We start from the raw sequence: 71,452 nt of genomic DNA on the forward strand, positions 1-71,452 counted from the left end.
CTGCATTAAAAGTGATATTTGAAAAGCCTGTTAGAGGTTTACTGAAGAAATGAAATTCACCCCATCTTGGTCAAAAAATAAAAAGCTCACTTTCAAGGCCGAGCTGATTTACAGCTGTAACAAATTTCCTATGCAGATCCACAGACCAAACAACTCGAGGCTTCTTTTGGGTCGAGGGATCGTCATTCTCATTCTCATTGTCTTCACCATCTTCTTCTTCTTCTTCTTCTTCATTTTGATCCTTTCTTCTCTTGTTGAGTTTCCCATCTGGATTTGCAATTGTTATCGCTCCTTGCGCGCCCGGTCCAGATTCACCATTACCCTTGTCTTGATTTGGCAACTGACTTTGGTTCTTTGAGGTAGACTTCTTTCTCCTGATAACATGTTGCCATATGTTCTTGAGCTCTTCCATTCTAACCGGTTTCAACAGATAGTCACAAGCACCATGAGTTATCCCCTTCATCACAAGCTTGGGATCGCCATAAGCTGACAACACTGGAGCCAACAAGAAGGGAAACCAATGTTAAACTTTGGTCAAATCTCATGATTTCCGCACATTGTGATATCGCAAAAAACAATAAAAATGCAGTCAGCTGATAAAAATTGCAACAAATAACAGTTGAACAAAGCCAAGCTAGAGACTTTGCATTGAATCATATTCAAACATTCAGCTAACTCAATAAAAAAAACAAGAACTTTGAGTCGTCAAAAGAGAATCGAGTATGAACTTACTGATCACAGGCAAATCCATTTCAAGCCCCACGAGTTCCAGTAGCTTGAAACCATCCATGTCAGGCATGTTCACATCACTGATAACCAGGTCGAACTTGTCCCTGTTCTCCCTTAACATTTTCAAGGCCACGATTGCCTGATTTGCAGTGGTAACTGTGAAAACCAGCAGCCAAAATGGTTAAAAATGAACTCGGTTTTTCGACTCAGTCAGAAGAAGAAAACCGATGAAATGACAATCCAGAGAAACCAACAGTTAGTCTGCAAATCAGCACTAATTCTACGAGAGAGGAAAACATGTCGGCCATGGTTATGCAACTAGATATTAGGCTCAAAGAGCCTGATCAGATTAACTTGACACATTGTATAACTCCCAATTAACGGTTCCAAAACACACACGAGGTTCTGACATCTGGCGAGTCTCATCAATTTTTTTTAAAAAAGCATAGAAAATCGACAAATTTAATTCGAAAGATGATGATGATGATGATGATGATGAACCCATCTCACAATATGAAAGTCAATTAACTACCAAAAACCAAAGCACCTAAAAGAAACACAGAGATAGAGAGAGAGAGAGAGAGAGAGAGAGAGAGAGAGAGAGAGAGAGAGAGAGAGAGAGAGAGATCTCACCCTGGTATTGGCAGCTTCTGAGCAGATTCTCCAGCACTTTCAGGCAAGTTGGGTCGTCATCAACGGCAAGCACTCGCATGCCCACCGGAAACCGGTCATTCCCTCCATCTTCCACCGTCATAGTGAATCAACACACACTCAGAACACACAAAGAAGACACTGGAAAACAATTTGAGCGCCCAGAATCCCAATCCCCCTCTCCAAAGAGAGGCCCAATTACAGTGCCTCGAAGAAGGCAAAAAACGATCTCAAAGAGGAGAGAGAGAGAGAGCGAGAACAGGACAGAGAATCAAGCTTGAGCAAAGTCTCGAAATTTGACCGCAGGAGAACCTCTCTGGAGGCTTTCCCCCAAAACCCAGAAGCCAAATTGGCACCAGAAGAGAGAGAAGAGGGACGCTAGAGAGAGAGAGAGGGGGGAGGGGAATGAGTCAATGATGGTGAGATGGGCAGAGCATTGCTGGAGAAGAGAGAAAGTGGAAATTTTTTGTGCCCAATTACACGGAAATCTATTGGCCGTTGCCGCAATATTTTAATTCCGTGCGTAATTATTGAAGGGGCATTTCTCTTTTCTTGAAAAAAAGAAAAGAATTTAATAAAGCTTCACCCTTTCTCTCTCTCTCTCCCCTGCTTCCCCCCCCACCCTCTGATCGGCGTGGCTTCTCTCTCCGCTCTGCCGCGAATATCAAACCCTTTTCCCCTCCTCGAAAGGAAGATAAAAATGGCGCCTTTACCACGGAAGAACTAATCAAGAAACCCAGTGCAGAACCCCAGAAAAAGGCCGACGCTGTGGCACAATCATGCTCCCACAGTCGCACAAGACTTCTGCTTTGCTGCTCAGTTTGCTCATGTCATTGACCTCCCCTGCATCCCCGTTTTGGTTGATTCCTCTGGAAAAACACAGCACTTGCTGCTTCTTCTTTCCACATTCATCTGACCAACATCATATTTATCAGTTTTCCTTATAAATTTCTTGCCTTTTTCTCTCTGATGTGCTGGTTGGAACATGAACCGGAGAGGGGGAGAGAGAAATATGCATATATAACTTGCTCCTGCAATATAAAATATGACAGACATTGATATATAAAAATTTTCTTGACCATGATGATCACCAGGATGACGCGAGCATCAGTCAATGTACTTAAAACTAAAATTTTACATTATTGATGTCGGTATACGAGGAAGTACAATTATTGGGCTGAGGTTGTCTCTGCTTCCTCTTGATCAAACAATGGGATATAACAATAATTATATGTGTTTTTTTCAATCAATATAAAAAAGTTTAATATCACGAAAAATCACAAACTAATTTACCTATGATAAATTTATCCTTCGTTAATTTCCGTTAAATTTTACTGTTAAATTATTGAGTTAAATGACATATGATAGCTACCGTTTGTCACAGGTGTACCAGTTTGTAATTTTTCATGAAATTAATCCAATTTAACAAAAAATAACAGAAAGTTGATTTGTCACAAATATATTAATTTGAGATTTTTTTGTGGTTAAAAGGTTAGTTTTAGTAAATTTGTTACATGTGTATCAGTTTGGGTCTTTTGTGGTATTAACTCATATGAAAAAAGTATTTCTTTTTACTTTTTTTTCCCCATTTTGATGAGTTTTTCTTTTCTTTTTTCTCTTGTTTTCAAGCTGATGAGTTAAGCATGGAGTTTATAAATTAATGCTGCAAGAGTGATGGGGAGATTGCATGGGATGGTGACACAGACACAAGTGTGCTCAACTGGCAAAGAAAACTTGGGGCCTGTTAAATATTCTGAAGAAAATCTGTGCAGAATCTGAATTATTAAATCTTTTGGGGGGCATTAAATGCTAATTGTGATTTTAAGATTTGAAATTACCATTTTTGGGGGATATTCAGGGTAATTCCCAGCAGTGGATTCCTTGCCTGATCTGAGAGGCTCATCATATTTAAGCGCAATTAATCACAAAGGAAATGCCAAAAATATAGTATAAAAAAAGAGAAACCCAAAAAAAAAAAAACAGACGCATGTAAAATATGTAATTTTTTCTTGTGCTTTCGTTTTCTCGGGCGAAAGAAATCGATGGATTTTTAATTATTCTCGACGTTTTTGAAAATATGAATTTTTCTTCCGTCGGTAGCATTAACAAGTATTCTCGGCACATTCATTAGTGGGATTCTGAAAATTAAAAGGCCGTTAAGAATATGTGCGGTGCGATTACGGAATTTCTCTTTAAATGTCGGAAGATTCTTGGTAAGCCAATTGCAGGATGTATCGTGGGCACTGGGCAAACCATTTATTGCATGAGGATTTTAGGAAAAATGAGCTATATTTGCTTCATAATAAATACAGCAACGTCAGAAATGCACCTCTTACTCCCTAACTATGTGTGCTCGGCTTCACGCAATTATCTTCTCGATCCCTAAGAAGCACCTACTTCACATTGAGTTGCAATTTTGGCTCGAAATTTTTCTCTGTCTCATTAAAAATTATCAACTTTTATTTAAATTCCAAATCTGACTCCAACAATTTGAAATTTTCACATCAGAGGGGCCGGATTTAGGATTAAAGTAAAAGTCGATGCTTTTTATTGAGTCAAAAAAAGTTCGGGCCAAAATTATCATTCAGGGTAAATTTAGTGCTTTTTTTTTCTTTGGAATTAGCACTCCTTTTTATATATAAAATGTGAAATTTTGGATAGATAATCAAACAGAGACTACATAGGTTCGAATTCTTACTATAAGCATGAGAGTAAAAATTATGCAATTAGATTAATTCGAGGCTTTTCTATCATCAAATTGGAACATGTAAAGTTTTTCGGCTTGTTTCGAGAAAGAATTCACTTTTCTTTTTCAATTGAGTAAAAGATCAAGCTCGCAATTGAGGAGCACAATTGTGTGTGTTTGCATCGCCAATGCAAGTATTTTACTTGCTTACCTATGAACCGTCTTATCCGTTCACGTGGGAAAAAAAGAGAGGCTCCATTTAGATTGTAACAAATGCAGCCTCTCAAGGGGAAAACGTATTTTTGCGACGACGTTCACGCCACATGATAGATGATAGTGACGCTCGATATAGTAAGTAGTACGGAATTTATAACATGCAGGCAAATGGCAACTAATGGGTCATGCCATGTCAGCACCGCCACGTGATGAGTATCTTCTCCCAAGTCGGAGGCGTTACGACTTGAATCTTGAGCTTGATGCGGGCGCCCAAATTACCCACTTAGCTATTTAGCCAAATCCCCATTAAGTTTAATTACACCCCCTTTTGACTCTATCTCAATGAATCTCAAGCCTTATAGATTAGAGCCGTCCAAAAAAACATCTTGCTTGGACCTAAGTATGTTCTTAAACCGCTTTGTTTGAATTTTGGAATGTATAATTTCGAGAGTATTTTCTGGGAAGAGGGAAGAAAAACTTTCTCTTCAATTGGGAATTGGGCATGCGGGCAGTGGCTCATTAAAATAATAAACGCAATCTTATCAACTTTTCAGGTATATACATCTGGACAGATGGACCGGCCCTAGTCGTAAAGCCTATTTCCTTGCTATGGTGAGGTACCATCGGTAACTACCACTAAGAATCCAAGACAGACTCCCGGTTATCGGGTAGCTCTTTTTGTCACCTTGGCATGACGAAATTTGGTGATCGAGGGGCATAAATGGTAAATCAAAGGTGACAAATCCTCGAATCTCCAATGCTGTACCGTGCTGCCGCCACGTTTCGATCTGCTATTGGCTCTTTGCGGAATCTGAAGCGAAGTAACACGGCCGAAACTCGGAAAGAAGGGGGTGCCCTCTTGCGGCGAAATGACATCTCTGCCCCCCCCTTCCCCGCCCCTCCTAGGAGATCCATGTCAGCATCGACCGTGTGGGGGACCACTCTGTTCCTTCCGTACTTTTTTCCTTGTTGATCCCTTTTATTTGTCGGTTTTCCTCGTTTTTTATTATTTTTTAAAAAATAATTATTAATTAATTTCTTCATGGATGGAGCTCCTTCTTTTGGTATAGAAGGGGCCAATTATTGGTCCAATATTGAAGGCCAAGTCCCTCTTTTTTCTTTTTTTTGGGGGGGTTGTAAAATGGATGATAAAGTTGATCACTTCTAAGTTGATGCAATTGATAAAATGTACTACTCACTTTTACAATTCAAATTCCATTTTATTGATATGTACATGGTGAAATGATTCACGGCCTCCATTTAAAAATTGAAATTCATTACTTACTTTCTACACTAAAAAGTAATTGTCTTGAACGAAATGATAAAAGCGCATGTAATTAACAAATGGGTAGTATGTATTTTTGCTTTGGTCCGATTAGGGTTGAGGCATGCACCAAGCGCGTGTGCGTAGTAGGATGATTATGCATAAATGGAAAGTACGTAACCGGGGCGGTTATGCATTACGAAAAGTGCCTTGTCACTTCATGAGCAGGTCTTATATATCGCAAGGGCGATTTTGAAAAGTTTACATCGAGACAAACGACGATGATTTTGGCCTGATAATAATATAAACTAACTTGGGCACTGTGCGTGTGCGCGATTTCTTTTCATTCTTTTATAACCTTTTGCTATTCTTCCATTACTAAAAGTAAAATTTAGAAAAAGAAAACGAGATGAGGATGGACTTGATTGTCGTACTGTATGGACAATTAAGAAATTTCGCCGAGAGTAGGGTTTAGGGTAAAGCGGATAATAACTTTTTTCTTTGGCTAATTTTGCTTTTTTTTTTTTCTCTTGAAAGCTAGATTACATTTAACATCAAATAATATGTGCATATTGTCCAAATAGAAAATTTAAAAATGCTCACTCTTATCTTAAAATAGACAGATAGATATAGACATATCCCTTTAATAAAAAAAACAAATTGTCGGTTGTTATCGCTTGACAGTATCGGCCACAATATTCCCATCTATTATATGAAACTGCTTTTTTTTTTCAAAAATTAATTTCTTAATTAAGAGGAAATTAAATAAATCGTCGCAATGCTAGTTGTAAAGGATCTAGGAATAGTGAAATTAGAGGTTGACCAATTGTAGGCTGTGGAAGCACTCATGGGTTTGATGGAATTAAACTATATAGCAAATTAATAAAATAAAAATTTAAAAATTGATTATAAAAAAACAGCACTCGATCTCTTGATGCCAAAGAATATATTTATGCACATGTGAGTCGTACCATGATTAAATTACGTACGCGATGGAGAAGTACATCCAAAGATGCCAGCAAGGTCTCATTGGACTATGGTTGGGACTTATTAGCTTATAAAAGGGTGCTCAATTAGCAATAAACCCGGAACCGATTAGACCCATTTCACGCGGCTTAACTAATGTTGATTAGTGCTTAATCCTTGGCTTTGTTTTGGACACATCAAAGTTGGCTTTGTTGCTTCCCACTTGTGTGGAGACGAGCAATTTTTTTGAATATTGCAATCCATGTGCTAAAGGAGAGATTTGATGGGGAACACCACATGCCAACTTGGTTTAACTTAGAGGCTTAATCGTTCCACATCGTGGAGCTCAGTAATCGATTAAGTTTAGTAATTTTATGGTTTAGTGAAAGTTTAAGTGAAAGCTAGAGTAGTTGTTGGATCCAAGATTACCAATTTGATATCGTCATGGAGATGAATCCATGCATAGGATACTTGAGATCATTTTTAGATATATTTTGAGACATTTAGCGCTTTTGAACCGTCAATTCTTATTGTTTTGTTTTGCATTGTTCTCACTACAAGAAATTCGAGAGAAAATCACCAAAGAAGTCATGACCTATCGTCCGAATGCCAATTTAATTCTAAATTTCTCAAATTGGTCAATTCGAATGCATCGCGGTCCTCGCCGGCCTTGCCTATGGCCGGCGACCTCTACCAATCATTACTAAGGCCTGGCGGCTGGTGAAGGGAAATAGGGAAAAAAGAAAAAGAAAAAATTAAGAAATTTTTTTTAAATTGCAAAAATCGTCCACATCATCACTGGTCGTGCCACTTAGGACGACTAATACTGACTGGACCGCTATGTCAGCTATTTCCAATCAAAATTGACTAGAAGGATTTTATTGGCAAATCTTCAAAAGATTTAAGACTAGATTGGCCAAATTAAAAAATTTAGTACTAAATTAGCATCTATACAATAAATTTACGAATTTTTTCCTGGTAATTATCCCAAAAATACGAGATAGATACTTCTAGCGACCAAATTATGTTTGGTCTCTAAAACCGCGAGAAATAGATATATGCTCGCTTGGAATTTTAGTCATACGGTCTTTATATATAATTAGCGAGAGTAGTTAGTTGAGTCGCTATCTTCTTATTAAAATATAAACATTCGAACCTTTCGACTCGATTGAGTGCATGCATGATCCAATTTATGAACAATCTTCTGAACATCTTTCTCTCTTCATGTTGCATGTAATAGCTTAAATTTTTCTTCTTGCCCAATATTAAATTCTTTGAACATTGGCAGGGACCGCAAAAAGGATTCCATTCTCAGTACACTTCTCATAACAGGGTGGAAAACCTTGAAAAGTTATAGTCAAGTACTTCAATCAATCTATATATTCCTCCAATGATGGCCTAACTAATCAATATTAAGCACGTTTTACCCCCTCAGTATACGATGGCCAAGCCAATCAAATCAAACAATTTTTAAGAAATGAGGAAATTATCCATTGTAAAATCCTCATTGGATAGCTAAAGTGGAATTGGACTTTTGACAAAAAGAAGATGATGCTATTCATTTTATTTTTGAAACTACGTGTTTCCAAAGGAAATCAAATGAAAATGGAAAAACAAGAAGTTCCGCCTACCAACTCCAAAATAATAAAAATAAGGAAACTCACTAAAAAATTTGCATCTACCCTCCACAATCTTTATCTTATTAACAAATACAGAAGGAGGCCCAAGCCTGCACATTTAGGGGTCATGCAGAGACTCAAGGGCTTTTGAAACAGTTTCTGAAACTATGTATGTGCACATGAGGAGGTTTGCATATGCTGCAATTTATTGGACAATCCTATAAATTTCAGCATGGACAACTTCAGCTAACTAAGCTTGATCACCATTGAATGAACTCGATCTAGGCGAGTATTTCGCGCGGTCGACGGACTCGATCTAGGCAAGTGTTTTGCCTTCTCAAGACAAGCTAGGAAATGATGTTGAACAATGCAAAAAGGCAAGCAAGCCGCTGTTCTTTCTTGCAAGGGTTTTTCTTTCTTTATCTCTAGTTTTGCTGGAACTTCTTGCACGTGTCAAAAGGCTTGTCAGGGAAGAACAGAGCTAGAGAAGATGGATGCTCAGGAGATGAAAGACACAATTGCACGTAACCTCTGCATTTCTTTTTCTAAGAATGATGTTAGTCCTTACATGAAACTCAGACTATGCTACCCGTACACAACATGCCACACCCACATCAAGATCACTCTGAATCTCGTAGTCATGCGCAAGAGCCAAAATTGAACACGTTCTCATATCACCCCATATTCGATGCAAACATGAACAAGCCCAGCGAGCGCAACCTAATTTCCAAGCATTACGGGAACGAGACATTCAAGTTCGTTCTCGGTGGTGACGATACTCTGCATAGGGCAATACCTTATATCGGCTCAATATGTTCGAAAAATCATCAATTTGGTCTACTTTCCAAATCTCAAGCACTTGTTATGTTTGACTTCCGTCATGCTGGAATTAGAAGTAAGCTGATGCTTTGTCTGTCTCGTGAGCGAAAGTTTCTCCATCGCGCTCATGTACTTGCGCAGGTGCTTTATGTACTCGGGATAGGTCTCGAGGTTGCAATGACCCCCGCCCTTGACCCATAAAGGGTCGTATTTTTCTTTGGAAAGTTCCCACAAGCGTTTTCCGTGGGACCAATCCACGATGTCATCATTTGTTCCCTGCATATAATAAACTAACAGAAAGTAAATAGACAGTTGCAGAATGAACGTGAGACAATGAGGATATGGAACGAATCAGACCGAAGGGATTCAATGCCCCGTTATATGTACAGATTTATTTAAGCATATAAAGAGCTATGAATGAGTGCAGGAAAAATTTTGTCCACACCCTATTGGTCATAACGTGACATGGTTGCCACAAAGAGATCATGATACAACTGACAAGTTGGTAAATAAATCTCAATGTAAAGTTCTAAACTCCAACCTTGACAGATAAAGCAAACCGAAGAGTTTGTTTCCTTTAGCATCAAAATTGGGAAATCTACACGTGTTCTTTTACTGTCATAAGGTTTTTGCTCATTCGCGTTCCCAATAAATTCTACAGAAAAAAGTAACTAAGACGGTCTCCACCTATCAATGAAGTCAAAGCTTGTCACTCTTTAGTGAAACCAGAATGAATGAACATAAATATGTTTAATAACTTGCTAATTACATAATTTCGCAGTAAAGGGAAGACCGAAATGAAGGCAAGGTTGAGGCAGATCATGGTGAAAATGCACTCAACAAGAGCATCGATTAAAAATGTACCAAACAATAAAATAACAGCTATTAAAATAAGTCAACATGTTCTCACATTGGACAATCTCAAATATGTATAACTGGTCCAGCAATGACATGAGTTGTATTTAAGTTATTTAACGCATACAATAATACACTCTTTAGGCAAGAAGTATAATGTCAACCACGTCTCCAGAGGATAGCGCTGCTTCAGAAACTTTGCCGACCATATCGCCCTATAATTCTATTAGGATACGACTAATCTAATATAATAGACAAATATCTGAAAACAGACAAAAGTTCAAATTAATCTTGTCACCGCTCCGCTTTAACTCTTGTAGTGTTACTCATTCTAAAAGAAGTTTTATTGCAGATATTTCGAATTAGTGATAGCCCCAATTACCTATCTCTTCATCAAATGAGTCAAAGAATAAACAACCACAGAAGTTACCTTTACCATATAATAGCAGCTTGAATTAAGAATTTATGATGACCATATTACATTGGCAATATGTAACTGGACTGTAAAATGTATGTACTGATTTCATTATCTTCCAAATTCCAGCTTGCGAACTTAGACTAGATAGCTATGAAACAAAAACTTAAAAGCGGAAAGCAGATTGGGAGGCAAGTAAATTTCGAGATGTCATGATCATGAAAATTTCATGGTTCTTGTGAATAATTGGGGTGACAGGCAAAAGTACACTTCGCAGGAAATGTTGCAAAGAATCATGACAAGCCTTTTTGTTGCTAAACCTAAAAAAGAAAAGGACAACAGATAAAGAACACGGAGAATAACCGATGCATCATTGAGAAATTTACATGGCTAAGTAAGTTTATTGGAGTAATGAGAAAGAAAAACTTACATGTATGACTAGAACCGGACAGTTCACATGCCGTATTTTGTCAATATTCTGAAAAGGAAAACGTGGAATAACTTCCTCAATTCGAGCCCGAGAAAAGATGCACCTTTCTATGCAGATACAATATCAGATTGATAAAACTTACCTTAAATATGTCAAACCAAAAAGTCATCTTGACAGGATAAAGGACACGTATGCCTGAAAGTATGGCACTATGAAGAACAACACCTCGCAATTTTTGCAATCGAGCAGCCAAGTGCAGTGTAGGCCCACTTCCAACAGATTGGCCATATAGGATGAGATCTTCCTGCTTAATCCCGTATTCACCCTTAAGGCAATTATAAACAGCCTCTATGTCGTGGTAAGTGTTGAATTCCGATGGCTATCATATTAGCATAAACAACCACTATTAGGACATCATTTAGTGTAACAAAAGTTTGTATTTACAATCCACCGTATCTAAACTAAATGATCATAGTCATTTATGTTCTTGCGAGATGGTTCGCAAGCAAAAAAAAAGATCTTGGTTTTACTATAGGACATTTTAATATTAAGGAATAGTAATGGTACATGTGAATAGGTCAGCTCCGACACGACCCACTTCATTGACCGGGCTGTGAAGGACTTGCAAGAAAAAAAATTCCTATTTGGAAGAAGGACATCACATTATCAGAGTGAACCATTTTAAAAACATAACATGTTTTCCCAAGTCACTAACATGAAAATGCTCATGTTAATGATTCCTTTCAATAGAGAAAGAAAGCAACATGGCTACAATTTGACACGCAGAGGAATCCTTACCTTACCAGAGGAGGCGCCGTAACCTGAATAATCATAGCTGCAAACAACAGAATTTGCCAGTAAATAATCAAATAAAGTTTTAGTTATCGGGGCAAATAACTCCATCATCTGCATCTGCATATGTATCATGTAACAAAAACTGATACAATCTGAAAAAACACATAGTAGGTACACTTTTCCACAGAGATTCTCAGAGTCATCACCGCCACCAGCATAAGGATTCCCAGATGTACAATTTTCAGTTTATCGCCAGCATATTCATTCCTTTAATAGTCGAGCTTTAGCATATCATGAAAAGTTTGAGGACAGATGGCAACCAAAACCGATGGAACAGAAGGTAAAACCTGATTTGGGAAACCAAATAAAGCATTCTTCGCAAATTCTATATTCTGTCACCATTCGTCAAGAAAACCCTTCATTGTTTCCGCTGCAAATCATTGTGATCGAAATTTTAACCGCTCTTTATCATGCTCATCGTCTGGGAAAAACATTTCTCGTGATGGATGATCATGCCACCGTTAGCTAATATAAGAAGCATATATTCTCAAAAAGCTAAACTTTTACCAACCTTAGGATCAAGAACAGATCAACTACAGGGAAACAAAGCATGGAGGAGGAAAACAACATAAGCTCCCATGAAATCAGTCACCAAAATGAGGAGGAGGTATAGAGGCTTGCAATTAAACCAATGATATCTACCAGAGCGTGGAAACATATCCAACAAAAGAACACAAGAATCAAAGCAATCCGCCTATCAATTGACTCAACAGCCCCAAAAACCAAAAACCAACATCTCCCAACAATAAATTTGAAAAAACAAACAAACAAAAGACAGAAATTTGAAGCAATACCTCATGATATTGACACGGAGGTGCGCTCTGAGCTCAATGAAGAGCTCCTGCATCTGACCTAAATCAGCTGCATTGCCATGGGAATAGAGGAGGGTGAATCTGGCAAAAGGGTGTTTCCAGAAAGTGGCAACGATCTTGTTGCCACCCTTCGTGTCGAGCATGTGGACGTCCATGTTCTTGTCGGCCGTGACCCCTGAGAACAGCAGCTTCCCACCTTCGTCTCTGAGCACATCGTACGTCGGTGGGTCTGGCGGGAAAAACGCGAACTTCGCGGCCACATTGGAAGTCACATTTCCCATCAACGCCAAGAGACAAAATGGAATTCTAAAGAAAAATGCAAACTTGCAAATCAAATCATTGGAGAGAAGTTGTTGGAGAGGGAAAATGGCCTGGAAATGTTCTGAGGCTCTGTTTGGAGAAAATTCCGCGAGATTCAGATGAGCGGGGTTTTCGGTTCAGTATTTTTTTTGGGTATGTGATATTCGGACAGTTTGAGGAGGCTGTTTCTTTTTATGGGTGTCTTGTTTTTGCCTTCCTTTTGGTTTGTGAAGAATTTTTGTTGGGCTTTTCCTTTTTTTTTTTTTTGTTATTTCACCTGGGAAGGATGGAAAGTGAATACAGATGGCGATTCAGAGGTTATACAAAGAGGTTGGGGTTGGCAATGAATTGAGTCGATCCGATCAAGGCGGGGTTGAGCTGGAATTTTTGTTGTTGCTGTGTTTGGAGGACTCTTCTTTCACAGTAACAGAGAGAAAGAGAGAGAGAGAGAGAGTCTCAGCAGAAACAGAGACTTTTTCTCAGGTTTTTAAGCACATGGAAACATGGGTTCAGAGAGCTGTTTTGCTGATCTCAATAGTTGCTTTTTAATTTCTTTTGTTTACTGTCCTGTTTCTTTCTTCTGATTTAAGGACACCATCATAAAGATATTTTTATTTAGTGTAAACCCTTCTTAGAAACTGAGAAAGACCCACAAAAAAAAATGGAAAAGATAGAGACAAGGAGATCGATCCCTTCATTAGTTTAACTCGATGGCAACTGAGATGTCATTCTTTTATCTGTCCATATGAAGCTGCAATGAGAGTTTGAGATAGTGGGTGTTTGAGCTCGTATCCAAATGAGGAATAGGGAAAGAGAGCAGATTGAATTGTATAATCAAAACGAAAAAGAAAAGAAGAACGAGAGTGATTGCTTTCATGATTTCCACTGATTAACTCAATGGAAAAAGAAATTTTTTTATCCAAACGAATAGTGGAAAGCATGATCCGATTCCATATAAACCATCGGATTAAGCTTAACCCCATCTAACTGTTGCTCAAACTCAAAGAAACAGTAGCGATATCAAGATCAGGAAAAAGGATTAAGTGCTGTTTTAAATTTGTAATTATGCAGAACAGATTGTTCTTAAAGATGAAAGAGGAATCGTCGAGGCAAGGGATGGACGGCTGAGATGTGGTCAAAGGCTGCTGGGATCCATTGGGGTCAGGCAATTGTCAGAAGTCAGACATTCCTCCTTGTCATGCTTTTTTTTTGTCTTTTTTTTTTCCATTTTTTAGTCATTATAGTTTTCACAAAAACGAAAGAGGAATTGAATTGTTGGAGATCGAATCCAATTCAACCTCTGTCTCCTCCATTCGACTTTTACATGACCACCCCAAAATTACCAAAGCTAGCCCCCCAATGTTGAATTCCACAGATTCTTCCATCTTCTCTTCTTGAACAGCAAAAGAAGATTCTATGTTGAAGAAACCCCGTGTAAGTGAAGGTCTGTCTATGTTGAATACATACGAGGAAGTGCATGGTATTGGTTTTCCTTGGTTTGACTGGTGTATGATTGCTTCCAGTTCAATGAGATAAACGTGTTCAATGGGGAAAAGGTTTGATCCTTCTATAAATAATAGTTCTTTGACCGCATGCGTAATCTCAACTAATACTAATTTGAAATCATATCTGAAAAGTTAAAAAAATGATCCAAATTTACATCAGGGTGCTTCATCATGGTGAAAGATTACACATACAGAGGGCAAAAGAATGGACACAAGGCATGCCACGAAAGTTCCAAAAAATGGGTCGATAGAGAGTACTGACTGAGTGTGATGAGATCTTTGATTAATGGAGCAGAGATGGATAATTGACACAGGATAATTAATGGATAAGTCTTTCCATCAATAGGGGACCTCGAGGTTCTATTATTTGAGCTCCTAGCTCTATCCTTGTCTTCATCAATCAATCGCAGTCTTTTACTTGAAACTCTAGATTAAGCAGATCATAGTCACATTGCCGAATTGAATACCTCATGGTTCACAGAGCAACCCCAACTCGCTATGAGAGAGAGAGAGAGAGTTGCAAGTGCCTGGTCAGAAAGAAGACGAGAGCCTTGCAACACAAGAATAATTAAAAAAGAGATTTGGATTGCTATTGGGGTTTGCCAATCAATGATGTGGTTCTTTTCTTGATTTATCTAGTAAGAGTGGAACTTTAGTCTAAAAGAAAAAGATTGGGTCAAAAAGCCCATAAAAGGGTGCTTGGAAGTTGGTGCACTCATAATGAAAGCAAGAGTCTTTAAAGGACGAACAAAGACAGAATGCTGCCTCCTCCCTTTTGTTTACATGTTCTCTAAAGATGGAAGTGCGACAGATTCACAACAACTATTACAAAGAAAGTAAAAGAAAAAGAAAAGCAATTCATCAATTATGGAGTTGGAGTGGTACCTTCTAGTTTTCTGCTGTATAGTATCCGTGGAAGTCTAGAAAATCATGATCACTTTCATGTGACTAAATTTACCTTTTCATGGGCCAAACATATTATATGCCCAGAGATGAGCCAGGGGAGGCAAAAGTTTATGTCTATGCGCAAAGATTTAGCATGATGACTACCATGACAAGAGCAATGGATTGGTCAACTTAAAACACTTTCATTGATCTCATATAGTTACAAGGCACACAAGCGACTTAGTTTCTGGATCATTCTTTTCCCGTACAACTGCACCAAAGCAACTAATAAGGACCATTAGATACCAGATAGAAGAACAAAAGCCTTAACAGGGGAAGGCTGTTTATATATCTGATCAAAGCCGGGCATATACTTCCGGCCAAGAGGGCAGCCAATAAATAAGATGTCACTTTTAACATGACAGACATTATGCAACGCTTAAAAGTATGTGCTCCTCTTGTAGCTTGGTCGTTTCACCGACAACGGAGACCCAACATTCTGCAATCTTGGTCACTCTTCCATCCGAGATGTCAACAGTAGTATAAGCTCGCACGGAACCCATATCGGAATGCGATGCCTCATTGCTATTGAGACTTGTGTTCCCAGTCAGCTCACTAGTCAAAATTCGGACACGAGGGACGATGGCCCCGTTAAGATATATAATTCCATCATCCCCCACCACTATCATTTTCCTAAGACCGTTACCGTGTGCAAGCTCTTTATGCATGTGGCCAAATATGACCAGTGGCATCCAGAATTTTGCATTCTCTTTTAGCTCGGATATGGCTTTAGTTAAGTCTGCATCAGAAAAAAAATAAAATAAAAGCCACTAAACATTGCAGTAAAATGCGCAGTTCATAAGTGCCTGCTAAAAATGACTTTTTGAAGGCAATCTACAGCAAGTCAATCTAAGCTACCCATCAAAGCAAGTAAAGAACAAAGCAAGACAGCAATGCTGGCTTGACACATTGAATATAATCTGCTGAGATGAAGGCATTAGGATAATTTTTCATATGGAAAGCAGTTTAAATTTATTTTGGAATCAGAGCACAACTGCAGCTGCCAGAACTAAAGCTAACCTGGATCACCATAGTCGCCACCACCAACGACCCAATCCTTTCCACAAATATCATCAATATTAGATCCAAGACCTGCACCAAAATTTGGTGCCTGATCAATTAAAATGACCACAATATACTTAACTTTAAGGATATGGCACATTATTAGACCTGTAGGTCCATTATGGGCAAGTAATATAACCAAATGATCCTCTGGAGTCCCCACGGCAGCTTTATAGATTCTCCGAGTACTTTGATCCATGTCTTCAACTCCAAATCTGAAAGAATACTCAAAGTTGCCAAGTTACAACTTGCGACATAGAATCATGTTTACATATCCTCAATAGAAGCAAGAAATACTGCATTTTTTTTTACCAGAAACTATGCAGAGCTGATGTGGACATGCTAAATGGGACTGACGCTAAAATCTAATTAAAAAAAATTCAGGTTGCGGATATGATATAAAAATCGGGAAATACGGCACCGACCCTGCAGATAGGAGCTTCTTTCGGAACAACTTCTCACCGCCACAAGAAAATGGCCGTCCACCGACAACACTCAACTTAAATTGAGGATAATCCAATCGCCGATAGGCCACATGCTCCTCTCCAAGACTGATCATCAAGAAAGCATTAGAAATTACCAATATTAGGGCGTTTTCATACATAGGATGAATTGCAGACTATGTATGCACTTAAATGAATCCACAGAAATCCAAAAACTTTCCCATATATTTATATTGGCCATATGGACCCTGCCCAACTCTATCACACTTAATGAACTCTGTTCACTCAGACAAGAGTTATTTAACTTTGTTCCTTTCCCCTCGTCTGGTCCTTTCCCAGCCCTTTGTACACAGGACTTCAGAATTTGCTGACAAGTGAATGCCGCAACATTCGCCTATTTACAGACTTGTCAAAGTACGTTACAAACAGCAAGGACAAGCATCCCATCATAGGAAAGTGACAAGGAATCCACATAATTAGAATCTACGAATAGCTTGTTGTCATTTTTTCAGGATGGTGTATGACAAAGATCATAACCATAGGGTGCAAAACTGAATATCTCCATACTTTGAAATAATTTAGAGGCAGATAAACTCACCATTCTAGCTGCAGTTGAATGGCATCCTTCTTCCTACATAGCAAGACAACGCATTAATCTCATTTTCCAGAGGTAAATTGCAGATATTTATGAAACACAGTCAGAAACAAGTGATAACAACATCTATCGAATTTTTTTTACTTCCCATCTGAATCACCATTCATACAAAACATGGAGGAAAGATATCTGGAGATGGGGCAGAGGTTATGTGGCACAAAGAATAAATTCCTTCCATGCCTTACATATCATACAATATTCCATAGTCGAAAGTCAAATTTCAGGTTTTACAGGATCACCACTCCAGAAGGTGAGAAACATCTTGTTTCTTTGAAGTAGCAACACATGCAAATTCTCATAGACAACAAAAACATGTAAATTTGGACACACAACAAGTGGTACGTTTTAATCTTACTTTCCAGAATATTGCTGAGTGAACCAGGAATCATGATTTCCCAAAATTACTACTTTTGCAAATTCAAGCTTAGCAACGCTTCTAACCACCTCAACATTCTCATCACCAAAATCACCTGATCAGATAGCATAATCAATGATTTAAAGAAAATTTAACAGAATGTAAGAACTTAAGGCTGATAAAGAATGAAGACAATATCACCCAACCCAAGCATCAAACACTTGGCACGAAAGGAGATCTAACAATGATCGACATTTAAGCAATTAGTTTGACACATAAAAAAGGAAGAGAAGATAAAAAAGTTGTGATGTTCGACCATGATGATTGATGCCTCTTTAGTAAATGTCTCAATCTAAGGTGGTACAGCCTACAGGTGATGATTATGAGATCCTTCTTCATATTTTCACAAATTCTCCGCACTCTTCATGTGTCAATCAGTTGTATCCTATCCTTTTGGGCCAAGGGATTAAAAAGAAAATATTTTCGGTCCAGTCCAAGGTTTTGTACACTTAGAACACAACTATGGAATAAAATCGATCTAATTCTATCTATCCATGCAAAATACAAGAGATGTGCTCTTATTTGTCTTACCCACATGAGGGACCTATAGTCCAAACAACAGGAAGGAAGAATTGCAATAGACAACAACAGGTAGATTAGGAATGAAGGAAAAGGCTGCCACCTGTGAAGAGCACCAGATCCGGCTACAAATCCACAAGCATAAACAGGTATTAGATGGTAAAGGAGACTCTGGCTAAAAATTCGATACGACTAAGTTGTAGTAACCAATAGTAGAAAAAGTAACATAAACTAGAAGGAAAAATCAAATAGCCGCCACAAGGAGAAACTCTTACCACAAGAAATCACGATAAAGATAAGTTTTATGACACACTCAAAAGTCATTTAGATTTATACACTATGCCTGTTGCTTCAGGCATTAGCATTAAGAAGTAGATTGCTTACGATATGCCTATTGGTAGCATCACACCTTTGTAATGCACGAAAAAGATCATTATAATACTAAAAATCTAAAAGGAAGCATATACAAGATCTGTCTCACGATTTTTGAATTTGGTTTTCTGATGAGAAACATCTTAAGACATACCAATCAAGCCAAACTCAAGCTTCATCATGCCGCAGTGCATATGAGATACTTTTAGAATGCTCCGCTAATTTCCAACAGAATCCTTAACCGGGGTTTTAAATTCATCAGGGACCAAAGTCCATCCAATCTAAAGCCTTTAAACCTCTTGTAGCCTCATAAGAATTCTCTCTTTTGGAATTTGAATTTATCAAATATAGACAAATTACCCAAACGATTCCATTTTATGTGCTAGGCCAATGAGCAGTCTCCTTGACCAGCAAAAGCAAAATGCTCTGAGTTCTTTTTTCCTTCTGTCCTACTAAATTACATGACCCTTTGTGCATTTTTCTCTGTTGAACCAATTGTATTCTCAATTACAGAAGACCAACCAAAACAAAACAAAAAAGAAGTCAACTTTCCTTTTTCTAATAGACAGATAGAAGCTATTCACCAACCAGAACAAATCTTCGGAAAAGAACTAGACGAGAAATCACAGGGGCAGGGGCATTCACGAAGGGTACCTTCAAGAAATGGAGCGCCTTGGTGTCTTCCTCGAGATCCCATTGATCATGCTTCGGAGAAAACGAAATTCAAAACCAACAAATCGATAACAGGATCCCAACATCCGATCGCAACTAAAAACCGAGAAAGACGAGGCCTTTCCCGATGACCCAAGTGCGCAACCCAACAACTCGAACGTGGGAGAGAAGACTTACGACGTCTCCGACGACCGCAATTCGAACCGAGGAGACCGCCATGGGAGCGCGTGCGCGAGCTGAGCTGCTCCTGGCCGCGGTGGAGAGAAGAGGGGCAGTGAAGTAGCGGCGGTGGTAGGTGGAAGGAACTGGCGCGTGCCGCAACGCGCCGAACATCGATAGCTTCTTTGGCTCCTCGGTTGTGTCGGCGACACCTGGCTCTGGCCGGACTTATCGGCACGCCGCTGCGCTCGTCGCGTCGGAGGAGTCGTCATCGGGCAGGCTCGTGTCGGCCTGTCCATGGACAACGTTCGTGCACTGTTCGGTCTCGATCGGGCCCATGTTTAGATTTCATCGTATCTGTTGTTCGGCTGCTGTCTAGCACGAGATTCGACCGGATAAAAGAGACATATAACCCATATGGACTAGTCGTAGATAGAATTTTTAATATCCCCGGTATATGCTGGCCACGCACGAGGATCACAACCGCAACAGCCCATCATCATTGTCGACCCTGACCCACCGCTGATTGTTATCGCCGCCCGCCATCGCTGGTGGCATTTGTGTTTGAATGTAGCTCACCTGATGTCGCGCTTGTAATTTGCCACGTTAATTGCATGTTAGGGCCCAACAATTCTTGAGATAACCAATCGCGCGATAGGTTCCTGTTTAGCATCAATGGGTTAGTGCCGTAAACGGCACATGACTTGAAGACAATCATGTCGATTATGTCGAATTGTGTTAGTAATGAGTACACAATAGCCCTATAAATATGTCGAACTGCCTCAACACGAGCATAACACGCGTTATAAATCGTGTCGAACGATACGACACGGCTAACACAATTATCAAACATAGCAATGTGTCTGGAGTGGAAATGATATGTTACATTAACTTGGATTCACGAAACATGTAAAGTACGTTTATACACATAGTCATATTTTATATTAATTTAAACATGTTGATCCGTGTTTCAAAGTGTTAAAAGTCAATCTGCATAAGCTACGATTTTCTCGTGTGTGTAATAAACAAGTTTAAACGTGTAAATTCGTGTCTAAACAGCTTAAGCGGATCAACAGCGTAAGACAAATTTTCTCGTGTCATCCTGTTCATAACACTATCCGTTTCCTTTGATAGGGTCAAAACAGGTCAAGAATCGAGTCCGGACCGCCCTCCGATTCGACCTAGGACACGGACTCAGCTACTAGATTCATGTCTCCAATCAATGAGGAGTTCTTTCAATAAATTTAAAAGGATTGAAAATGTCTTTAATTTTACAAAAGAATTATAGCATATTTGGTATCATTTTAATAAAAATGACTTAAATGACGGAATAGACTTTATCACCGGATATAGAGCTATGGTGTCACTAGGGAGAAATTATCTAAAAAGTCATAAATCTATTATACGACGGCCAATTTAGTTCTAAACCTTTCAATTGTGACAATTTAGTCCTAAACTTTTTGACGATTTGCTAATATAGTCATTTTGGCCAATTATCCAAATGATAGGTTTATAACTGAATTGGCAAATTTTCAAAAGGTTTAAAACTGAATTGACAAATTAAAAAGTTTAAGACTAAATTGATAAATCGTCAAAATGTTTAAGACTGAATTGATCGTGGTACTAAATTTAGGATTTTTTTGATAATTATCTAATGTGAGTAGTGACACATATTGCATTGTGCAGAGAAAAAGAGTCAAATCACTGGACCTGCTAAAAGTTTTCCGTTCTGCAATAGCAATTTCCAAGAGAGAGCTTCAAATAAACTATTCCTCTCTCTAAAGTTAGAGGTTGAAGAAGAGATTAACACCTGAGAAGGCATCGGCCGCCTTGAGGATAAGCTTCTATTTCTTTTCAGTTCTGCAAGCAACGGTGATGGCCTGCAGAAGATTCCGGCCTTCTCTTCTTCCACCCTCCTTTGCTTGTAGCTTTCTTCGGTCTTCTTGGTTATTGTTTTTGCATTGGTTAGCGTAGTTCTGTGTTTGAACTTATGTGTTTTGTCGTTACCCCGTGTGTATTGTACAGTTTCCTGAGATCTGATTGTCAACTTTGTATATCAAATCGGGTCAAACTCATATATTCTACTTACTCAATGCGTAGAGCCAAACTGTTGCGAGAAAGAGATTCTGATTACTACTTACCAGATACGACAGTGAGTGCATGCCAAAAGAGTTATCAGTCGGACAATATACCATACTTTGGTCATGACCACAATGTGTTTTCTATGTTGGAGAAAGGACTGTTCATGACGCGATGGTCACACCAATTGCATGCAATTCGTGCCCCTTGACTTGTTCATTAACCAAAAAAAAATAAAATGCCGGTTTGATACGTTTGTTTATTACTGGGCATCTCAACATTGTCTAATTTGCAGAACATCAAAAAAGAGATCTTTTGATATGGGTATAATCATCAGATACTCGATTCTCATCTAGTTTGCATAATCCTAGCATAGATTTTGAGAATTTTAGCTCCACTCCTAAGTTGCACTTGCATATGAAAAAAGAAAAACGTGCTCTATCTTTCCATTGTTGGGTATCAATTACCGTATTGCAATGAAGATGGTGGGTGGGACTTCCATGTAGAGAGAGCCACAGCACCATGCTCATTACAATTCTTTTTTTTTTTTTTTTTTGGTATAAAAAATTTAGGGGGCGAGGTTACCCTATGCCAAGGCCAGGGCATACCACAGGCCTAAAATTTCTTAAAGTGGATTTACATATCGCCTCCCAAAGAGGACTACTGGCAGCGAGATTCGAACCTAGACACGATGTGCAAAGAGATCAAACTTTACTTATATGCATGCATATACTTGGAGAAGGTCCTGATGGTGGCGAGGACAAGGCCAGAAGGAGAAAATGGATTCGGTGCCATGCATATATCGTTTTCTGGAAATATTTGGCAATTCGTAAGAAAATATTTTGCTTCTAGTGACAATAATGATCCTTCAATTGATAAAGGGATAATAACACAAACAGTCCCTGAATTTTGGCCCAATGTGCAATTTGATCTTTGAACTTTTAATTTGTTTAATATAGTCTATGAACTTTAGCTTAATATTCAATGTGATCCATGAACTTTCAATTTATTCAATATGGTCCATTGATTTTTGGTACATGTTGAATTTAGTTCCTGAACTATATGAAAATGTTCAATGTAATCCTGAACTTAAATTAATGGAAGGACTATATTGAACATTTTCATATAGTTCATGGACAAAATTGAACATGTACCAAAAGTCCAGGGACCACATTGAACAAATTGAAAGTTCACGGACCGCATTGTACATTAGGCTAAAGTTCAATGACTACATTGAATAAATTAAAAGTTCAATAACCAAATTGCATATTGAGCCAAAGTTTAGGGACCGTTTGTTTCATTTTCCCATTGATAAATCAGTCTCACTAGATGGTATTATTAGATTACAAGCGGGAAAATCACCAAAAAGTCCTAAACGTATTGCAATTGTACCAATTAAGTTCTAAACCTTTTGCATTTGTGCCAATTCAGTCTATCCGGCAAATTTTGGCCCGCCGGTACTGATGTGGACACTGGCCGGCCGGCCAACGCTAACGTGGCAATTTTTAAAATATTTTTTTCGATATTTTTATTATTATTTTTATTTTTCCCTTTTCTTTTCTTTTTTTTCCCTCCTTTCATCTTCAACCTCTAGCCGATCGCCAGTTCTGGCGATTGGCTAGCGGCGGGGGCTGACGAGGTTGGCCTTGCCCGCCCCTCGCAAGGCTCGATCTCGCCATTGCTGGGTGAGGACGTCCTCGCCGACAAATGGCCAAGTCGGCCTCGCCTGCACTTGGCATGGCTGGACCTCGCCTAGCCACTAACAAGGATGACCTCTCCAGATTTGGTGTGGCTCGTCCTTGCTGTCGCTCGCAAGATTGAGCCTCGCCGACAATTGGCGAGGTTGGCCTTGCCTGCCCATGGTGAGGCTCGTCCTCGCTCTTGCCGGCGGACGGCAGGGCCAACCTCGCCGGCCCCCACCTTTGGCTAGTCGCCGGTTTCGGCGACCGACTAGAAGTTGAAGATGAAGGGAGGAAAAAAAAAAAGAAAGGGAAAGAACGGCGACCGGCTAGAGGTTGAAGATGAAGGGAGAAAAAAAAGAAGAAAGGGAAAGAGAAGAAAAAAAAAGGAAAAAAGAAAAGAATAAATAATTAATATGAAAAAAATATTTAAAAATTGTCCCTTTTGCATTGGCTGGACGGCTGGCCAAAATGGGCCAGATAGACTGAATTGGCATAAATGGAAAATATTTAGAACTGAAATGATATAATTGCAATAGGTTTATGACTGTTTTGGTAATTTTCCCGATTATAAGCAAGCATTAACTGAACCATTGAAAAGAACTTGGAGACTATATGCTCCCCACCAATTTAAAACTAGTTCGAAACAATTTGTTTTTCACTTCCTGAGTTAGTGATGCTTCCCTCATTTGTTCACCTACATCCAGGTTTGCCAAGACAAATCCATGCTCCATACCAGACTGATTGCTTGAGCTCCCAAGATTGTTAATATATATTCATATTCGTGAATATAAAGAAGAAAATTTATAGTTTCGATTTCCTATTGCAAGATGACCCATTGTCTCAATGAGGATCTATGCTTTATAAATTTGGTAGGAAGTTTAGATATTTTCACCAGAGTTTTGTTTATCATCAATCGATATCTAATGACAAGGGAAGACTTCACCTAGGATTGCTAAGCTCGCTTCGACGCTTGTATAAATTTGCGCAGGTGAGTTTGTTTTGTTGTCTTAGAATTGCCGGTCAATTTCTCTCCTATACGCAGCTAAGTCATGGTGCTATTTTTAGAACTCGTACATGACTGCGTCAGATTTGTAGCACCGTGAAAGAAAATTTGTAGCACCAATTGCACCTCTCTTTTGACAATTGGGAGAATAACTAAATTGAACATGTATAAAAAATTCAGGGACTATATTGAACAAATTGAAAATTCATGAATCACGTTAAATAGTGGGCTAAAATTTATGGACCATTCGTGTCATTATCCAACTTAATTAAAGCGGATTCTAGGCCGTTTCGAAGGTTTTATAGGTATCGATCGATCATTTCTGACTTATCTTACTGACAAGAGCTGAGACATCCTTTTCAGCAAAATGGCTCCTTTGACTCCTAGCAAAAGTCTCCACAGAGAAACAACACGTATTGCCCACACATCACAGGCCAATGGCCCTCATCTGCGTTCTCAACCAAAAAGGATAAAATCTAACGCATGATGCCCCGTCAGCTCCGGCGTTGACCAAAGAAAAATCGAACCAGATCCTCACGAAACAGCGTGTGGAAACTTTGCAAGTAACATCAACAGATGATGGGATCGTGTCGATCGATTCTTGTCCGTAAGCCGAGCCGACCACCCTATGGTGGTGGGGTGTAGCGGACTGTTTTTGCAGGCATTGACGTTGACTTCCGCGTCGGCGAATCCCGTCTGACCATTTCGCTATTACGCCCATGGGTTGCTTGCTGCATCATCTTGCTGTTCTTCAATCACCGTCGGATGTCCGTGCGTGAAGGACGGTTGATTCACGAGGAGTTGACTAGTATAACTCGGTTCCATACGTGTCGCGATTGATAAAATTCACCGTTATTTGGGGATCACTCCATCTCGATCATGTTATTGAATTACGTGAATCTTATGTGAGACTCACATAATCTATAATCTGATAATTGGGATGCAACAAGTTAACATGCATTTGGGCTTGATAAAAAGAGTCTCCAAAAGATAAAGTCAAGAGCCATCAAATCTGAAGAATATCACATGTAGCCCAAGCAAGTATTTTATGAGGCCAGTACATGTATTAATCATAATTTAATCGAGATCGTCGGATTTGGAGAACCCAAATGGGACCCACCATTTTCGATGGTCCAAACTCAATTTAGAATCTCCCCTTCTCGATTGACTGCGCCATTTGAGCACAAGAAAGGCCTTATTCACGTGAAATTTCCTAGTCACGATGGTTATCCACGTTTCTCTAAACCTAATGTTTCTAGACTAGAGTTAGGTTAAAGTCAGAACTCTAGGATTAATACGAAACTTAAGCCACATCATGCGCATGTGGTCCGATCAATCCTGTATAAAACCAGCTCAAACGTGTACAACCTCATCCATGTAACTCATCGAAAATGGCTTCCAACGATAACTACATCCTTCTCTTTCTCTGCTTCTCCTTCCTCTCTCTCCTCCAAATCAACTCGTGCATGGCCCAAAACGTCAAAGGAGGCTATTGGTTCCTGGGCAGCGGCGTCGCCGCCTCCGACATCGACTCGACCCTCTTCACTCATCTCTTCTGCGCGTTCGCCGATCTCGATGCGTCGACGAACCAGGTGGTCATATCGTCGTCAAACGCTCAGTCTTTTGCGGCCTTCACTAGCGACGTCCAGCAGAAGAACCCGTCGGTCGTAACCCTCCTGTCTATCGGGGGCGGCGGCTCGAGCGCGGATGACTTTGCGTCCATGGCGAGCCAGTCTAGCTCCCGAAAGACTTTCATCGATTCCTCCATAGCCCTAGCTCGGTCCAACGGCTTTCACGGCCTTGATCTTGATTGGGAATACCCGGACACTGATGCGAAGATGGCCAACTTGGGATTGCTCCTCCAGGAGTGGCGGACTGCGGTGGCTGCTGAGGCGGCCAGCTCAGGCAACGATGCTTTGCTTTTGTCGGCGGCGGTCTATTTCAAGCCGCACTACTGGTCGCCCACGGATTATCCTGTGGCCACCGTGGCGGCGAGCTTGGATTGGATCAACGTGATGGCCTATGATTTCTTTGGACCCAATTGGTCCTCCACCACAGGACCGCTTGCTGCGCTCTATAATCCAGGTAGGGGAGGCAACTTTGACTTTTTTCTGGGTTATAAACTTTGACTATCTTGAGGTACAATGAAGTTTTGTTAATTTTCTGTTTCACGACTTTGAAATTTGTTGCCTCAACGTCAAGAGAATCACAAACTTGTAATTTTTTCGACATACGCGGCATCTGAAATCGGTCCTTTCAATTTTAGGGAACGGCTTAAGTGGAGACGACGGGGTGACCGCTTGGATTCAGGCCGGCATGCCGGCGGGGCAGATCGTGCTAGGCTTCCCATTCTACGGCCGTGCATTCGTCCTCGCGGATGCCAACAACCACGGCTACTTCGCGCCCTTCACCGGGGCGGCGATATCCTCCGATGGGTCGATCGTGTACAATCAGATCACGGCTTACATATCCCAAAACAGCGCGACCACGGTGTACAACTCTACAGTCGTGTCTGCCTACTGCTATTCCGGGACGACATGGATCAGCTACGACGATACACAGACCATCTCTACCAAGGTTAAGTACGCCAAGGGAAGAGGACTTAAAGGTTACTTTGCATGGCACGTTGGTGGAGATGACAACTGGGTTCTCTCTCAAACAGGTGAGTTTTTATGAGATTCGTGTTGCACGCCATTGATCATGCATCGGAAGCTTTCAAAGTTACATTCTATTTCCCAAAGTTTAGCCCTAACCCTAGCTTACATGCGGTACAGTTAACCGGACCGTCATCTTCCAAACGAAATCGAATCATGTCCCCTTGAGTTTAGATCAAATTTGCACTCCATGTTCATCTAAAATGGAAGGAAATTCTTTTCAGGGACATTACAGTTCACCATAGTTAAGATCAGAATGGACTTAGTCATCTGAGGAACAGTATTTTCTTTGGTTTTTTCAATGAAGTACAAACGCGTGAAGGAAAAGTAAAATCTAGCCAAGCTTGACTTTATAAGATATATGTTTATATGTGTATATATTTCAGTCAAGTCCGACGCCGTTTTATTTAATTTTATACTGGTATTTGCTTTGAACGTTTCAAAGATTTTGGTTGTACTTCGTCGTGTCCTTGCCTGTCCCCTCTCTTCATGCTCTGATTAAATAAGAAGTCAAACTTTTGCGGATCAGTTGATCAATTTTGTGACTAAATTCCTTCAATTTCGACCTCTTTGTTGCAGCTTCGAGTTCGTGGTGACCTAGACGACGTCCGTGCCCATGCGTCAGAGGGAGACCTCATTTACTGATGTTAATCGAAGTTTGGTCCAAAATAATGTGATGGATTTTATAGTATCCCATCTCACAATAAAATGTATTCTTACCGGACGAACTGAAGCAAGATCCAACAATGTACTGGATTTATAGAATATCTCTCTCTCTACCTCCGCGCGAGCGCGCCCGTGCATGTGCGTTTGAGCTCGACACCATCATCAAGCTTGTCACCGATTGGTAGAGCTTGACGGGCACCTCAAGCTCACTCTCGATCGTTATTGTATCTCTAGAAAGAGAAGGCAAAGAAAGCTCGATCGAACTCAATTACGTGTTTGCTAGTATTAGTCAGCACATAAACGTGTTAAAAGAATGGATTTATAACCACTAGGGAAAAGGAGAGAAATGATTTGAAAGGATTGAGTTAGAACGTAATTGAGACGTGAACGAGGGAAAAGTAATGAAAAGAATGCAATCTTGACGAGATTTTTATTTTGGGCTCCTTTCTAGAAAATATTTTTCATGAAGTATGATAATATTTTGCGGTGTTTAATTGAAACCTCAAAATGATCTGGAAATTTTTTTCCATCATTTGGTATAGAAAATCGGGAAAATTTCAATTTGGTACCTAAAATGGGGTCATTTTCTTAAAAAGGGGTTCAAAGGGGACAAAGTGTCAAATAAGGGCCTGAAGTGCCCAATCAGTCTCAAATAGGGGTTCGAAGTGCCCAATTAGTTTCAAGTAAGGGCTTGGGTTTGCCGGCCGATCAAACGCTCACCTGCCGGCAAACACGTCATTGTTCCGGTAAAGAAAAGAGAAAAAAAAAGAAGAAGAAGAAGAAAAGGAAAAGGAAAAGAGAATAAAAGACAAAATTGCCCTCGCCGGAACAGTGACGTGCTTGCCGACCAGTGAGCGTTTGACCGGCCGGCGAACCCAGGCCCTTACTTGAGACTAATTGGGCACTTCGGGCCCCTATTTGAGACTGATTTGGCATTTCATGACCTTATTTGATACTTTATCCACTTTGGACTCCTTTTTGAGAAAATGACCCCATTTTGGGTACCAAATTGAAATTTTCCCTAGAAAATCTGATTTGATTTTCCGAAAAAAATTACCAAAATATTCAATTTTTTTTTCTTTTTCCTATTCTTAGCTTAGTTGTCGACCACGGCGACAGTCGGCGATTGGCGTGGCCAAAGGCGAGGGGCGAGCCTCGCCACAGGCCTGGCCAGAGGTCCGTGAGGCTTGAAGAGTCGAGTCAGTGTCGTGATCTCATCCTATCAAAAAACACATGAGTCGTCTCCATGCACACGTTGCAAGATTATGCCGAAAGTCAACCCAGGACAACAACAATTGAGGAACCAACCGTCGTGCACTGATTGCCTGAAGCAATGGCACTTGAGTTCTCGTTTCCTACGTAAAATCCGATCGATCAAGGGCCCCAGCAAAGAGGTCTTCTTCCTCCTCCCGTAATCTCAAACCGCCACTTCTGCTTTCACATTCGCTTCCGAGCTCGTCTCTCATGGCGGGCGAAGGCAAACTCGCTTGTTTCTTCATCTTTTTCCTCTGTCTCCGCCCATCTGCGGGGGAACGAACGTGGGTCAAGTCCGGCTACTTCTACGCCGGCAGCGAAATCCCGGTCTCGGACATCGATTCCTCCTTGTTCTCTCACCTCATATGTGCTTTCGCTTTCATCGGCGCTCCGACCCATCAGCTCTCCTTCAACTCCTCCACCGAACAAATCTTCTCCGCCTTCACGAGCACCGTGAAACGCAAGAATCCTTCGGTCACCACGCTGCTGTCGGTGTGGGCAGGCGGAGAGGATCCTTCGGCTTTCGCTTCGATGCTTGGTGAGTCTTCTTCAAGAAGGTCCTTTATTGAGTCTACGATAGAAAAGGCAAGGCTTTATGGGTTCAGTGGGGTTGATCTCTGTGGGGTCTTGCCCTGGAGGAGCATAAACATGACCAATTTGAGTTCCCTGTTAGGGGAGTGGAGAGATAGAGTAGATGTCGAATCAAGAAAATCTGGGAAACCTCAGTTGCTGCTAGTAATGGCTGTGTATCGTGAATCCATTGCTGACTCTGTGAGTTACCCACTTGACTCAATTCAGAGCAAATTGGACTGGGTTCACCTAATTGCTTATGATTACCATCTCCCCACCAGGGACAAATTTGCCCTCCCTCATGCAGCTTTATTTGACCCAGCAAGCCAGAACAACACAGACTTCTGCATAACTTGGTTGTTGACTAGAGGATTTCCTGCAAGAAAGCTGGTTCTGGGCTTGCCCTACCATGGCTATGCGTGGCAGCTTGAGGATTCAAGCGACGATGTCATTGGCCATCCGGCGGTGGGGCCTGCTGTGACGGCGGATGGGTCATTCGGATACAAGGCCATAAGATCATACATCCGAGATTTCGGTTATGGAGCCAGTTCTGTTTATAATGGTACATATGTGGTGAATTTTTTCAGAAAGGGGTTGATATGGATCAATTTCGATGATGTGGAGGCCATTCGAGCCAAAGTAACTTATTCCAAGGGAAAAGGGCTTCTTGGTTACAATGTGTTTCAGGTCAACAATGATCAGAACTGGGTTCTTTCCAGGACAGGTTAGGATAACTACCTCATAGGAATTCTTGATGAAGGTTTCAAAATATTATTGTATTGAAAATGTAGAACTAAATGTAATTCATGGACTGAACTGCCTTGTCAGCTCAAGAAGCCAGTGAAGATCAGCAAAACAGGCGATGGTTCCGGCTAATTATGCTTATTGCGATTGCTATAGTTGTTCTCTTTATATTTGGCCTGATATACTACTTAACGAGGAGAACATTGAAATCAAAAGGTACATTTTGTAAAGTTCACTGGAGGATTACTATAACTCTGTGGTAATCAAGAACATTGACTTTGGAAGGATTAAAGTTCTAGATACATTTTCTTGATTTTGATTCTCAGGTATTTCGGGTGTAATAAAAGGATTTAGTAGCCGATTAAAGACTATGGTGTATAAAGGTGAAAGTCTTGAGAGTGGTGCTCCTAATCTGCAAACATTTCGTTATGCCACTCTCAGAGCAGCAACTGACAACTTCTCCAGTGAAAATAAGCTTGGAGAGGGTGGATTTGGACCTGTTTACAAGGTAAAATATATTGAGGCCATACTTAAGCTAATGATTTTCTTTATCTGTTTCATTACAAATCCTATGAAGTGTGAGCCATGATTAAGTGCCAGATACGGTACTGTTGCTCTATATTGTGTGTTTGTTGTTGTTTAAATGTGAGCAAGGGAAATAACTCACCCACAAATACCTTTCACTCCTTTTGCTCAAGAGCATGTGGTCTTTGTTGTTTATAGTCTTGACTTATTATTGAGAAGGTGAAAGTAATGGGAACTTGCTACCATTACTATGAGAGAAAGCAAATGTTTCCATATGTTGATTGAAGGTATGCCAGCTTTCTCTGCAGCAGCTGCCAGCTGATTGATTTATACTCGCAATTTCAATCATTCAGTTGGAATGGACTCACCCCAATAAGTTTGAGATATTTAGAGATGCTGCATAGGTTTCTTTACGATGTATGTGAGCTTGTAAGTTTCATTACAGGAGGTTGGACTTGGATGCATTCTGCCCAAGTTTTGTTTTTCCTTTATGATCCTTGGGGTTATGTGACTTATGTCATAGACAAAAAAAACTGTCTTCCCGCATAAACAGTGAAAAGTTTAGTTCTGAGTCTACCATGTTCAAGTGAAAGGTAGTTGCCCTGTACTGACCGTCAGCATCCCTTTTGCTCAGGGCAAGTTGCCCAAAGGACAGGACATTGCAGTAAAGAGACTTTCGAAAACTTCGAAACAAGGGCTCGAGGAGTTCAAGAATGAAGTTACACTCACTGCCAGCTTGCAACATGTCAACCTTGTTCGCCTTCTTGGATTTTGTATCGATAGGGAGGAAAAGATGCTGATCTATGAGTACATGCCACATAGGAGCTTGGACTTCTATCTTTTTGGTTCGACATCTTTCATGCTTCTTACAATAGTCATTGAGCATAACCTTTGTGTTTTAAAGTGACATCTAGTGTGATACTCTAAAAGGCTTATATGAGTCCCCTGTTCCAATTCAATGGCTAGATTTAGTAGACCCTTCTAAGCATTTGGGGTTCAAGTTATGTTATGCTCTAATTTTGCTTCTGGTTCTGATAGCCTTTAGGTTTTAATGATGTAGATCCGATAAGGAAATATTCACTGGATTGGGAGAAACGTGTTCATATCATAGAAGGCATCACACAGGGGCTTCTTTATCTCCAAGAATACTCGAATTTCACAATAATTCATCGAGACTTGAAAGCTAGCAACATTCTGCTGGATAACGAATGGAACCCCAAGATATCAGATTTTGGTATGGCAAGAATATTCAGGAAGGATGACCTTGAGGCAAATACCGGCCGAATTGTTGGGACTTAGTAAGCGAGCTAATTACGCAACTCCTAGTTTTACCTCGCACATATTCTCTTGCTAAAAATCTCGTGCTTAAAACCAAATTTTTATTCTTGTATATAGCGGGTACGTTCCACCAGAATATGTGAGGAAAGGCATCTACTCGATGAAGTACGACGTCTACAGCTTCGGGGTGCTGCTGTTGCAAATCATCAGTGGCAAAAGGACCTCATGTTACTACGGCCTGAATGAAAATCTGAATCTTCTCGAATATGTAAGTAGAGATTGTTTGTGATTCAAAATTTGCCGGGCTCAAATTTAGGAACATGAATTTTGACTTTTAACCAACTATCGTTCTTAATTTCAGGCATATGAGCAGTGGAAAGATGATAAATGCATGGAGTTCATCGACCCATCTCTGGACGACTCGTCATCATCTTGTAAGCTGATGAGATGCATGCCAGTGGCTCTTCTGTGCGTGCAAGAGAAGCCTGGGGACAGACCCTCCATGTTGGAAGTGTCTTCAATGCTCAAGAATGAAGCTGCAGCTGTAAATTCCCCCAAGAAGCCTGCATTTTCAATTAAGAAGGATGAAGATGAAGACGAGGATGACAAGTGCTTGCTCAAGGAAGCAATCCATTCAGTCAACGATGCATCAGTTTCTGAATTGTTTCCTCGCTGATTCTACATTGCAGGCATGCAATGCAGTGGATACTAATGCCATAGAGAATCTTTTTCAGAAAGGAAATAGAAACAGAGAATTTGTAGCATTATTTTCCCAATTGATTGTACTATTTTTTTCTGCGTCTGTATAAATTTTAATCCTCTGGAGGCAGTTTGTAGGAATGTTGATTTCGAAAGGTGTACTAATTGGAATGAGAAAAATGCAGATTTATTATCTCCTACTTAAATCTCATCTATAATTTCTGCACGTGAAATGGCAACATGTTGATCTTTCATTCTGTATTAACCCACATCAGATCAACATCCGCAAATCTGGCCTCCATCCTGCCGTCAGCCATCGTCAACAATCACTATCATATTGCCATCGCTAGCTCAATGACAAAGTTCCCTGCCTTCCTTTTTGTCTACGCAACCCTCCTCCCTCCCTCTCTCTTCGCACGCGAATGCATGAGCTCAACGCCGCCGACAAGCTTGTGGCTGATTGGCAGAGCTTAACAGGGCGTCAGGCTCGCCCTGGATCGTAATTGTAACTCTAGAAGGAGCTTTAGACTTGATCACGGGTTTAGCCAAATCCCTCGTAATCCTTTCATATTTGAACGGACTTGGGAGGGATTGCGAAAGACTTAGTGATCCCCCGTAATCTCTTCCCTCAATTCAGACAAGACTCTGTTTTTAGAGTCATTTCTTTCCCTCTCAATCTCGTTCTATCGTTTGGCCGCCATGGAAACTTTCGCGTGCACATCTGTCTGCTACGGACAAGATTGAACGACAAAGTTAGGCCCGACGATGAACGGGTTGGACATGGACCCAGATAGAAATATCCGCAGCCACGACCAGGACCCAAAGGCACCTGAAGGCTGAAAAGGTCAAGTGTTGCACCCGATGAAAGCGAACTTTTTGTATGCAAACGTGGCAAAATATGGCCGAAAGTGAACGTACAACAACTACAGTCGATTGAACAACCGTCATGCATTGATTGCCTGAAGGAGCAACGACTCTGTCTCATTTCGTACGGACAATATGTTGGTTATGTCTTAAGGACCATTTTCGGTCATTTTTGTTCTGGTATGTTAGCTGGTTGTTTTTTGGTTTTACTTAGTCAACAAGATAGTAGGAGTTTGTTATTTTCAGTTCCTATTTTGTTGCTAGTTAGTGGTGTAGTGGTTTTTGTCAGTTACTAAGTTAGTGCAATTCAGTTTTCGTTGTTTTAAAAAGAGCTATGTACTCTTCTCGTTTTTGAGAATGTAAAAAGTGCATTTCCGGATCAATCTTCTCTTGTTCTTCTACATTTGAGAGCACATTCTCTGTAACAACGAGAGCACATTCTGTGCAACAAAGCGGTATCGAGCATTATTGATCTTAAGGGACTTGTGAGAGAGTGCTAAATTCGAAGTAGAGCAAGAAAGATGGAACAAAGCGGTGTACTTCGCCTCATTCTCAACCATCACAGCTCCAATCTTCGATGGAGACAACTACCAGGCATGGGCAGTGAAGATGCAAGCTTTCATGGAGGGTGCGAGACCTATGGGAAGGCTGTGGAAGAGGACTACGAGGTTGCTAATCTACCCAACAACCCAACTATCAATCAAATCGGGTACCAAAAAGAGAGGGTAACCCGAAAAGCAAAGGCAAAATCTTGCTTGTTTTCTGCTGTCTCCTTGACCATATTTACTAGAATCATGAAAAAGGATTCAGCACATGATATATGGAATTATTTAAAGGAAGAATATGAAGGGGATGAGAGAGTGAAAGGAATGAAGGTTCTGAACTTGTTAAGGAGTTTGAAAGCGGCAGATGAAGGAGAATGAGTGCGTGAAAGAGTTTGTTGATAGGCTAGTTGATATAGCCAATAAGATAAGGGTGCTAGGGACGGATGTAGATGATAAAAGGCTGGTTCGAAGGTTTTGGTTGCGTTGCTTGAAAGGTTTGAAGCAACCATTGCTTCCCTTGAGAACACTAAGGACATTTCGGACATCAAACTTCTTTGAAGTCCTAAGTGCTCTACTGGCTCGGGAGCAAAGAAGGCTTATGAGGAAAAATGAGCCTATCGAAAGTGCTCTGCAAGCCAAGCTGAAGCTGCATAGTGTAGAAAAGGGAAGATGATGGAACCAAAATAGAAGACATGTTGAGGCCAATCATAGTCATAGTCAGGGAGGTTCAAGCAGTGGTGGATATGACAGGAAGTGGAATGCGGTTCCATGCAAGCATTGCGGGAAGAAAATCATCCTCATTTCAAGTGTTGGAAGAGACCGGATGTAAAGTACGGGAGGTGTCACAAGATGGGCCATGTTGAGGCCATTTGCGGGGAGAAGCATCGCATCGCAAGTAAGGTCAAACTGCAAGTAGCTAGTGAAGTGGAGCACTGTTTGTTGCCTCATGCTTCATCTCAAATGCATCTAGAGATGGATGGCTCGTGGGACGGTGGATGCACCAACCATATGACGGTAATGAAGGATTATTTAGCAATTTAGACAAATCTGTGAAGTCTAAAGTCGGGATTGGCAATGGAGAATGCATAGAAGTAGAAGGCAAAGGTGATGTAGTGCTTGAAGGTCCTGGTGGTGTTAAGCTTATCACAGAGGTTATGTTTGTGCCAAAGATAGATCAAAACCTGCTGAGTGTGGGTCAGTTAGTAGAGAAGGGGTTGAAGGTCGTGTTTGAGAAGAGTGAGTGTGCCATAGGAGATGAGAATGGTCACATCCTTTTCAGGATTCCTATGAGGAACAAGTGTTTTACATTTGATCTAGTTGATGAGAATTTTGAAGCCATGAAAAGTATACAATATGAGGAGGAGTTATGGCATAGAAGATTGGGTCATTTCCATAGCAAGGGGCTGCAATACTTGCAGCAAAATGAAATGGCAGTGGGGCTACCTATGTTGCAGAAGGAAGTAACTGGCTGTAGAGCATGTTTACAAGGCAAGCAAGTGAGGATTCCTTTCAAGAGGTCAAATTGGAGGGCCAGTGAAAAGCTGCAACTAATCCACACAGATGTGTGTGGTCCAATGCCAGAAGAATCACTGAACGGCAGCAAATACCTCATCACTTTCATAGATGACTGCACTAGAATGTGTTGGGTGTACTTCATGAAGAATAAGGCTGAAGTTAATGAGATTTTTTTGAGGTTCAAAAGAGAAGTAGAGAAGGAGAGTGGCTGTAATATCAAGACAATTAGGTCAGACAATGGAGGAGAATACACCTCAGGCAGTTTCAGGGCTATATGTGATGATGCAGGGATCAAGCACCAGCTCACTGTGCCATACACTCCACAGCAAAATGGAGTGAGTGAAAGGAAGAACAGAAGTATCATGGAGATGGCCAGATGCATGCTACACGAGAAAGAACTCCCTAAGAAGTTCTGGGCTGAGGCTGCCAACACTGCAGTCTTCCTTCTAAACAGACTGCCCACTAAAGCTCTCAACAAACAGACACCATTTGAAGCATGGCATGGATATAAGCCTAAGGTGAGTAACCTGAAAGTGTTTGGTGCATTTGCTATTCACTCGGTTCCTTCATTTAGAGAGATAAGCTTGATCCAAGAGGAAAAGCATGTATCTTTGTGGGGTATAGTTTGCAATCTAAGGCTTATAGAGTTTATCATCCTGCTAGCAACCAGGTTGTGGTGTGTAGAGATGTGAGTTTTATGGAAGATAAGAAGTGGGACTGGTCTGTGGAAGGTGGCAAGGCTGAAGAGGAGGTAGTGCCATTGCAGGTTGAACCAAATGAAGTGGAAGTCGAGGATCTAATTGATCATGTTCCTGCGAGAGGCACTAGATCTCTTGCTAAAATCTATGAGAGATGCAATACAGCTATGCTTGAACCAGCTAGCTATAAGGAAGCAAGTGAAGATGTGAAATGGTGTGCTGCAATGGAAGAAGAAATCAGAATGATTGAAAAAAACTAGACATGGGATCTAGTTGAGAGGCCCAGAAGCAGAAAGGTGATTGGAATGAAGTGGGTATTCAGGACAAAGTTGAATCCTGATGGCTCAATACATAAGTACAAAGCAAGACTTGTTGTCAAAGGCTATGCGCAAGTATGGGGTAGACTACTCGAAACCTTTGCTCCAAAGGGCAAGGTTGGATACCATAAGAATGTTGTTAGCGCTTGCGCACAAAAGGGCGGCAAGTATTTCACTGGATGTGAAGTCGCCTTCCCGAATGGAGAGCTAGTGGAGGAGATATATGTTGAGCAGCTTGATGGCTTTGTAGTTAGAGGCAAGGAAGATTACGTGTACAAGTTGAGGAAAGCCTTGTATGGCTTGAAGCAGGCTCCAAGAGCCTGGTATAGTAAAATTGATAAGCATATGCAAGAACTTGGGTTTAAAAAAGTTTGAGTGAAGTGACTCTATATGTGAAGAAGGGTGTGGAAGGTGTAACTATTGTCTCTCTTTATGTTGATGATCTTTTGGTTCTTGGTGATTGTGAAGAGCGTTGCGGAACTAAAGAGAGGGATGAAGCGTTTGAAATGACTGATCTTGGACTAATGTCCTTCTTTTTGGGAATGGAGGTGCAGCAGAGGAAAGGCGAGGTATTCATCTGTCAAAGAAGATATCTAAGAGAGATCTTAAAGAGGTTTGAGATGGAGGAATGTAGAAGTGTGAACACTCCTATGAATCTAAAGGAGAAGCTGCAGAAGACTGAAGGAGCTAAGCCTGCTGATGAAGGTTTTTACAGAAGTTTAGTCGGTTGCTTGATGTATCTAACTCGCAACAAGACCGGATATCCCGTATGCGTAGGTGTGCTTTCAAGATTCCTAAGTTGTCTGGTGAAGAACACTTGGTAGCTGCAAAAGAGTGATTAGATACTTGAAAGGCACTCAGTCATTTGGTGTCAAGTTTACTAAAGTGGACAATTGCGGTTGCAAGGCTTTGCCGCAGTGATTGATTGGCTGGTTCGATCGAGGATATGAGGAGTACAAGTGGTTTTTGTTTTACTTTGGGATCCTGGATGTTTCACCTGGAGCTCAAAGAAACAAGAAGTGGTTGCTCACCCACCGGTAAGGCGAGTTTCTAGCAGCTCATCGCAGCAGCCAATCATGCAATATGGTGAGAAAGGCGATGCGGGATCCGGAAATGGAAGTTGAAGGACCAACCGAGATACTTGTGGACAACCAAGCTGCACTAGCCATATCTCAAAACCCCGTCTTTCACGGGAGAACCAAGCATTTCAAGATCAAGTTCTACTATCGAGGGAAGTGCAACAAGAAGGTGAAGTGAAGCTACTCTATTGCAAGACGAAGATCGGGTGGCTGATGTGTTTACTAAGCCACTGCAAGCAAGCGAGACTTGAGTTTCGAAGAAGAAGGTGGAATGTGTTCTCTCCTTAAGCCAAAGAGGAGTATGTTGGTTATGTCTTAAGGACCATTTTCGGTCATTTTTGTTCGGTATGTTAGCTGGTTGTTTTTTGGTTTTACTTAGTCAACAAGATAGTAGGAGTTTGTTGTTTTCAGTTCCTATTTTGTTGCTAGTTAGTGGTGTAGTGGTTTTTGTCAGTTACTAAGTTAGTGCAATTCGGTTTTCGTTGTTTTAAAAGAGCTATGTACTCTTCTCGTTTTTGAGAATGTAAAAAGTGCATTTCCAGATCAATCTTCTCTTGTTCTTCTACATTTGAGAGCACATTCTCTGTAACAACAGAGAGCACATTCTGTGCAACATGACGGAAACAGATTCCTAAAACATAATACAAAAATTGCGGAAAAATGTGCCCATTCTACGCTTGAATCACCGATCGTTCGAAGTATATTACGTGAAATGAACATACCTCTTTTATCACAGATTAAATGCACTTATCATAGCCTCGAGAGAGAGAACAATTCTTGAATTGTTGAACAAAGCCCCTTCTTCTTTGTCCTTTAGTGAGAATGAGTTTTCTGATGATGAAAATGCAACTCGCACACACATTCTTACGTGTGTTCTCACCTTATTTGTTCCTAGACAATAACGCCAAGTGCGTTATTTTCTTTCATGGGCTGGGTTAGTCCATCATGGGCGGCCCATCTTCACAAAGAAAATCCATCATCTCCCACTCGCACATGGTGGGCTAAACATTAACTCTCTCTTCTTTGCAATATTCATACTAGCAAATAATCCGTGCGACCAAGCATACTTCGAGAGCTCGTTGCGATGCATTTGTTAGGAATACATAGCAGCTCAAAATTGGGTACAACGTTTTCCGAGTAGATATAGTATGTAGTCCCCTAGATCAATCAGTCACATTTATATCCCCTTTGATCTCTTTTAGTATCTTGTATATTATATTCACAACTATGATTTACTTAAAATCATAATTGGTCGATTGTGAATACAAACATAGAATGTGACATCATAATAAATTGATCTTCCCTTTCCTTCAATCTCTCTATTTCAGTCCATTCGCTTTTCTAGAAATGCCCCATTAGATCGAATCATTCATGACCATTGGCAACATCCTAAGATAGCGAACACTGAATAGAAACTTTGAGAATAAGTTAGAGTCGTGAGGGCACTAAATGAGGAACTCATATTCTCAAGAGTCTCACACGGCATAAAGTTGAGATCAAAAACTTTTGCCACTCTTATCGGTCGTCTTATGCATACGTAGTATGAAATACGTATTACGGTATTAACTCCTTTCCCGTGGAGCGTATGTCTTTACATTCAATACCGTACAGATGATAGTTCAGACATACCTAATGTCTAAACTTGAGTTCACGTATCTACTCCTCTAAAGAATCCATTAGAACTCACATCTGGCATCAAAGACAGATAAAGTATAATATGTGGGTTATTTTACTTTCGGACATAGTAAATGTTATGTCCCCATCTTGGCACTAAGCTAAGGCAACATTTTTTATTTTAAGCTTGAGCTCTCGATTATCACCTAGATAATAAGCCTAAAAATTGTCTCATCTCTATTTATCGCACAGTAAATAGAGGCGATTACCCGTGTAAGTGGGCTAATCTCATCTGTCAGACATACTTTCTCGATATAATGCACTAAGCATTAAGATGCATAAATATTAAATAAATTCATAGGCATTAATAATGATATAACAATTTCATTTAAATGTGAACATTCAGGGAAATTACAATATTCAGTACATCAGCATCTACGCAATCCTAGAGATTTTACATGACCATTGAAAACATCTCTAGGAATTGGCTTCGTCATAGGATCTGCTATCATTCTATGCGTAGATATGTACTGCAAGTTCACATCCTTTCGTGCTACCATATCCATGACAAAGTTATACTTGATATCTATATGTTTGGTCTTGCCATGATATTTCGGATCCTTGGTGTATGCTATTGCTGCTTGACTATCACTATTGACTAACAATGAGTTTTCAGCACTCTTAGCAACACCTAAATGATCCAAAAATCTCTTAAGCCAAACACCTTCTTTATCTTGCCCGACAACGCCACGAACTCGGCTTCCATCGTGGACAATGCTATACATGTTTGTTTCTTTTGCTCCAAGATATGGCGCCATTATTCGTAAGTAAACAAAACCGAGGTAGATTTCCTTTCATCTAAATCTCCTCCCCAATCAGATTCGAGTAGCCTTCAAGTCGCAGATCCTTGCCTTGATAACTCGGTGAATAATTAGCAAGTACCCTTTAGATACCTCATGATTCTTTTACGGCTTTCCAATGTGCTTGACCTGGATTGGATTGGTACCTACTTACCATCCCAACCGCAAAACATATGTCGGGTCTTGTACACATCATAGCGTACATTAAACTTCCAATAGCACTAGCATAAGGAACACGTTTCATTTGTTCCTTCTCTTGTGGAGTCTTAGGACACAACCTATGGCTCAATCCTTCACCTTTTGCAATAAGAGTATCCATGGGTTTACAGTCTTGCATACAAAATCGTTCAAGAACTTTATTTATATAAGTCTCTTGCGAAAGAGACAATAATCTCTTGGAACGATCTCTTGAAATCTTAACTCCAAGAATATATGCAGCCTCACCCATATCTTTCATCTCAAAATTGGACGATAACCAACTCTTAATAGTATTAACCAACTCCATATTGCTTCCGGCAATCGTATGTCATCAACATATAATGATAAAATCACAAATTGATCTTTGGATCTTTTGATATACACGCAATGATCTTCATCAATCATTGTAAAATCAAACGCCACTATGGCATTATGAAAACGTATATACCATTGTCTCGAAGACTGCTTAAGGCCATATATCGATCTTAGAAGTCGACATACTTTTTGTTCTTGGCCTTCCACAACGAAGCCAACTGGTTGCTCCATGTAAATTTCTTCTTCTAATTCTCCATTTAGAAAAGTAGTCTTTACATCCATTTGATGTAATTTAAGATCCATGCTTGTCACTATTGCGAATAAGGCGAATTGAGGTAAATCTCACTACAGGAGAGAAAGTTTCTTCATAATCAATTCCTTCTGTTGATTATACCCTTTCGCCACTAGGCGAGCCTTATATCTTTCTATTGAGCCATCAGATTTGCGTTTTATTTTGAGAATCCATTTATTCCCAATAGCTTTGCGTCCTTTGGAAGATCAACCGGTTCCCAAACATGGTTTGACTTCATTGACTCCATTTCTTCTTTCATTGCAATCATCCATTTTTCTTTGTTAGGGCAATTTAGAGCCTCATTTACATTCCTTGGCTCGTCTTCATTTTGTGGAGCGATCATGAAAGTTTCCCCTTCAATGTCAAAACGTCGTCGGGAATACTTTTGCGACTTGTTCGCCGTATGGGAGATTGTACACGTGGTATATCATTCTCCATTATGCTCCCACTTGGATTAGATAATGACGGAATCGTCTCATCAAAAGGTTGCAATTGAGATTAAGTCAAATTCAATTCCTCACTTCTCACATTGCTTCCACTTGGACGAACTTTATCGATTTCACTATCAGGATCCAAGGTTTCAAATAGTGAGTAGTTCTCACCTATTTCGCCCTTCTTAGGAAACTCATTCTCTAAGAATGTGACATCTCGTGATTCAAATTCAGTTATACTCCCACTTTCTTGCTCACCTATAAATACATATCCTTTTGAGGTTTCCGAATACCTTATGAAGATACTCTTCTTACCTCTAGGACCTAATTTCCCATACTTATGAGAAGATTCATGTGTATAAGCGGCACAACCCCAAGGTTTCAGAAAACTCAAAACGGGTTTTCTACTTGTCCATAACTCATACGGAGTGGAAATAACCGATTTAGAAGGCACACGGTTAAGTATGTAGGCGGCAGTTAATAAAGCGTCACCCCAAAAGGTGATTGGTAAGTTAGCTGCGCCATCATGGACCTAACCATTTCTAGTAGGGTTCTCGTTTCTCCTTTCCGCAACACCATTTTGTTGAGGAGTATAGGGAATAGACAATTGTCTTTCTATTCCCTTTTCATCACACAAATTTCTGAACTCATCGTAGATATTCTCGACCTCGATCGGATCTCAATGCTTTTATTTTCTTATCTAATTGATTTTCCACCAAGTTCATAAATATCTTGAAGCAACTAAAAGCCTCAGATTTATGAGAAATCAAATAGACATATCCGAATCGAGTATAATCATTAATAAATGTGATAAAATAAACAACCCCATGTCTAGCCCTCACATTCATTGGACCACAAATGTCAGAATGGATTAACTGCAAAGGAAATTCAGCTCTTGTTCCTTTTCCAAATGGTTTCCTTGTTGTTTTCCCAAGCTAGGCGGTGTTCACAAGTGGGCAAATCGACTTTTTCAATATTGCCCATTAAGCCTTCTTTGGCTAATCTATTCATTATTGTTGGCCTATATGGCCAAGCCTAGCATGCCAAACGTTCACATCATTATCACACGAAGTAGAAGACGTGAAGTGGGAATAACAAACATTGACATTTACTGAGAATCAACATCCAATACAATAAAACCATCTAGAAAATAACCACAACCATAATAGCTCGTACCTAAATACAAGTCTACACCTTGTTATGGAAGTTCAAATTAAAACCAAGTCGAATCAACACTAAAACAGACACTAAGTTCCGACGAATTTCCGGAGCATATAATACATCATGTAGGAACAAAGTCGTCCACCACGCATAATCAATCGGCGGTGCCAATTCCTTTAACCTCGGCTCTGAGTTGTTCCCTACATAAATCCATTTAGTTCCCGTTGGAACTCGTCGGAATTCTACGAAGGCTTCTCTATCCTTCGCTACATGGTCTGTTGCTCCCGAATCTAGTCCACAAAGGATTTGATTCAGTTAGAAATATAGAACTTGATACATAAACAAAGTTCTCAATAATACAAGATGAATTAACCTTCTTTGGCTCACGACAATCGCGAGCAAAGTGGCCTTTCTTGCTACGGTTGTAGCACTTCACTCTTGACATCTTTTTCTCATGAGGACGCTTTCCTCTTTGGTGTTGTTCATCTCTTGGTTTCTTCCCCGAAGAACTCGCTCTCTTACCTCTCCACCTTCGAACGAATCGGGACGCTTGAGCTTAGAGCTCGAAGGCCCTTGTGAGCTAGAACCCGCATAGTAAATGTCAATTACCGGCTTATCCGCCAAGAGGCGGTCCTCCTCTAGCTCTAAGTGGCGCATTGCATCTTCAAAGGTTTTGATGTTCTCATTGTGAGTTAGGTGCAACTTCATATGCTCCCAACTTTGAGGCAAAGAACGAATCGCTTGCACTTGCTGCTCATCGTCGAACATGGCCGCATCCTTCACTCATTAATCATGTTTGACATTTTCCTTAAATGTTGTTTCATGGGTGACCATGTGGCTTCTTATATGAGTCAAATCTAATAGTGAGTGTCTAAGCTTGGTTACGAGATGTATGACCAAACCTTGCCGCCAATGCTTCCCACATCTCCTTAGCATTTTCAAAACGCCTAAACTCTCGCATGACATCATTTTCCATGCTACTCAACAACGTGATGCGAGCAAGGGAGTTCTTCCTTTTCCATACAGCAAATGCATCCTTATCTCTCTTATGTTGTGTAGTGTTTCCGTCTTCGGGCTCTACCATAACCAGTTAAGAGCTTCAAGAGCCTCTTGCTCTTCCAAAGCACATATTGGATTTTCATATGCCAAATTTCATAATTATCACCGTTAAGCTTCTCTCCTTTGTTCGGTTCAAGCAACTATATTCTTTGATGTGAAGCCATGGTATCGAACATTTCGAGACATATACGCACGAATTATTAATGCCACTCATTTATGCATCAATTTTACACAAACTGATTATATTAATGAATAATTTCACATAGGCTTTAGATTCGAAAGTTCACTATGTTCCCAATCATCATCAAAAAACTTAATGTGAAATTACCGTTAATGTAATCATTAAGGTAAAATTACGTTCTTTAAAGTTACTAAAACTTTTAGAACTCCCACTCAACCATATAATATTAATAAGACAGATATTATAATATAATAGCACCATAAACTATTCATAACAGAAAATATCCGTCAACATCTATTCATTATAGAACTATTTACATGAGGAACAAATCCATCATAGGAAATAAACATTAAACACCAACATAAAAAGAACCATCCACCCAAGATATTTAACACCAACCTATAGTGAACATATCCATAAGAGCTTACGAAAAATAGATAAACACAATCAGGTGGTGATCTTCTTACTATAAACCGGAAATGACTCATGAAAAACCTCAGGAAATTTTATTTTCTTTGGCATCCAAATGGAGGCACCCGGAAAACCCCTAGATTCGGGCAACGTATTGCGCCGAGACCGATTCAATGCAAGGGTTGACGTCCTTCTTGCCCCGACCCGTATGTACTCTATCATGAATTGCTCCACAATCATCTTATAGCTCGGACGTTCTAAGGCGTCCCAAACCCTATCAATCATTCTTCCCAACTCATGGGAATGGTGCATTTGAGGCTCCGACCATCACATACCCTGGCATTACGAAACCGTTCCAAATGATATCTTGTATCATTTGGTTGACCTTGATGATGTGTGTCATCATGTCATCATCACATCCCACGGTAAAGAGCCGCTTGATTCTTAGTTTCTCAAGCTTCTTCTTTTGAGCCGCCGTTCTAGGGATAATAGGGGTTCGATATCTTCGTACCATTATTCCCGCAACAAATGCAGAAAAAATGAAAGGATTACTCATAATCCAAGGTACAACATTTCAAGAAACACATTCTACCCCTTCTGCCCTTTTTTTTTTTTTTTTTTTTTTTTTCGCCGGTCAACGGTGGTCAACGATGGTCAACGCCGGTCAATGGTCAACGGGTCAAGTCTACGGGTCGGGTGGACTATCGGGTCAAGTCGGATCCGGGTTGGGTCGGGTCCGGAAAAACCCGGTTGGGCAACCGCATGGCTGACGTCACCGTGACGTCAGCCACGCCGCACACGCCCTCACGGCGCGTGCGGTGCATGCGCGCGGGGAGGAACCGCCACGCACGTGCCGGCGAGACCACCACTTGCGGCGGCGCGTGTGGGCGCGTGCGGCTCCTCCCGGCGGAGTGCTACCCGTCATTTTGCTCGTATCGACGAGCACTACGACCCTATGCCTTCAAAAATAAAATTTATCGCACGAAATTTCGAGAAACGATCCCGAACAGTACGGTTGGTGTCGGTTTTCGTACCCAGCGTTCGTCGGCGCCGTTTCACGAATTCCGGCCAATATTCCGTGTTATGCACACTTGCAACGATCAGGAAACAAGAACACATGCTCGATACCAATGACGGAAACAGATTCCTAAAACATAATACAAAAATTGCGGAAAAATGTGCCCATTCTACGCTGAATCACCGATCGTTCGAAGTATATTACGTGAAATGAACATACCTCTTTTACCACAGATTAAATGCACTTATCACAGCCTTGAGAGAGAGAACAATTCTTGAATTGTTGAACAAAGCCCCTTCTTCTTTGTCCTTTAGTGAGAATGAGTTTTCTGATGATGAAAATGCAACTCGCACACACATTCTTACGTGTGTTCTCACCTTATTTGTTTCTAGACAATAACTGCCAGTGCAGTTATTTTCTTTCATGGGCTGGGTTAGCCCATCATGGGCGGCCCATCTTCACAAAGAAAATCCATCACAACACAATACCGATTAAAGACCACGGCAAAGGCGTCGTCGCCTTCCTCCTCCCATCGACTCAAACCGCCACTTCTTGCTCTCACGTTATCTTCCGAGCTCTCTTTCATGGCGGGCAAAGGCAAACTCGCCTCTTTCTTCATCTTTTTTCTCTGTCTCTACCGGTCTTTGGAGGAACAGACGTGGGTCAAGTCCGGTTACTTCTACGCCGGCAGCGAAATCCCGGTCTCGGACATCGATTCCTCCCTGTTCTCTCACCTCATATGCGCTTTTGCTTCCATCGGCTCTTCGACCCATCCGCTCTCCTTCAACGCCTCCTTTGAATAAATCTTCTCCACCTTCACGAGCACCGTGAAACGCAAGAACCGTTCGATCACCACGCTGCTATCAGTGTGGCCAGGCGGAAAGGTTTCTTCAGCTTTGGCTTCGATGCTCGGCAAGTTTTCTTCAAGAAAGTTCCTTTATCGAGTCTACGATAGAAAAGGCAAGGCTTTATGCGTTCAGTGGGATTGATCTCTTTGGGGTCTTGCCCAGTGGGAGCATTAACATGACCAATTTGAGTGCTCTTTTGGGGGAGTGGAGAGATGGAGTAAATGCCGAATCAAGAAAATCTGGGAAACCTCGGCTGCTGCTAGTAATGGGTGTGTTGTGAATCCATTGCTGATTTTGTGAGTTACCCACTTGACTCAATTCAGAGCAATTTGGACTGGGTTCACCTAATTGCCTATGATTACCATCTCCCCACCAGGGAAAAATTTGCCCTCCCTCATGCAGCTTTATTTGACCCAGCAAGCCAGAACAACACAGACTTCTGCATAACTTGGTTGTTGACTAGAGGATTTCCTGCAAGAAAGCTGGTTCTGGGCTTGCCCTACCATGGCTATGCGTGGCAGCTCGAGGATTCGAGCGACGATGCCATCGGCCATCCAGCGGTGCGGCCTGCCGTGACGGCGGATGGGTCATATAAATATACGGCCATAAAATCATGTTGGGTTTTCTACGGAACATGCATAGTTAAAATTAAATATAAACGCAGCGCAAAAATATAACTATACATATATCTTCAAAGTTGTTTATACGTTTCAATAAAAAATCAAAAGATCATAGGCGTTGAGCGGATTACCTCTCGTAGTGTGCCCAAATGACTTGGTTCAGATGTTCTTCCGTTCGAGCCCCACAAACGTCTAGCGTGCCCAAAACGACTTGGTTTGTATATTCTTCAGTTCAAGCCTCATAACTGTCGGACCTCTACTTCAGACACACCACCAATTGCATGTCTCGCGGAAGAAAAAATTTGCGGGGAATCACCACTATAATTGTGTTAGCAATCTCGTAGTGACAATTCTTTGCATTCTCGATATTTCAGTCATGGCGCCAGACGAGAGAAAACGTTTTTATCTCTCACGCACACATATTGCACTCTCGCTTGCACTCTGTCTTCTGTTATTGATTACACTTTATTTGGGCGACCAGCAACAGTTACTGATCGCATGGGCACACTTCACACGATCAGCAACAGTTGCTGATCACAGGTGATGCCCACGGTGACCGTGGGTGATGCACACGGTCAGCAACTGTTGTTGACCGTGTGCATGCACCGTTAATTTTTTTTTTAATTAAAACACACGATCAGCAAATGTTGACCTTGTGCACTTTTAATTAATTTAATTTTATCAAAATAAGAGTGCAAGATCATTTGGCACATTAACATGAGTCCACTTTAGGTTTGCGTATGCATCATATGCACGTACGCTCATGATTAAAGATAAAATAAAATTAAATCCCATTTAACTTAATTTCAGTCCGACTAATCGATTGCTATGATTGCAAACATATTTGCAATATCTTATCTTCCATTCAACGTCATCCTAAATTGATTGTGGTGTGTGACATCCCTAGATTCATCACTGAGCTGGTAGTAAGACTTGCACTAACACATTAATACTCCCAAGAGAATTGATTGTCCCGATCAATTTCTAGGTTCTACAAGCCACGATTGATATCTAGCAATATGTCATGGTTACCCAGATATTGTGAATGCTTTGAGAACATAATGAACCTGTTTGCATTGGCTATAGCGTAATTCAATGCCTTATGCCTTTGTCTTACTATGTCCCGATCGAACAAAGACCATGGAGTATTTGTCAAGCCACAAATTCGATCATATGCACAAACCTAATTGACATGCATTTTATACGAGACATGAACAGTTCATTCTCGGTTACAACCTCGACCGAGGATTTCAATGTAGTGTCATGATTAGATCGCATACGACATTATTATTGTACCTTGCAAGTATCAAGGAGACATATTCCATTTTGCGTACACGTGTAACTTCGTGTGTGAATGAACTATGACCATCAAGTATAGAGACGGATCAACGAATCGGCAATATGCACACCTGTGAACCACAGCCTTCCAACACACAAGTCAACACTGTGCTTAAGGTCTAAGGATTATTTACACAAGATCAAAGCATGAACAATTAGACATTGACGACCCCTAAAAGCTTCCATGTTGCTTATCGTTCTATGCGTGTCACGTTCAGTGAACTTATTTCGTACAAACACCTATGTTCTAACTCGGGCATCACAATACCTGATGACTCGTGACTCATCATTCCCTTAAGTATCCAATACTTAATGATGAAGCTAAGAACACCGATCTCAATAGGATCATTAATATCCACTCAATGATCCATCGACTGGGAACAATTTAAAGATTTAGTTTGACTGTGACCCTGTCACACATGTTCTTAACGTCTCGAGAATAGGTCCAGTCACAATTGATCTTATGGAATCATTCATATATTTAAATAATTGGACAAATGAATAAATTTGTCATTGCCATTAAATAAATAATAATGAAATTGATAGTACAACTTAAATTCCTAATATGTAACTATTACATGATAACTTTAGGGCATACATCTAACAGATTATTCATCTGAGATTTGGTTATGGAGCGAGTTCTGTTTATAATGGTACATATGTGGTGAATTTTTTCAGAAAGGGGTTGATGTGGATCAATTTCGATGATGTGGAGGCCATTCGAGCCAAAGTAACTTATTCCAAGGGAAAAGGGCTTCTTGGTTACAATGTGTTTCAGGTTAACAATGATCAGAACTGGGTTCTTTCCAGGACAGGTTAGGATAACTACCTCACAGGAATTCTTGATGAAGGTTTTAAAATATTATTGTACTGAAAATGTAGAACTAAATGTAATTCATGGACTGAACTGCCTTGTCAGCTCAAGAAGCCAGTGAAGATCAGCAAGAAAGGCGATGGTTCCGGCTAGTTATGCTTATTTCGATTGCTATAGTTGTTCTCTTTATATTTGGCCTGATATGCTACTTACATAGGAGAACATTGAAATCAAAAGGTACATTTTCTAAAGTTCACAGGAGGATTGCTATATCTCTGTGCTAATTGGGAACATTGATTTAGGATTCAGCGAACAAAGGATTAAAGATTTTATCTCAATTCTATTTGCTTTTGAGAGGTGCTAGAGGTGGCAAAATGGATCAAGAACCCATATTTTGACTCCTTTAATGGACCATCTTGAAACTATAATAAGAGTTTGGAATAGATTTGTCTATGGAGAGCCGGACTAAAAAAATGAAAATATGATATGCTTGGCTTTCCGTTTTTGTAAATTTCATAAGGAGATTTATCCAACAATAGTTTTAGAAAAACACGGTGGATGATATAACAAATAGCAGCAATAACTTCAACCCAAAAATAAGCAGGAACACACCTCTCTATCAGCATAGTCCAAACTATGTCTTGAAGAGATCGATTCTATCTCTCTACGATCCAATTTTGTCGTGGAGAGTAAGGAGAAAAGAAATTGTGCTCAAAACCATTTTCATTGCAAAACTTAGAAAAGTTTTGATTTTCAAGCTCTCTTCCATGATCAATTTTTATAGAAGAAATGTTGTAGTCTTTCTCATTTTGAACTTTTCTTGCAAATTTCACTAAAGAATTAAATTTTATTTGTTTTTTAGATAAAAACATTACCTAGGTGTACCTTGAGTAGTCATCCACGACATCCAAGCACTACCTTTTTCCATTAAGGCTAGTACTCCTTGTTGGTCCAAACAGGTCCATGAGAGGTGCTAGAGGTGGCAAAATGGATCAATAACCCATATTTTGACTCCTTTTAATGGACCATCTTGAAACTATAATAAGAGTTTGGAATAGATTTGTCTATAGAGAGCCCGACTAAAAAAATGGGCTTTTAATAGGTGTGATAGACCTATCTTTAACCCATTAATAACTTAATTTAGAGTTTGAGATTGTTAGCATTGCTTAGACTCGATAGATAGACGGATTAGTCGTTTGGGTTTGGGTGGGTCGAAAATGGATCTGACCCAACTAGATCCAAATAACCCTTATTGCTTCGATTCTTAATAATTATTCCTTTAAAATATGGGAAAAGCAATTTGAAAACAAATTGAACATAAAAAAAATTAGCAAATGAGATAATTATTACAAAACCCATCGCTTGTTATTTTTCGTGGTGCTAGAAATTTGATCTAATTTAACATAAGAGACTATGGAGGAAGATATATATGATGTAAATTTCTACTCTTGTAAGTATTAAAATATTTGAAAATACTCAGGGAATCGTTAAGATCTTGAGCTATTAGTGATGCTTAAATTGAATCGAATGTCAAGGAAATAACATGGAATAATCTATTAATTGTACACCTGTATTTAATCATTCAATATTTGGAGTTGAGACTCCATATGTTTGTGGAACTGGACCAGCTCAGCCACGTCCTTGGTTTTGAAAGTAAGTGATGGTACTCTTCTAACTCCTTTATAATTTTCTCTTGCCCCCCGGTCCGACTCCGCTGTTGCAAGCTCGCGTCTGTCCGAGGCCACGATGTTGCCTGCAATCCAGCACCTCCCCCTCCAAGCTTGAGGGAGACACCCAACGGGCCTCCTCGTGTCCGCAACCACCCCGGTTCCCATTTCTATCTTCCACCACCTTCGACCCTAGCTGTGGCCATCACCTACCCCGCTCGACCTCGTGTTGAGCCAGATCCGAGGTCGACCCGAGCCATATAGGTCAGATCCAGGTCTTGCTGAAGCTCAGATTTTGAGATCTAAAACTGGAGTGCGTTGCCGAGCTTAGGCTCAATGATACCGAGGACAAGCCTCGGCTGAGTGTATAAAGACCAGAGAGGACGACGTCAACCAAGAGCATTGGTGTTAGTGGTTGAAATTGGTGGTGGAAAGCGAAAGCTTCTACTTTCTCTCTCTTACTTTTTTTTTGGTAAAAAAAAAATTATATTTATTGCTCAAAAGAGTACATGAGATGTATATTGACTTTCCTGGCAAAGAAAATCGAAACAGAACAAAACCCAGAATACAACAAAACAAAGCTAAATCCAAAAAATAAGAAAGATCAACAGAGCACCAGCAGAGTTAAGCATATACTCATTCCATAAAAATGAATCTGTCAAGCAAAATAATCGGTGATCGATTACTGGATCTCATATCATCATCAGTGATGAGCAAACGCCAGAAAATCCTTCTCCAATAACTACGGCGTTGCCTATTGGCGGTGCATGCCAAGGTTCGGCTTCCTCTACACCATCGCCGTACAGAAACAACCAAAATGAGTTGAGAAAACATAGATATAACTTTTGGAAGAGCAAATCTTTGTGGACGAACCAGACGCCAAAGCTCCTACGATTATCATTGAAACTGAAGCAGAAGACCTGCACATAAACAGAGCACAGGGATATCGAATCCCCGAAAACATTATTAAACTCCTGATCTAAATCGGCAGTGAAAAGCTCCTAGATCTAAAACTAAATCGTGAGAGTTTAAACTCTCAGATCTAGAATTAGACCGGAGAAGAGAGCTCCCAGATTTAGATCGGGAGAGAAGGAAAAAAAAAACAAAAGGACTTAAACAAAACCAATGGGAGGGGAGAGTGAGACTAGCTCAAACCCTCTCCCATGGCTGAAGCTTGAAGAAGACGATGAAGACAGAAGAGAGGAAAACTTTTTTCAATTAGTAAGTTTTTGGGGGTCTAAATTAATTTATTAATGGGTTAAAGATAGGTCTATCACACCCATTAAAAGCCCATTTTTTTAGTCGGGCTCTCCATAGACAAATCTATTCTAAACTCTTATTATAGTTTCAAGATGGTCCATTAAAGGAGTCAAAATATGGATTCTAGATCCATTTTGTCACTTCTAGCACCTCTAGCACCTCTTATGGACCTGTTTGGACCAACGAGTAATACTAGCTTTAATGGAAAAAGGTAGTGCTTGGTTGTCGTGGATGACTACTCAAGGTACACTTGGGTAGTGTTTTTATCTCAAAAGCAAATAGAATTTAACTTTAGTGAAATTTGCAATAAAAGTTCAAAAAGAGAAAGACTACAATATTTCTTCTATAAAAACTGGTCATGGAAGAGAGCTTGAAAATCAAAACTTTTCTAAGTTCTGTAATAAAAATGGTTTTGAGCACAATTTCTTTTCTCCTTACACTCCACAACAAAATTGGATTGTAGAGAGATAGAATCCATCTCTTCAAGACATGGTTAGGACTATGCTGATAGAGAGGTGTGTTCCTACTTATTTTTGGGTTGAAGTTGTTGCTGCTATTTGTTATATCATCCACCGTGTTTTTCTTAAACTATTGTTAAATAAAACTCCTTAAGAAATTTACAAAAAAAGAAAACCAAGCATATCATATTTTCATATCTTTGGCTGCGAATGTTATATTCTCAAGAATTCCAATGATAATATTAGAAAGTTTGAACTAAGAGTAGATGAAGATATATTTCTCGGTTATTCTACTTCAAGCAAGACATATCATGTGTTTAACAAGATTTCGCAAGAAGTAAGAATCTATAAATGTCAAATTCGAGGATGGCTTGAAAGGTGCATAACCTATTGGGGAAGAGGAACCTGTGCCGATAATAACACCAACCAGTAATTTAAACCTAAGTCAACCAAAAGAAAATCGAAGCTCCAATCTGGCACCTTTACCGAGGGATTGGAGATACAAATCAAGCCATCTTAAGGAAGAAATCCTTGGAGATGTAGGTGAAGTAATCAAGACCATATCTTCGTTCGAAGAGCTCATGAATTCCCTAGCACTCATTTTTTAAGTAGAATCAAAAGGAATTGAAGATGACATTGTTGCTAGAATTGGGTTGAAGCAATGCAAGATGAGCTTTATCAATTCAAAGTCAATGAAGTGTGGGAACTTGTTCCACGTTTTGAGGATCATCTTATCATCGGAACTAAATGGGTATTCGGAAACAAATGGGATGACAAAGGTAATGTTATTCGCAACAAAGCTAGGTTAATTACGACGAGACTTGTACCCCTATAACTATACTAGAAGCAATTAGATTGCTACTGGCTTGTGCATGTTGTATGATTTTAACCAAATGAATGTGAAAAATATCTTTCTAAATGGTTCTATTAAAGAGAAAGTGTTCGTAAAGCAGCCATAATGATTCGAAGACCTTGGCAAGACTAGCTGTGTTTATCAGCTCAAGCAAGCTCTTTACGGACTCAAGCAAGCTCCAAGAGCTTGGTATGAAAGGTTGTGTGCTTTTCTCGTTGAAAAAGGAAAAATTGATACAACTTTATAATGCAAAAGAAAGATGATGATATTCAGCTTATTCAACTATATGTTGATGATATCATCTTTGGATCTACTAATGAGTTATTGTATAAATAATTTGCTAATATTACGCAAAACGAGTTTGAAATAAGCATGATGGGGGAACTGAACTTTTTCCTTGAACTCCAAGTCAAGCAAACCAAAGTTGGAACTTTCATATTTCAAGAAAAAAATGCTAGAGAATTAGTGAAGAAGTTTGGGATGGACATACGAGAATTGATGCGCCAATGCCTCCATCAACCAAACTTGACAAGGACGATAACGGTAAGTCTATTGATCCTAAGCTATAGAGGAGCATGATAGGATCATTATTGTACTTGATAGCATTTGGATCCGATATTCTGTTTAGCTTATGTATGTGTTCTCATTTCTAATCTAATATTAAGGAATCACATTTAACTACTGTGAAACGAATCATCAAATATGTTGGAACATATCCTAAATGTGACATCTAGAATTTTCTACGTTCAGTAATAATATTTAGGATGATTTTCCAAGACGGTATTAGCTCGGAATTCGATGCTTTGAGATTAAATGGAGAGACAACGGTAATTGATTTACCACCATATTAGTTGTGGAAGATGACTAATATGCTCCGAATTATATTTTTGATGATTTTCAAGTTTAAATTTACTGAATCGAGATTTTCCAAGGATTCGATATATTATACTAATAATTTTAGTGAGTTCAAAATATTTTTTTGATTTAGTAATGCTTGGTACGGACACTGATTTTCCTTATTTATGTACTGATTTTTTAGATATTTTGGTGTTTTAACAAAATATGTACTTTGGGAAAACCCTATGGTTGAGTCATTGAGCCTTCTTTAATGTGTGCACGCCTCTTTTCGTGTTTCCCTAAGCATTTTGACCCATATGCATTTAAGTTTAAAGCATTGAATTTGACTATCAATGATATCATGCATTACATCATTAATGACAAGATAGCACATTAATGTCCTTGATGATTCATTCATATTACTTGGACAAGAAGCTTAACTCTCATCCATTCATTTTACTTGGACAAGAAGTTTAACTCTCATCCATTCATTTGACTTGGCCAAGAAGGTCTCTCTCAAAATATCTCCTTTAAGCTAATCTTATTAGGCCACTTGAACCTTTTAAATTGAAACACGCATATCTTTCTTCATGCCCAATGCTTTTGACCCAAGATCATCAATTACTTTAACCTTAGTTATTTGTTCAAGCAAATCAAATATGGCCATGTGTGTTATTTTTGATCATATCCATCCAAAATCTTGCCATTTGTCACTCAAATAATAACTCGCATGCTCTTAAATGACGACATTGAACTTTGCCTATCAAATTAGATCATGTATGACATCATGAATGACGTAATGTTCTAACTCTAGTTTCATAATTATAACCTTAGTTAACTAACGTGACTTGAAGTTATTCTTTAAATTAAGTGAAGGAGGAAGAAAGATTCATTTTTACCTTCTCCTTCTTGGAAGAGCAATTTCACCTTCTTATCTTTAAGTGCAATTTCTCTTTTCCCTTCTAAAACAACAAGCAAAGCTTCCCCTTAAATTTCAATTAAGCTCCAAAGTTTATTCAACTTCATTTGTTTGAGCTTTTGATTTCATCTGTCAAGTATTTACAATGTGATGAAGGTTTTGAGTTGTTCGAGTCTTTATTCAAGGTAAGTGAAAACTCTAGGGGCTTAGTTTGATTGATTTACTTAGTACTCTTGACTTGGTTGCTTGATGGTTGTGGATTTTCGTTTGATCTTTGATGTTAAGTGTGAAAAAGTTTTCAATGATTTCATGTTGATTTGTTGATGTTCATTTGGCTTGAATCAACCTTCCAGAAGACATGGTCGTATAATGGATGAGAAAAAGGGTAAAGACGTAAAGTTTGGACTTGAAGATGGGCAAAAGTACACCAGAAGTGCTATAACTTGTGTATGGCGATCACTTTGGTGCTATAACTTTTTTTCGGATCACTTTGGTGCCAAGTCAGAGGAAAAGACATCACTTTAGTGACAATTTGGCCGGAAATCCGACGTGGCATTTTTTATTAATTTTTGATGCCGACGTGGCTCGCGGAGGGTAGTCGGCGTGTACAATAGCATTTTTATTTTAAATAATTTTTTTCCTTTTTTTTTTCTCTTCTTTCCTTTTTCTTTTCTTTTCTTTTTTTCTTTCTCCCCTCGTCGGCCGGCCACCGGCGGCCTGGGAAAGGGTGGGAGAGGCGACCTCGCCGGCGGCGAGGCCGCCCTCGCCGGATCTGGCGAGGGCGACCCTCGCCGTCGTCGGGCGAGTCGCCCTCGCCCTGAGTCGGGCGTGGGTGACCCTCGCTGACGAAGGTCGCCTCGCCGGATCCGGCAGGGCGACCTTCGCCCGCCCGGCGAGGGCTTCCTCTCCGACGCCGGCGAGGTCGCCTCGCCGGCTCCGGCGAGGGGCCCGCGCTCGGGCGGCGGGGCGGCCTCGCCTGTCTCGGCGAGGCCGCCCCCCGGCCTTGGGCAAGGCCGCCTCGGCCAGCCCTTCCCGAGCTTCGCCGGTGTCGGGAGAGGGAAACCCTCGCTAGCGTCGGGCGAGGAAGCCCTCGCTGGTCGGGCGAGGGTTCTCCCGACGCCGGCGAGGGTCGCCCTCGCTTGGGCCGGCGAGGCCGCCCCTCGCCGACCATGGGCAAGGCCGCCCTCGCCCAGCCCTTCCCGTGCTTCGCCGGTGGCCGGTCGGCCACCGGCAACCTTGCCGGCGATGGGAGAAAAGAAAAAGGAAAGAAGAGGAAAAAAAAAGGAAAAAAAATATTTAAAATTAAAAATGCCGATGTACACACCTGGAAAAAATTTATTTAAAATAAAAATGCTGATCAGATACGCGGCCTCCGGCGAGCCACGTCGGCGTCAAAAATTAATAAAAATGCCACGTCGGATTTCCGGCCAAATTGGCACTAAAGTGATCTCTTTTCTCCGACTTGGCACCAAAACGATCCGAAAAAAAGTTATGGCACCAAAGTGATCGCCGTACACAAGTTATGGCACTTCTGGTGTACTTTTGCTCTTGAAGATGATATTCACGCAATCCTTGCTAAGTGATCGGCTAGCTAAATTAAATCGTTGCCAATTCATTGATTTTTTTCGAGATACCAATTTCCGTTTTAAGTTGTCGATTTCTAACTTGTCTTTTTCTAATGATAATACTACGTTGTGTTTGTTGATTTGAATAGATGAGTCTCTGCATGCCGAGTTTGTGATTAATTGATGTCGTAAGATTCGATAGTGTAGAAAATGGAAATGGTGAAATTAAATTAGAAAGCGATATTTTTGTAATTCGACTAATCTACCGATTTACTAGCTAAGTGTTGTCGATTAATCACGTTATTGATTATTTGGGTGTCGATGTTCACGTGGTCGATTCTTTGAGTTGTCAATGTCCACGTTGTTGATTTTCGAGTTGATTTGTCGATTGAGACCAAGTTGTCGATATGTAAGAAGTTGATTGATAAGTTGTGTATTTTTGTGTTATCGATTTATGACTTGTCGACTGTTGACAAATCTACCATTATATGACTATGTTAATACGGTTCACTTGGGAAATGAAAAGAGGTAAATGCGTTATTATTATTTATATAAGTGACGCATGGAATAAAAAACATGATTGTGTTTCGATAATATTTTTGCATAAGATGATGTCGTGTACCAAATGTTGATTTTGAGGATGGCTATGCAAGAGATGATAAATGAGTGTTGATTTCGTTGTTAATGCAAGGGTGATGTTATCGTGTGCACTATCGCTATGCGATTAATTGTGAAATAAGTATAAAGAAAAGTAAATTCTGTTGTCTACATATTTGAGATGACGATGCCCCGAAGTTGAGATGCCCCGGGGAGTGTTTCAGGATACCTCGGAGTGGAGATGCCTCGTGTGTCGAGATGCCTCAGAGTTGAAATGTCCCGTGTATCGGGATGCCCTGTGTGTCGGGATGCCCTAGGGAGTGCTTCGGGATGTTTTGGAGTTGAGATGCCCCGTGCGTCGAGATACTTATGACTTGGGATGCCTCGGGAATTGGGATGAGATTGAAATGATAATATCGAATATAATTGATATCTATGTGTATGTATAAATGCATACATTCATACCTGCCTATTAATGAACTAATTGGTGATAATCACGCAATACAATATGTTATGTCATCCGGTGGCATTTGAGTGAATGATTTAATGTTGTTAATGGTTTCTATTGGCATAGCATGAAAATATATTCCATGTGTATAGCCACTAGGTGATACTGGTACATCCTGAAATAATATGTTATCTACTTGCTTTGAGTGAATGAACTTCTGTTATGTTAATGGTTTTCATCGTATCATGATAGAAAGAAAGATACTTGCTTATGCATTTATCGTACATGGTTATTGCCTTGAACTCATGTTGTTTGTATGTATCAGATTGAGTGGTAAGATGATGTCCTACCTTAGATTTAAAGATTTCATTACTGGGATTCGGCTCACCCCTTGTTTTTTAGATTTGTAGGATGGTCCCCTGGACATGTTAATGGAGGGGATGAGATGATACTGAAAGCCATCAACCCTTGAGTTGGATGGTGGCTTGGTTAATGTTTTGGTTTAGTATGAGAGTAGTGGTATTAGTGGACTCGACCTGCTTCCCAAGACTTTTGTAATTAATAATTGTTTGTGTTGGTAACTAGTGTTTTTAATGTAAAGAAGCATATATGTATTTATTAAACTAATGCGATTTTCTTGTAAGGGATGTTGCGAAAATTTTACTGTACTTCCACATGCGTAAATACAGCTATAAGTATAAATGGAAAGGACACGTGCTGTGTGTAACGTTTTGGGACGTCACACTAAATTAAGTTTGTGGTATCTTAAGAACTCTTATTTGATGTTATTGGGATACTGAGAAGCTGACTTCCCAATTTACAAAAATGACAAAAAGAGCACCTCTAGTATTTATCAAATAATTGGTTGTATGCTTGTTTCATGATTTTTAAAGAAGTAAAATTCAGTTATCCTTTCAACTGCTCTAGCTGAGTATATGGCTCTAGATATCTGTCGTAACTTTTGTGAATGAAGCAGCAATTAATTAATTTTGGTAAGGAAAAATCCAACATATCCATTATGCGTGATAGTACCAACACGATTAATTTGACTAAGAATCCAATCATACATTTTAGGGCTAAGCATATTTCAATCCCTCATATATTGTTCCGGAAGCAATCGATTGAACAGTAAATTAGACAGAATAAAAAAATATATCGGACACTAGAATTACGTGGTTCGGTCGTAGTGACCTACGTCCATGGGGAGAGTAGCACGAAATTCTACTATAGATCAAGCGATATAACGGAAATTGCAACTACCTCGAGTCACTCAAACACTATTAAGTATTTTCCAAGCCCTAATTGCATCTAATAACTCACGCAGTGTTCAGCCCCATAATTTCTCACGAAATAATCTCTCAATTTCATGAACGAATTATACACAAATTCTTACCATAAGATTTGATCTCTATAAACACTTAAATTTTTGGTGTAATTTCACGAACAAATCACGAATCCAATACCAAGCACTCAACCGCGCTTCAAGACTTCGCTGAAAGAAACGTTCCTTGACCCATGGGTATTTATATATACCCTGACACACGTGGACTGACGTTCTTGGCCAATTAAGCAATTTACTTTTTCAACTTGGACTAAAACAGGAAATATCACACGAATTTCACCAGGATGGATATCTGTGCGATTCAAACCTCATCCAATGCAGAGTCCAAGTTCAGTCAACCAATTGGACTTTCCTTTCTTTTTTTTCTTTTCCCACACGGCGACAAAGGGGACAAAATAACCTTTCCTTTTCTGTGTCCTCTTTCCACGGTCAAAGATCCAACAGCACTTCAGCGTGAAAATATCAAATTACGTACCAGCTTATATGTATTTGAATTCGTGTCAGATTTGTTAACGAACTCAAATTCGAAATATATTTTAATATATATATATAACTTTTATTTTTATTTAAACTATTGACGTCTACATATTATGTATGATGTTACAGTCGATCCGGAATATGTCTAATGTCATCAGCCATCAGAGCTTTAAGTCTGTTCAAGAATTTGTACAAAGGGCATCGGACGGAAGAGATTCAAGATTGCATATCCAATGTCTTCCAATTCCTCGAAACTGTTAAATGACAGACGAATCGTGGTATATTTGTTCATCTTCTCTTATGGGTTTAATTAGCATGGATAAAATTCAAGACAAGCAGACAAGATGACTCGAGAATGTGGATGGGGGGAGAGCTACCTTTCTTACCCAAGAAAGGCGATTATTTTGGGTGCACTTGGAAATCGTTTGAATGGCTTTGATAACTCCATCGAGGAAAAAAAAAACAGAAGATGTTTGATAGATCCAAAAGCTCGAAAAATACTAAGAAAGCCTTCTTTATATAGTTATATTCCTTTAAAGAAAGAAGAATACGTGAAATTAGTAAAATTCACGAGTATTACATCTTGAGGATTGCTTTGAAATTCGACATAAAAAAAAAGGTTAGGAAACCAATTATCCGGGAGTCCCCAAATATCTTGTCACGTCGAGCAACTGCCTGAAGCTTGACTCAAGGAACCAAAAAACGAAACGATATTCTTATGATTGAGCCGAAAGGCAATGGTTAAGGACGATGACCAATCTAAATCAAAGCAGATTCTAGACCGGTTCGAAGTTTTATAGGTCTTGAATCTTGACCGATCATTTCAAGTTATGGTTTTTTTTTTGGTCAAAATTTCCGAGTTATGTTACTTACAAGAACTGAGATATCCTTTTTAGCAATATGGCTCCCCCGACTCCTAGCAAAGTCTCCATAGACAATGCCCCTTATCTGCGTGCTCAACCAAAAGGATAATCTAATGCGTGATGCACCGTCAGCTCCGGCGTTGACCAGGGAACATCAAATGATCTCCTCACCAAACAACGTGTGAAAACTTACAAGTAACATCTGTTAAAATATGTTTTGAGTTTGAGTCTGATAAACGAAACCCGACTTGAAATTATTTGTGTGGAGGTCTGAATATTTTAAATTGGATATTTCCTAATATGAAATTGGAATCAGCGAATAAAATTAGAGAAGGAAATACAATGACAGATTTATATTCGGATTGGGCTGAAATTGGAAAGTCCAACGTATGGACAATATTTGGTCAACTTGAATTGGATTGACCGAAACTCACTGGAATTTTGTTTCCTTATCCTGTACCTACAGTGGCCATCTTTGACGGTTTGTTGCAATCCTTCAAGTGGTGGAACTACGAACATATATATTTGCGGGTTCCTCTGTTGGACAATGAGAGAGGGAGAAATATTGAAGCGCCGTTTCGTCGAGTGCTTGTGGATTATCTTCGTGGAATTACACCAAGAGTTCAAGTATTTATAGCGATTGAATCTTGTGGTAATATTTGTAATTAATTCCTTCGCAAGATTGAGAGATTATGTCATGAGGAATTGTGGGGCTAAACATTGCGTGAGTTATTGGGTATAATTGGGGCTTGAAAAAAACTGAGAGTGTTTGAGTGATTCGAGTGTGGTTGTAATCTCCGTTGTATCGCTTGATCTATAATGGAATTCCGTGCTGATCTCCCCGTGGATGTAGGTTACTACGACTGAATCACGTAAATCTAGTGTCCGACTTATTTTCTTGTTCTATCAATTTTATTGTTCGATCACTTGGCCACCGCAACAATTGGTATCAGAGCTAGGCTTGGCTGAGTTGAGACGAATCGATGGCGACAGAAGAAGGAAAAGTAAAAATCGACAGATTTGATGGGAAGGATTTTGGTTTCTGGAAGATGCAGATTGAGGATCATCTATATCAGATGAAACTGCACTTGCCCCTGTCTAGAGAGAAGCCAGAGACGATGAAGCAAGATGACTGGGAATTGCTGGATAGACAAGCTTTAGGTGTTATTCGGCTGACGTTGACTCGTAACGTCGCGTTTAAAATCGTGAATGAGAAGACCACTGCGGGTGTGATGAAAGCCCTATCGGACAAGTACAAGAAGCCCTCTGCGATCAACAAGGTCTATTTGATGCGACGTCTGTTTAACTTGAAGATGAGCGAAGGTGCGTCAGTTGCTGATCATATTAATGAATTCAATGTGATCGTTAGTCAATTGAGTTCAGTTGACATTGACTTTGAAGATGAGGTACGTACTTTAATTCTATTATCCTCATTGCCTGATAGTTGGAAGACTACTGTTACTACTGTAAGTAATTCCTCTAGGTCAACAAGTTTGACATTTGATGGTGTTCGAGATTTAATTCTAAGTGAAGACATCCGTAGAAGAGAATCTGGCGAACATGTATATGCTACTTTAATAGGTGAAAATAGAGAAAGAACTGGTACACGTGTTAGCATAAGTGATATAAACTCGAATAGATGAAGTCAGTCCAGGTGGTGCTGTTTGTTGGAGTTGTGGCAAGAGGGGGCATCTTAGAAGGGATTGCCTTAAGCTGAAGAACGAGAAGGGTGAGGGAATTAGAGTTGAGTATGCGGATGATGTTACGGCTTACTATTAGTGCACAGATAGTAGTAAAGTGCAGTTGGGGAACAAGGCTGAATGCGATGTTATAGGTGCTGGTGATGTCAGAATCATAATGCATATGGTATTGTGTGGACATTTGACTGGAGTGAGGCATGTTCCCGAGTTGAAGAAAAATCTAATTTCCTTGAGTACCTTGGATTCAGCTGGGTGTCAGTATTCTTCAGAATGTAGAGTCTTGAAAGTTATTTGAGGTGCATTGATGATAATGAAAGGAATCAAGCACAGTGGCCTGTATGAGCTTCAAGGTGAGACAGTGACGAAATTCGCTGCGGAGACGTCGGATGCATAAGTTCGAGAGTCTGAATTGTGGCATATGCGTTTGGGGCTCATTAGTGATAGATGCCTGAAGGTTCTAAGTGAAAGAAATTTGTTATGTGGCTAACGAACTGAATGTATGCAGGTGCTGTGATTTAGATCAAAGGTGGAAAGTATAGTTTAGTACGGTTGTTAGAAAAACCACGGATATTGCAAAATTAATTCACTTGGACGTTCATAGGTTGTCACGGTTTCCTTCGAGGAAGAGTGCTAGATTTATGCTAATAGTTGTTGATGACTACTCGAGAAAGACTTGGGTATTTGTGCTTAGACACAAGTTTGATACTGTTGTCAGTATCAGCGGGTTGAAAGCTTTAATAGAAAAGGAAACTGGTAAAATGATCAAGCAGGTGCGGATTGACAATAGTATGGAGTTTTGCTCGGAGCTGTTAAACAAATTCTGCATGAAGGAAGGCATAGTGAGACACCATACTAGTGCCGGTGAACCACAATATGTTGCAGAGTTGATAAGCAGAACGTTACTAGAGACGACCCATAAAATACTCTCTAGTGCTAGTATGGCTAAAAGGTTTCAAGTAGATGCGCTTAGTACGACGAGCTACCTAATGAATAGATCCCCATCGACTGCGATTAGATGTCGGACTCCTGAAGAAGGGTGGTCAGGAAACGTTGCTGATTATTCTGTTCTTAGAATATTTGGTTGTCCATGTTATGTTCGAGTTAGCGATGGTAAGCTTGATAGAAGGGCAAGAAAGTGCATGTTCCTAGGTTCTGCACAAGGTGAGCGGGGCTATAAGTTGTGGTGCTCGGAATTAAATTCACCTGTTATCAGCAGAGAAGTTACGTTGACGAGTCTCCAGTACTTCTGGCAATGAGTGATTATAGCAGTGTTCATACGGATTTGAACAGTGTTTAGCTTGAGGTGGAGTTGCAACCACAAACTCCTGAGGTAGCGGATCCTAGCGAAGTAATCGATACAAATGGTGCTTGTAACGAGGTGGAGCCTATAGAACCAACAGTTACTGTAATTGCTAATATGGACAAGGTACCTATACAATCTCCCGACAGATATGGATGCAATAATAATGGTTTTGCTTTATTTGCGGTTGAGGAGGTTGTGTCGGAAAATGCTTATGGAGTGATTAAAGGTCCATGTAGAGTTGGTGTTCTGATGAGATCCACGGTTATGACGAAGTCCAAGCGAGGCTTGGACTTGGAAAATGTCTCTGGCGATTGAACCATTGGTACTGTGGGAGAGTAATAGCGAAGTTCTGACGAAGCGATAGAGACTTGGCTCAAATATCGAGCCAAGATGGAGATTGTTAAAATATGTCTCGAGTTTGAACTTGATAAACGACACTTGACTCGAAATTATTTGTGTGGAGGTCTGAATATTTTAAATTGGATTTTTCTTGATATGAAATTGGAATCAGCGAAGAAAATTAGAGAAGGAAATACAATGACAGATTTATATTCGGATTGGGCTGAAATTGGAAAGTCCAACGTGGGGACAATATTCGGTCAACTTGAATTGGATTGACCGAAACTCACTGAAATTTTGTTTCCTTATCCTGTATCTACAGTGGCCATCTTTGACGGTTTGTTGCAATCCTTCAAGCGGTGGAACTACGAACATATATATTTGCAGGTTGCTCTGTTGGACGACGAGAGAGGGAGAAATATTGAAGCGCCGTTTCGTTGAGTGATTGTGGATTATCTCCGAGGATTTGTTCGTGAAATTACACCAAGAGTTTAAGTGTTTATAGCGATTGAATCTTGTGGTAAGATTTGTAATTAATTCTTTCGCGAAATTGAGAGATTATTTCATGAGAAATTGTGGAGCTAAATACTGCGTGAGTTATTGGGTGTAATTGGGGTTTGAGAAATACTGAGAGTGTTTGAGTGACTCGAGTGTAGTTGTAATCTCCGTTGTATTGCTTGATTTATAGTGGAATTCCATGCTGCTCTCTCCGTAGACGTAGGTCACTACGACTGAACCATATAAATCTGATATCCGATTTATTTTTTTATTTTATTAATTTTATTGTTCAATCGCTTAGCTACTGCAATAATATCAGCAGACGATACCGTGTTGATCAATTCTTATACATAAGCCGACCACCGCATGGGGTAGTGGACTGGTTTTATTAACGTTGACTTCCATGTCGACAAATTCTGTCCGACCATTTCGCTAGTACCCCTATTGATGGTCTGAGACCGCCAAGTCAGCATGGTCTCGGACCACTCGCGAAGCGTCACGTGATGGGGCCGACTCGCCCAAATAGAAATTTTGCACAAAAGAATAATATTCATTCTCTCTCATTAGCTCTGCACGCTAGCCCCTTCTCTCTCTCTCTCCTCTGCACACATTTATTTCTTCTCTCTCTTCTTCTCCTTCATTTTCGCAGTGAAGAAGAAAACCCACCGCACTTTACTCTCTCGCTTTCAAATTTATTTTGAATCTCTCAAATTCCGCTCTCAAATTTCGCTCGCCTTCTTTTAAAACCCACGGCACTTTCCTCTTGAAATCGCAGAGATTCAAAATAAATTTGAAAGCGAGAGAGGAAAGTGCCGTGGGTTTTCTTCTGCACTGCAAAAACGAAGGAGAAGAAGAGAGAGAAGAAATAAATGCGTGCAGAGGAGAGAGAGAGAGAAAGAGAGAGAGAAAGGGGGAGGGGCTAGCGTGCAGGGCTAACGAGAGAGAATGAATATTATTTTTTTGTCCAAAATTTCCACCCGGGCAAGCCGACCCCACAAGCACCACGGGGACCACGTGGCGCTTTATGAGTGGTTCGAGACTATGCTGACTTGGCGGTCCCGAACCACCTAATATTTTCTCGTCGATTGATTGCGGCATCGAAGCGTGAAGGACGGTTTGATTGATGAGGAATCGACCAATCAATCCAACTCGTTCCACACGCATCATAGTTGACAGATTTGACTGCCATTTTTTGGACCACTCACGTTTTGCTTGCTTAATTACGTGAATTTCATGTAAAACTTACATGATCTGATGATTGGAACGGAATGGGTTCATATGAATCGGACGCATGTAATGCTCCCTCCGTTAAAAAGAGTATTCGAAAGATAAAAATCAACATACAAGTCCGCACTCATTATGTAACATTAGATAACGAATCGGACAATTTGAGCCGTCGGATCTAGAGAATACTGCATGTAACCCAAGCAAGTATTTTACGTGACTAGTACAAATACTACTTAAATTGAATCGGGATCATCGGATTTGGAGAACCCATATGGGACCTACCATTTTCAATGGTCCAAACTGAATTTACGTTCTTAGATCTATCGTGAAAGGGAGAGATAGAAAAGAACTTCCCCTTCTTAATTTTTTTTTTGGTCGATTCCCCCTTCGTGATTGACTGGGTCATTCGAGCACAAGCAAAGGCTTTATTCGCACGAAATTTCCTAGTCACGTTGGTTATCGACGTTTCACTAAACCTGATGTTTCTAGACTAGAGTTAGGGAAAGTCAGAACTGTAGGATTAATACGAAACTTAAGCCACAACATGCGCATGTGGTCCGACAAATCCTGTATAAAACCAGCTCAAACGTGTGCAACCTTATCCATGTTGTAACTCATCGAAAATGGCTTCCAACGATAATCACATTCTTCTCTTTCTCTTCTCCTCATTTCTCTCTCTCCTCCAAATCAACTCATGCAGGGCCCAAAACGTCAAAGGAGGCTATTGGTTCCCAGACAGCGGGGTCACCGCCTCGGACATTGACTCGACCCTCTTCACTCATCTCTTTTGTGCGTTCGCCGACCTCGATGCGTTGACAAACCAGGTGGTCATATCGTCGTCAAACGCTCAGTCTTTCGCAGCCTTCACTAGTGACGTCCAGCAGAAAAACCCATCGGTCGTAACCCTCTTGTCCATCGGAGGTGGCGACTCAAGCGCGAATGACTTTGCGTCCATGGCGAGCCAGTCTAGCTCCCGAAAGACTTTCATTGATTCCTCGATAGCCCTAGCTCAGTCCAAAGGCTTTCATGGCCTTGATCTTGATTGGGAATACCCGGACACTGACGCGAAGATGGCCAACTTGGGGTTGCTCCTCAAGGAGTGGCGGACCGCGGTGGCTGCTGAGGCAGCCAGCTCGGGTATGGACGCTTGCTTTTGGCGGCGGCGGTCTATTACTTGCCGCGCCACCAGTCAAACACGAATTATCCTGTGGCCGCCATGGCGGAGAGCTTGGATTGGATCAACGTGATGGCCTATGATTTCGTTGGCAGTCGGTCCACCACCACAGGACCACTTACTGAGCTCTATAATCCAGGTAGGGGAGGTAACTTTGACTTTTTTCTGGGTTATAAACTTTGACTATCCTGGGGTACAATGAAGTTTTGTTAATTTTCTGTTTCATGACTTTGAAATTTGTTGCCTCATCGTCAAGAGAAAGACAGCGATGTCTCCCTTTCAAAGCATACAATGTCATTCCACGAGTAATTAACATGAATTTTGTTGTTCATTTAAAATCCATCGTTTGTGCTCGTCAAACTCGTAATTTTCTCGACATATGCAGCATCTGAAATCGGTCCTTTAAATTTCAGGGAACCTCTTAAACGGAGACCACGGGGTGACCGAGTGGATTCGGGCCCGCATGCCGGCGGGGAAGATCGTGCTTGGCTTCCCATTCTACGGCTGCGCATTCACCCTTGTGGATGCCAACAACCATGGCTACTCCGCGCCCATCACCGGGGTGGCAATACCCCCCGACGGGTCGATCATGTACAATAAGATCACGGCATACATATCCCAAAACAGGGCAAACACGGTGTACGACTCCACAGTCGTGTCCGCCTACTGCTATTCCGGGACGACATGGATCAGCTACGACGATAATCACACCATCTCTACCAAGGTTAAGTACGCCAGGGAAGAGGGACTCAAAGGTTACTTTGCATGGCACGTTGGTGGTGATGACAACTGGGTTCTCTCTCAAATAGGTGAATTTATGAGATTCTTGTTACAACACTATTGATCATGCATTGGAAGCTTTCCAGTATACATCTATTTCCCAAAGTTTAGCCCTAACCCTAGCTTACATACAGTACAGTTAACCGGACCGTCATCTTCCAAACGAAATTAAATCATGTCCCTGTGTGTTTAGATCAAATTTGCACTACATGTTCATCTAAAATGGAACGAAATTCTTTTCAGGGATATTACAGTTCACCATAGTTAAGATCAGAATGGACTTAGTCATCTGAACAGTATTTTCTTTGTTTTTTCAATGAAGTACAAGAGCGTGAAGGAAAAGTAAAATCTAGCCAAGCTTGACTTTATAAGATATATATTTATATGTGTATATATTTCAGTCAAGTCCGACGCCGTTTTATTAAATTTTATACTGATATTTGCTTTGAACGTTTCAAAGATTTTGGTTCTACTTCGTCGTGTCCTTGGCTGTGTCCTCTCTTCATGCTCTGATTAAAGAAGTCAAACTTCTGCGGATCAGTTGATCAATTTTGTGACAGTCTAATGATTCTAAATTCCCTCAATTTCAACCTGTTTGTTGCAGCTTCGAGTTCGTGGTGACCTAGACGACGTCCGTGCCCATGCGTCAGAGGGAGACATTGTTTACTGATGTTAATCGAAGTTTGGTCCAAAATAATGTAATGGGTTTTATAGTATCCCATCTCACAATAAAATGTATTCTTACCGGACGAACTGAAGCAAGATCCAATAATGTAACGATTCTATAGAACATCTCTCCCTCTCCCTCCGCGCGAGCGCACGCGTGCATGTGCGTTTGAGCTCGACACCATCATCAAGCTTGTTGCCGATTGGTAGAGCTTGACGGTCTGTCAAGCTCACTCTCGATCATTATTGTATATCAAGAAAGAGAAGGCAAAGAAAGCTCGATCGGACTCAATTACGGGTTTGCTAGTATTAGTCAGCACATAAACGTGTTAAAAGAATGGATTTCATTAACCACTGGAGAAAAGGAGGGAATTGATTTGAAAGGATTAAGTTAGAATGTAGTTGGGACGCGAACGAGGGAAAATTAATGAAAGAATGCATATATAGAGATAAGATATAAAACAGTGTCATTAGTGAAGAAGAAGAAGAAGAAAGAATTTGTTTATACAAATTAATGAACTATATGAAAATGTTCAATGTAGTCCCTGAACTTAAATTAATGGAAAGACTATATTGAATATTTTCATATAATTCAGGAACTAAATTAAACATGTACCAAAAGTCTAGGGACTACATTGAATAAATTGAAAGTTCAAGAACCACATTGTATATTAGGCTAAAGTTCAAGGACTACATTGAACGAATTAAAAGTTCAATGATCAAATTGCACATTGAACCAAAGTTTAGGGACTGTTTGTGTCATTTTCCCATTGATAAATCAGTCTCGCTAGATGGTATTATTAGATTACAAGCAGGAAAATCACCAAAAAAGTCCTAAATCGATTGCAATTATGACAATTAAGTTTTAACCCTTTTGCATTTGTGCCAATTCAGTCTATTCGGCAAATTTTGGCAGCCTAGCACTGATATGGATGTTGGCCGGCCGGCCAACGCTAACATGACAATTTTTAAAACATTTTTTTTCGATTTTTTTATTTTTTTATTTTTATTTTTCCCTTTTCTTTTTTTTTTTCCCTCCCTTCATCTTCGACTTCTAGCCGGTCGCCAGTTCTGGCGATTGACCAAAGTCGGGGGCTGGCAAGGTCGGCCTTGCCTGCCCCTAGCAAGGCTCGATCTCGCCGTTGTTGGGCGAGGACGTCCTCGTCGACAAATGGCTAGGTCGGCCTTGCCTGCCTCTGGTGAGGCTAGACCTCGCTCAACCATTAATGAGGCCGACCTCTCCAGATCTGGCATGGCTTGTCCTTGCCGTCACTCGCAAGCTCGAGCCTCGCCAGCAATTGGCGAGTTTGGCCTTGCCTGCCCTGGTGAGGCTCGTCCTCGCGCTCGCCAGCTATCGGCAGGGCCGACCTTGCCGGCCACCCACCTCTGGCGGGTTGCTGGTTCCGGCAACCGACCAGAGGTTGGAGATGAAGGGAGGAAAAAAAAAAAGAAAGGGAAAGAATGGCGACCGGCTAGAGGTTGAAGATGAAGAGAGAAAAAAAAAAAGAAGAAAGGGAAAGAGAAGAAAAAAAGGAAAAAAGAAAAGAAAAGAAAAAATAATTAATATGAAAAAAACATTTAAAAATTATTAAGTCAGCGTTGGCCGGACGGCTGGCCAAAATGGGCCGGATGGACTGAATTGGCATAAATAAAAAATATCTAGGACTGAATTGGCATAATTACAATAGGTTTAGGACTATTTTGGTAATTTTTCCAATTATAAGCGGGCATTAACTGAACCATTGAAAAGGACTTGCAGCCTATATGCTCCCCACCAATTTAAAACAAGTTGAAAACAATGTTTTTCACTTCCTGAGTTACTGATGCTTCCCTCATTTCTTCGCCTACATCCAGGTTTGCCAAGACAATTCCATGCTCCATACCAGACTGATTGCTTGAGCTCCCAAGATTGTTAATGTATATTCATATTCGTGAATATAAAGAAGAAAATTTATAGTTTCGATTTCCTATTGCAAGATGAGCCATTGTCTCAATGAGGATCTATGCTTTTATAAATTTGCTAGGAAGTTTAGATATTTTAACTGGAATTTTGTTTATCAGAAATCGATATCTAATGACAAGGGAAGACTTCGCCTAGGATTGCTAAGCTCGCTTCGACGCTTGTATATAGTTGCGCAAGTGAGATTGTTTCGTTGTCTTAGAATTGCCGGTCAATTTCTCTCCTATACGCAGCTAAGTCGTGGTGCTATTTTTAGAACTCATACATGACTGCGTCAGATTTGCGTGAAAGAAAATTTGTAGCACCAATTCCACCTCTCTTTTGACAATTGGGAGAAGAACTAAATTGAACATGTACAAAAAATTCAGGGACTACATTGAATAAATTAAAAGTTCAGGGACCACGTTAAACATTGGGTTAAAGTTCATGGACCATTCGTGTCATTTTCCTTCTGAATTAAAACGAATTCTAGGCAGTTTTCGAAGGTTTTATAGGTCTCGATTGATCATTTATGAGTTATGTTAATAACAAGTAGAAGTAAGCAAGATGGACTGCCCAAACCGGGACTAGATTGGACCGGACCGGACCGACCGGTTTGGTTCCCGATTCCTAAAAGTGGAACCGGTTTCTAGGCAGTCCGGTTCCCGGTTCTAGGGTGGGAACCGGACCGGACCGGACCGAACCGATAAATATATATTTTTATAATTTTTTCATATATATAATATTTAATATATATATATATATATGAAAAATATTTAATATTGGTCCCATTGGAATCGATTGATCAATTTTTTCGTATATTATATATATTTTTCAATTTTTTTCATGGCCTTATGGGATCAAATCAAAACTACAAAAGAAAGAATAGAATAATTGATTCTTGGTTTATAAATAATATTTAATATTGTTCGAATCCCGGGTGCCGCAGGGTGACTTAACCGGTGCACGTGTGTGGTGGCTAGCACGTGTCGCCCCCAGGGTTTACCTCCCGGCTATCGACCGTGCGGGGGTTCCCTGGGTCATCAAAAAAAAAATATTTAATATTGATCCCATTAGAACCGGACCGGACCAATGGGAACCGGTCCGGTCTCTGGTCCTAGAAACTAAGAACCAGTTTTCCCGGTCTAGTTCCCAGTTCTTGGATTGGACCCGATCGGACTAGGAACCGCTTACCCCTAATAACAAAAGCTGAGACATCCTTTTCAGCAAAACGGCTCCTTTGACTCCTAGCAAACAGAGAAACAACACGTGTTGCCCACATCACAGGCCAATGGCCCTCATCTGCGTTCTCAACCAAAAAGTATAAAATATAATGCATGATGCACCGTCAGCTCCGGCGTTGCCCAAAGAAAAATCGAACCAGATCCTCACGAAGCAACGTGTGGAAAGTTGCAAGTAACATCAGCAGATGGTGGGATGCTGTCGATCGATTCTTGCACGTAAGCCGAGCCGACCACCCTATGGTGGGGTGTATCGGACTGTTTTTGCAGGCATTGACGTTGACTTCCGCATCGGCGAATCCTGTCTACCATTTCGCTAGACCCATCAAATAAGTGGATCGGATCGAGTTTGGGTCGGATCATAAATGGTCCGATCTAAATTGACCCATTAACCCGTTTATGATCAATTTATGCGCAATATAATTTTCTTGATCCATACCCGATCCGATACATACCCAACCCATACCCATATTGCTAAAACACTTATATATCTAATTAAATATAGACAAATTCATACCCAAGTTGAAATGAGAGTGCGGAATGAGTGAGTGCAAGATTAAGTGAGGGTGTGAGAGATGCGTTAAGTTTAAATCAATTGTAAAC

General features: G+C 40.4%; 4 protein-coding genes and 2 pseudogenes across 10 annotated transcripts in view; 3 read left to right on the top strand and 3 right to left on the bottom strand.

Moving 5' to 3' along the window:
- Positions 1-1,997, bottom strand: part of LOC115677352 (two-component response regulator ORR24-like) — a 4,820-nt gene extending 2,823 nt beyond the window's left edge. Inside the window, exons 1-3 of the mRNA XM_030600505.2 lie at positions 1,363-1,997; positions 733-885; positions 91-495 (exon numbers count right to left, since the gene is read on the bottom strand). Of these exons, the coding sequence (XP_030456365.2) occupies positions 91-495; positions 733-885; positions 1,363-1,483 (679 nt within the window). The 5' untranslated portion in view covers positions 1,484-1,997. The remainder of the gene's footprint in view (positions 1-90; positions 496-732; positions 886-1,362) is intronic.
- Positions 1,998-8,637: 6,640 nt separating this feature from the next.
- Positions 8,638-13,141, bottom strand: LOC115677353 (uncharacterized). 2 transcript variants are annotated; one of them, XM_056320864.1, is made up of 5 exons: positions 12,300-13,141; positions 11,449-11,485; positions 10,793-11,029; positions 10,651-10,698; positions 8,638-9,240 (listed from the first exon to the last, which is right to left on the bottom strand). In XM_056320864.1, the coding sequence occupies exons 1-5, from the start codon at positions 12,596-12,598 to the stop codon at positions 9,097-9,099; spliced, it is 765 nt and encodes a 254-aa protein (XP_056176839.1). In that variant the 5' UTR covers positions 12,599-13,141; the 3' UTR covers positions 8,638-9,096. The 2 variants fall into 2 exon arrangements, with proteins under 2 accessions (XP_056176839.1, XP_030456367.1); XM_030600507.2 differs by having other exon boundaries at positions 8,638-9,226; positions 12,300-13,135.
- A 2,049-nt stretch (positions 13,142-15,190) lies between these two features.
- Positions 15,191-19,687, bottom strand: LOC115677415 (uncharacterized). 3 transcript variants are annotated; one of them, XM_030600581.2, is made up of 9 exons: positions 19,383-19,687; positions 19,188-19,238; positions 18,265-18,286; positions 17,583-17,697; positions 17,171-17,203; positions 16,555-16,680; positions 16,238-16,344; positions 16,088-16,159; positions 15,191-15,806 (listed from the first exon to the last, which is right to left on the bottom strand). In XM_030600581.2, the coding sequence occupies exons 1-9, from the start codon at positions 19,536-19,538 to the stop codon at positions 15,436-15,438; spliced, it is 1,053 nt and encodes a 350-aa protein (XP_030456441.2). In that variant the 5' UTR covers positions 19,539-19,687; the 3' UTR covers positions 15,191-15,435. The 3 variants fall into 3 exon arrangements, with proteins under 3 accessions (XP_030456441.2, XP_056176838.1, XP_030456442.2); XM_056320863.1 differs by having other exon boundaries at positions 18,265-18,282; positions 19,383-19,532; XM_030600582.2 differs by lacking the exon at positions 18,265-18,286 and having other exon boundaries at positions 19,383-19,532.
- A 5,759-nt stretch (positions 19,688-25,446) lies between these two features.
- LOC115668446 (class V chitinase-like) lies at positions 25,447-32,718 on the top strand. Of its 4 annotated transcripts, XM_056320881.1 has the most exons (8): positions 25,447-26,213; positions 26,395-26,790; positions 30,101-30,232; positions 30,343-30,524; positions 31,176-31,386; positions 31,602-31,839; positions 31,937-32,087; positions 32,181-32,718. In XM_056320881.1, exons 1-8 carry the CDS (start codon positions 25,520-25,522, stop codon positions 32,493-32,495), a joined length of 2,319 nt encoding a protein of 772 aa, XP_056176856.1. In that variant the 5' UTR covers positions 25,447-25,519; the 3' UTR covers positions 32,496-32,718. The 4 variants fall into 4 exon arrangements, with proteins under 4 accessions (XP_056176856.1, XP_030456311.1, XP_056176855.1 ...); XM_056320879.1 differs by lacking the exons at positions 25,447-26,213; positions 26,395-26,790 and adding an exon at positions 28,730-29,996; XM_056320880.1 differs by lacking the exons at positions 25,447-26,213; positions 26,395-26,790; positions 31,176-31,386 and adding an exon at positions 28,729-29,996 and having other exon boundaries at positions 31,580-31,839.
- Positions 32,719-45,568: 12,850 nt separating this feature from the next.
- On the top strand, positions 45,569-46,669 carry LOC130140719 (class V chitinase-like; annotated as a pseudogene).
- An 18,864-nt stretch (positions 46,670-65,533) lies between these two features.
- On the top strand, positions 65,534-67,798 carry LOC115662582 (class V chitinase-like; annotated as a pseudogene).
- Positions 67,799-71,452: the final 3,654 nt, after the last annotated feature.

Source organism: Syzygium oleosum, unplaced genomic scaffold (assembly GCF_021117445.2).
Source record: "Syzygium oleosum isolate NSW1041296 unplaced genomic scaffold, Sole_v2.1 Sole_v2.21, whole genome shotgun sequence".
Taxonomy (NCBI): domain Eukaryota; kingdom Viridiplantae; phylum Streptophyta; class Magnoliopsida; order Myrtales; family Myrtaceae; genus Syzygium; species Syzygium oleosum.

Excerpts from the sequence above, each read along its gene's own strand:
- LOC115677353 (XM_030600507.2), bottom strand. The coding sequence starts at position 12,598 with ATGGGAAATGTGACTTCCAATGTGGCCGCGAAGTTCGCGTTTTTCCCG. Across the intron at positions 10,699-10,792 it reads TTTGGTTTGACATATTTAAG|AATATTGACAAAATACGGCA; the intron begins GTAAGTTTTATC and ends TTTCCTTTTCAG. Across the intron at positions 9,227-10,650 it reads GTCCGGTTCTAGTCATACAT|GGAACAAATGATGACATCGT; the intron begins GTAAGTTTTTCT and ends TATTATATGCAG.
- LOC115677415 (XM_030600581.2), bottom strand. The coding sequence starts at position 19,538 with ATGTTCGGCGCGTTGCGGCACGCGCCAGTTCCTTCCACCTACCACCGC. Across the intron at positions 18,287-19,187 it reads AGGCGCTCCATTTCTTGAAG|CCGGATCTGGTGCTCTTCAC; the intron begins GTACCCTTCGTG and ends GTGGATTTGTAG. Across the intron at positions 16,681-17,170 it reads ATTCAACTGCAGCTAGAATG|TCTTGGAGAGGAGCATGTGG; the intron begins GTGAGTTTATCT and ends CTTGATGATCAG.
- LOC115668446 (XM_056320881.1), top strand. The coding sequence starts at position 25,520 with ATGGCTTCCAACGATAACTACATCCTTCTCTTTCTCTGCTTCTCCTTC. Across the intron at positions 31,387-31,601 it reads CTTGGACTTCTATCTTTTTG|ATCCGATAAGGAAATATTCA; the intron begins GTTCGACATCTT and ends TTAATGATGTAG. Across the intron at positions 32,088-32,180 it reads ATCTGAATCTTCTCGAATAT|GCATATGAGCAGTGGAAAGA; the intron begins GTAAGTAGAGAT and ends TCTTAATTTCAG.